General features: G+C 25.2%; 10 protein-coding genes and 1 further gene across 11 annotated transcripts; 5 read left to right on the top strand and 6 right to left on the bottom strand.

The window, feature by feature from the left end:
* Positions 1 to 3,586: 3,586 nt before the first annotated feature.
* Positions 3,587 to 4,232, bottom strand: Bm17437 (Uncharacterized protein; the record flags this gene model as incomplete). Its single annotated transcript, XM_043077883.1, has 3 exons — positions 3,587 to 3,778; positions 3,873 to 3,982; positions 4,142 to 4,232. 3 exons carry the CDS (start codon positions 4,230 to 4,232, stop codon positions 3,587 to 3,589), a joined length of 393 nt encoding a protein of 130 aa, XP_042933817.1.
* A 4,163-nt stretch (positions 4,233 to 8,395) lies between these two features.
* Bm11095 (Cuticle collagen C09G5.5, putative) lies at positions 8,396 to 10,112 on the bottom strand (the record flags this gene model as incomplete). Its single annotated transcript, XM_001894079.2, has 6 exons — positions 8,396 to 8,581; positions 8,688 to 8,905; positions 9,003 to 9,236; positions 9,366 to 9,437; positions 9,611 to 9,740; positions 9,972 to 10,112. The coding sequence occupies 6 exons, from the start codon at positions 10,110 to 10,112 to the stop codon at positions 8,396 to 8,398; spliced, it is 981 nt and encodes a 326-aa protein (XP_001894114.2).
* A 9,017-nt stretch (positions 10,113 to 19,129) lies between these two features.
* Positions 19,130 to 20,823, top strand: Bm7894 (Nematode cuticle collagen N-terminal domain containing protein; the record flags this gene model as incomplete). Its single annotated transcript, XM_001892068.2, has 4 exons — positions 19,130 to 19,291; positions 19,506 to 19,710; positions 20,150 to 20,521; positions 20,657 to 20,823. The coding sequence occupies 4 exons, from the start codon at positions 19,130 to 19,132 to the stop codon at positions 20,821 to 20,823; spliced, it is 906 nt and encodes a 301-aa protein (XP_001892103.1).
* A 4,257-nt stretch (positions 20,824 to 25,080) lies between these two features.
* Positions 25,081 to 35,085, top strand: Bm11094 (Uncharacterized protein; the record flags this gene model as incomplete). Its single annotated transcript, XM_043077882.1, has 6 exons — positions 25,081 to 25,167; positions 26,328 to 26,514; positions 32,205 to 32,383; positions 33,110 to 33,388; positions 33,927 to 34,054; positions 34,647 to 35,085. The coding sequence occupies 6 exons, from the start codon at positions 25,081 to 25,083 to the stop codon at positions 35,083 to 35,085; spliced, it is 1,299 nt and encodes a 432-aa protein (XP_042933816.1).
* On the bottom strand, positions 30,270 to 30,544 carry Bm16807. Its single transcript, XR_006228106.1, has one exon. The product of XR_006228106.1 is annotated as a pre-microRNA Bm16807 (primary transcript).
* Positions 35,086 to 38,790: 3,705 nt separating the features above from the next.
* Bma-sly-1 (Sly1 protein homolog, putative) lies at positions 38,791 to 44,042 on the top strand (the record flags this gene model as incomplete). The annotated part of the gene is made up of 15 exons (XM_001892870.2): positions 38,791 to 38,836; positions 39,144 to 39,303; positions 39,475 to 39,577; positions 39,933 to 40,043; positions 40,125 to 40,215; positions 40,489 to 40,634; positions 41,033 to 41,218; positions 41,346 to 41,537; positions 41,957 to 42,120; positions 42,221 to 42,374; positions 42,666 to 42,745; positions 42,948 to 43,110; positions 43,280 to 43,380; positions 43,501 to 43,669; positions 44,013 to 44,042. 15 exons carry the CDS (start codon positions 38,791 to 38,793, stop codon positions 44,040 to 44,042), a joined length of 1,896 nt encoding a protein of 631 aa, XP_001892905.2.
* Positions 44,043 to 46,116: 2,074 nt separating this feature from the next.
* Positions 46,117 to 47,083, bottom strand: Bm5096 (programmed cell death protein 6, putative; the record flags this gene model as incomplete). Its single annotated transcript, XM_001892871.2, has 3 exons — positions 46,117 to 46,328; positions 46,510 to 46,668; positions 46,936 to 47,083. The coding sequence occupies 3 exons, from the start codon at positions 47,081 to 47,083 to the stop codon at positions 46,117 to 46,119; spliced, it is 519 nt and encodes a 172-aa protein (XP_001892906.1).
* Positions 47,084 to 49,213: 2,130 nt separating this feature from the next.
* Bma-exos-8 (Uncharacterized protein) lies at positions 49,214 to 51,318 on the bottom strand (the record flags this gene model as incomplete). The annotated part of the gene is made up of 5 exons (XM_001892872.2): positions 49,214 to 49,441; positions 50,119 to 50,334; positions 50,620 to 50,742; positions 50,871 to 51,017; positions 51,202 to 51,318. The coding sequence occupies 5 exons, from the start codon at positions 51,316 to 51,318 to the stop codon at positions 49,214 to 49,216; spliced, it is 831 nt and encodes a 276-aa protein (XP_001892907.2).
* Positions 51,319 to 51,963: 645 nt separating this feature from the next.
* Bm3049 (K channel tetramerization domain containing protein) lies at positions 51,964 to 54,319 on the bottom strand (the record flags this gene model as incomplete). The annotated part of the gene is made up of 7 exons (XM_001892873.1): positions 51,964 to 52,104; positions 52,257 to 52,484; positions 52,693 to 52,760; positions 52,848 to 52,986; positions 53,538 to 53,669; positions 53,771 to 53,926; positions 54,146 to 54,319. 7 exons carry the CDS (start codon positions 54,317 to 54,319, stop codon positions 51,964 to 51,966), a joined length of 1,038 nt encoding a protein of 345 aa, XP_001892908.1.
* A 1,835-nt stretch (positions 54,320 to 56,154) lies between these two features.
* Bm1529 (Uncharacterized protein) lies at positions 56,155 to 61,937 on the top strand (the record flags this gene model as incomplete). Its single annotated transcript, XM_043077881.1, has 14 exons — positions 56,155 to 56,181; positions 56,990 to 57,072; positions 57,267 to 57,307; positions 57,691 to 57,755; positions 57,988 to 58,012; positions 58,170 to 58,207; positions 58,359 to 58,418; positions 58,778 to 58,855; positions 59,118 to 59,198; positions 59,792 to 59,899; positions 60,228 to 60,699; positions 60,898 to 60,933; positions 61,301 to 61,557; positions 61,767 to 61,937. 14 exons carry the CDS (start codon positions 56,155 to 56,157, stop codon positions 61,935 to 61,937), a joined length of 1,542 nt encoding a protein of 513 aa, XP_042933815.1.
* Positions 61,938 to 67,161: 5,224 nt separating this feature from the next.
* On the top strand, positions 67,162 to 67,404 carry Bm17436 (Uncharacterized protein; the record flags this gene model as incomplete). The annotated part of the gene is made up of 2 exons (XM_043077880.1): positions 67,162 to 67,225; positions 67,301 to 67,404. 2 exons carry the CDS (start codon positions 67,162 to 67,164, stop codon positions 67,402 to 67,404), a joined length of 168 nt encoding a protein of 55 aa, XP_042933814.1.
* Positions 67,405 to 69,068: the final 1,664 nt, after the last annotated feature.

Here is a 69,068-nt window from a genome sequence, read left to right as displayed (position 1 = left end):
TGTCATATGGATTTCGTATTGTATGACTTATTTGTTGGTTAGATGGATTTCTGTGATCTTTATAAAATTTGTGTAGAAATCGTTCTCTTTTCTTCTTTTTCTTGCACACTATTTAAACAAATTACCAGAAATTTGTAATAACAGTGAATTCATTGAAAAACTTGAAATCTTGTGAGAAGGATACCTTAAATTAAGAAAATAAATGAAAGAAAATTATCATAGAATATAGTTCATTGTTTATTTACTCTGTCCATGTTGTTTACCATCATTCTGATTGCTAGGATATCATCCATTAGATCAATTTCAACCAATCATAAAAGCGATGAAGGAACACAGTCAATGAATTATCGTCACCTTCGATAAAATAAATAAGAACATCCAAGCTTTTTTGCATTTCATATCTCACATATATTGTAGGTTTATCATAATTTGAAAGTTCTGTTTGTCTTTAACACATGTTTTGCTCCACTCTAAATGGACGGATGATTTTATAGGGACATCATTGATGTCAACAGTGGACAGATTGTTGAATGTGAGTGCAGCAATTATGATACAATGAATGGAAATTCGAGTGATTTTATTGAGATATCAATCTCTAAAATACTTTACAGTGAAGTAATTTTATTAATTTGCTCTGTCGAGGTCTAACCAATATTATTTCGACCCGTCAATTTCACTATTTAAATTGCAAAACCTAGAAGCATTCTTTTTTAAATTGTAGTGCAATAAATGTTTTTTTTTTTAAATTGAAGTGAATAGAAAATTCAATATTAATGAAGATAAATAATAAAGGTTGTGACGAGGAATATAAAGAAAATTTGATCATCAAGCAGCATTAAAGTAAATTTTATTCAAATCTTCACTAACGTATTACTAAGTAGCAATAGACAAAGATATTGATCGACTTTTATTATGTAAACTTCATTCAGTATTAGTGAATTTTTATTTAGATTTATAAAATTTTGCAAGTGCATTTGATGTGTTGACTTCTGTTATAATTTACTAACATTTTTTTTTTTTACTAATTTTTTTTTATGTCCTGTTTTTTTGAAATTCCACCAACTTTCATCTTGCTGCCACTGGATCTGCTACATTGAAAACATCAAGCGCAACAGCAAGCTATGCTGCATTTTAAGTCGGAGCATTTTTACAATTTGATGTTTAAAACCAAATTGGTGGAATTATGGATGAAATATCGGTGTTATCTTCATTATAGATTAATGGTGATAGCTTTATCATAGGTGGAGAATTGTTGCTTTCCTCAAGTTAATGTCCCATAATTCACAGACTTTGTTGTTTCTGTGTACTATATTAGCATACTTTTTGGAAACAAGGAACGATTATTGCTTGTTTTGCATTAAAATTTAACTGATTAAATTTTGTGATTTGTTATTTAATCTAAATTTATTGTAGATGTCAATGCATCGATTTTAATTCAATTTTTCAATTTTAAATCATTTTCTATTTAATTTTATAAGGACACTCATTAATAAATAATCATTGCTATTTTCATTCACAACAATTAAATTCAACAAACATTGACAGAGCGTTGTGATTTCCTGTCAAACACTTTGCTTCGAGAATAAAATGAGCTAAGCAAATGGAAATATTTACAAATGGAAGTATTTTAGCCAAACTTTTTTTTGCAATGAATAGTTTTTGAATTAATGGAATGAACATACTTCCATTTCTCAAACCAGCACCAAATCACAAAAATGCCTATCAATTTTAAATTATCAAATTAATTCTTACATTCATTTTGTTCGAAATAATAAATAATCTCTTGGTATTATTAAATCAAAGAAATCAGACCAATAAGATGAGTTGATAATTTCAAATTGTTCAAACAGGTTGATAATTTAGAATGAGTTGATAATTTCAAATTATTAAATAGGTTGATAATTTAAAATGAGTTGATAATTTCAAATTATTAAATAGGTTGATAATTTAAAATGAGTTGATAATTTCGAATTATTAAATAGGTTGATAATTTAAAATGAGTTGATAATTTCGAATTATTAAATAGGTTGATAATTTAAAATGAGTTGATAATTTCGAATTATTAAATAGGTTGATAATTTAAAATGAGTTGATAATTTCGAATTATTAAATAGGTTGATAATTTAAAATGAGTTGATAATTTCGAATTATTAAATAGGTTGATAATTTAAAATGAGTTGATAATTTCAAATTATTCAAATAGCAGCACTCAATTCTTCATCTTCTGTATTCTGTATAACTCAATATAATTTGCAATAGAAAATGTATTGACAAAACTGAAACTGCATGAATAAGTGCAAGATGAGAGTGCATCATGCAGTCAGCAGTTAGCATGCATTGAAAGTGCACGAAAGTATATAAAATATTTTTCTTTTATCTCTCTGATTACCACTGATTCAGTAACTTGTTTATTACTGGCATCTTTTTCATGTTAAGATTGAAGAAAAGTTTGAGCAACATTTACTAATCGTTCTCACTTGTTATCATCATTTTCGTCACTTAGTGACAGTCTGTAATGTGACACATATGTATTATTTTATTTTTTGGGACGTCGCTTTGTTTAAAGGCGACAGCATATATCAACATTAAAAATATTAATTGTTTTCACGAATTTTTTAAATTTTATCATTTCTAAGTTATTGGACTGATTGTATCTGATGAAAATGTAATCTTAAGAAAAATAAGTTCAAAATTAATTTATTGATATTAATGAATTGTAGTTCATGTTGAATAATTCATAAATTATTGTAAATAAATATTCAATGATTCATTGTACAAGAAGGAAAAAAAAAAAAAAAAAACTTAGATGATATTCAGTCCTCCTGTTTATCTAATTTGCAATAGAAAATGTATTGACAAAACTGAAACTGCATGAATAAGTGCAAGATGAGAGTGCATCGTGCAGTCAGCAGTTAGCATGCATTGAAAGTGCATGAAATATTTTTCCTTTATCTCTCTGATCATCATTGATTAGTAACCTGTCTGTCATTCACATCATTCTCAAATAGAATATTGAAGAGAATTTTAAGGGTGAGTGGAGGTGTAGCGATGAGTACCTCTGGTTACTATCTGTCTGGCTTGTTTGTCTTGTGAGAATGAGTGATTGGTTTGTTTGTTTATTGTGTAAGTTGGGCCGTTTCCGATGGTAGTAACCGATGGTCAAGTGACAGTTATCTGTCATATTATTTTTTGGAGAAGTCGTTTGTTTAAAGGCGGCAACATAAATTAACATTGAAACAATAGACTGTCTTTACGATTTTTTTAATTACATCATTTCTAAGTTATTCTAAAGTATGGTTTGTATAATTTTTTTGCATTAATTTTAAAAATAAAAATCATGTCTGATGAAAATCTTAGGAAAAATGTCAAATAAGTTCAAAATTAATTTATGATATTAATAAATTTAGTTTTTAACACTAGAAAAAAAAATATTTCAATAAAAGCTGGTAGTTTAATTGATAAAAAGTAATATTAGCTAGAAGAAATTAGGCGTTCTGAAAACAGTGATAAATGATAATAATAATAGCAACATTATTATTACTAATAAATGAATTTCGAAAGTTTATTTTAACTTACTGTGCCATTGTTAACCTTGATCGCTTCTCAATACCTCACATCCTGACCAAATTGATACACATTTTGGCGGCTCTGCAGACCATCTACCATCGAAAGATAATGACTGAGATTCACCTTTTACTGTAAAATCCGGATCACATATAAAGATGGTTCTCGTACCGGAAACAAGCTTAGTTATTAGTGCTTCCTTGGTCGTATAAGGCTATAAACATTGAATTATTCATCTTTCTTTTGATTCCATAGCTGTTGAAATAATTTTTGCTGGGGTGAAACCATTTAATTAATTAATTTCATACTAACCATGTCATGTAATGAATGGTACCAGGAAAATTTCCGATTTGTGAGCACGGTTTACCAGAGTCCAACGGAACACATTTACTTAACTGATTCATGGTTACAAAAAAACCTAAAAATACATAACTGATTCAGTTTTCATGGTTACAAAATTATCTATCTTCTACACTGATTGATTGTTTCTGATAAAATTTTTATAATTTGATTTCAATCAGTAGAAGAAAAAAGTGATTAAAGTATAACTGTTTTCACAATTTAGTTTAATTTTCACCTATTTTTTTGTTCCATTTAGAATTTGACTCGCAAAAAGCAGTCACCGAGCCAACTGCGATATAATTTGTATTACATTTTAACAATGCCATTGTACCTTCTTCTATTACTGATTGTAATGACGAAGGTAAATATGATATTTCGCCGTTAGTTCGAATTCCAAATGGTGAACAGAACACTGTAAAATTGTTTTTGTCTCTCTTTTCTTGCTAACAATTGATTATGAGAAATATAAAAGAATAATAATGCACGCAATAATAATGGAATAGTAACAACAGTAAAAGTAATACTTTTATTATTACTATTATTTCAAAATATGATTAGTAAGGAATGAAATAAATTTTATCGAAAATGAAAGCGAGCACTTACTTGCTGTTATTTGCTGAATTTCAATTAATTAATACATAAAAGGATGCTAGTGTTTTTTTTTTTTTTTGTAATAATTTTAATTAATCAATCGTAATTTTAACATTCTATAACTTTCTATGGAAAAAAAAATTGTGGGAAATGATTATTAAATGCATAGTATGCAGATGAAATTTTCAATTTGTTCAAGTTTAAATATAAATTAGCATTAAAATTATCATAAATCATAAACATTTATCTCAAACATTATTTTAAACATTTTCATCATTCATAAACCATTATTTGTTTCAAATGATAAGTTTCGAATTTGAATTTCAATAAAATAATATATCTATGAATTAAGTAAGATAAAGAATTCGCATATTCAAAATAAATAGGTTTAAAATTTTGAATTATCGAGAATAAATATATTCCCAATTCTTGAGATAGCATAGCGTTAAACTGTAGAAAAATGCCTGCCAATTTTATATTATCAAATTAATTCTTACATTCATTTTGTTCGAAATAATAAATAATCTCTAAAGGATATTAGAAAGTGAGAAAGAAAAGTACACATGAAAGACAAATATTTTTTCGTTGTATTTTCTGGCTAATAATCCGTTTATTACTTACAACACCAACAAATGGAGTAGTATTTTCAGCAAGATCAGCAACACAAACAGGTACATGAAAGATTCAAACAGTGACTGTATGGATAATTAGTTCGTTTGATTTTGTTTTCGTTGGTGAATAAGAGCCAATATTCCACCCACTCATTTTTTTGCAAACTGTCATTGCAAAATGACAATATGGTAGTAGCAATATTTATTCAACTAATTGTCACAATTGTCACTGTTGTTATTTATGACTAATCTAAATTGAGCAAACGGTAAATTGAAAAACACGACTATACATATTACATATATTTTAGACATTTCTGTACAATGTTTACAATTTTTATTTTTGTTTTTCATTTGAAATGATGGATCAAAATGACTCTATGATGAATTTGAACCATTAAAATTGTTGCCTAATTGGTGAATAAATTAATTCAATATTTAGTGAAGCATAGCATAACAAGTTAAAATCGTTGAACGATTCAATTGTTATTTTTTAAATTAATGAGCAAATGTTGTTACTTTATATTCAAATTTATATTGTAAATTCCTAACTTTCTGGAATACTTTTTTAGGTAGTAATTTATCCCTGACAAGTAGAAAATTTATTTGACACAATAATAAATCTATTCAAATTTTAATAGTAATTCTACGCTTTCTTCTTTTTTGAGAAGAAAATATTAGCAGAATTAATTGCTAAAAAAAAAATACTATAAGTTACGTTACTGATTGATTTTTCATAAATTATTGCAAGTAAATATCTAATAATTCATTGCATAAGAAGGAAAAAGCTTAGATAGTATTCAGATCTTTCTTACTTCCTGCTTAACTCAGTAGCATTTGCAAGAAAGAACTCTTTGAGGTAATTGAAAGTGAAATTAAATGAGTGCAAGATGAAACTTGTGCAGTTAGCATTTAGCATGCATTGCATTCAAACTGCACACCCATAATATATTTTTCATTTATTTGCTTGATTATCACTAACTAATAATCAGTTTATCATTGTCATTGTTAGTCTACTAAGAGCGAAGAGAATTATTTAGATTAAAACGAAACACTATTACCTGTCTGTGCTCCATTTCATTTGTTGTGTAATATGTAACCTTTATCATTTTTATTGTTAATAGCTGGCAAAGGTGTCAACTACCCGTCCTGTTACTTTTTGCAATTGATCATCTGAGACTATGTACATTAATAATAACTAATCTTAATCCTAAATTTAAATTGCATTTTTTGATAAATTTTATTAATTGCAAAATTTGGAATAATCATTCATTCCATTCAACATTTTATTAAAAAATTATCCAAATTTACTTCTAAACCATCCTTTTCACCATCTTAGACTAATCACATCTCTCACGTAATCTTACGTAAGTTAATTTTATCAGTTATTTTAGCAGATAGAATAAATTATTCCGATAACAATACATGTGATATACCTTTTTTTTACCAATCAAAAAGAATACCTCTTTTCATTTTCTTTGCAACAATTATCGTCATAAAGAAAATGAAAAATAAATAAATACTTCAAAGAAAAAAAAAGAACCACAGACGCCTGCATTCTACCTGGAATGCCATTCTAAATGAACAAACGTCATATAAAATAACACGTTACGTAAAACCCGTTCACTCATTCCCATGAATGAATGGATGAGTCACTCAATTATCATTATATTATATTATTTGAGCTGTAAATGATAGACGGATTAACAAATCAAAATGAGCAAAAAGATAAAATGTGATTTCATTTCTAGTCATTTCTAGAATATTAGCTCCATCGATATTCCGACTGATACTTTTGATCATGTAGAATTAATTTTCATTATATACACAATTTTCCAGAAAGTTCCAAATTATTACTTTATATTTTCAAAATGATAATTGCAAATGATAAGACAAAAGGCAAATGATAATTTTATTTTAGTATGCAAGCAGTTTGATCATAATTTTTTTTATTTTAATCTTAATTTTTTTTTCAGTTTAATCATATTTTTTCAGTTTAATTATAATTTGCAAGCTGATATTATCAATTGCTAAAACTAAAAATTAGGTGCAACGGTCGTTACGGAACGCTGAAAATTTCCTAAATAAACACATCAACTCGAGAATGAATGCAAAGTGAATAAAAACAATGGAAATATTTTTAAAAAATATTGAAATATTATCAAACATTTCTGTTAAATTTGGCATGAAGAAGGAACCGCTTCTAAAATTATTAGAATTTGATTATATTTTTGCAAAAAAAAAAAAAAAAAAAAAAAAAAAGAAAACAAAAGCACACAACGATATCACTTACATTCCTAATATTTGATAAGAATGGTTTTATGAAAGCAATAATTGAGTTTTAAAAATCATAGAATCCGTATCTATCAGTTAACCGTTCCACTTTCCAAAATTATCAGCTGACTTCGTTAACTTTTTAAGCTTTCAGTAAAATTTTAGAGCTTTTTTTTTAAAAAAAAAAAAAACTTTATAGCACTATCAATCCATTATTTTATCTTTTGGAATATTCAAAACTGAATAATAAAGTGAATAAATTTCTTTTGTAGAAGAAATTTGCATTTCTGTTAAAAAAAAGTTGAATGAATAATGAAAGTAATTATCAGTAACTTTCTAGTTGTTAATTTATGTTAGAAATTATACAGTAATTTAAGTCTGAAGATTAGCCTAACTGTTCATTTTTACCAAATAATTTCGTCAACGTATCTTCGATAAATACTTTCAAAAGATAAAGTTAAAGTTTATCTGAAATTCACCCCATTTCATCATTTTAATGTTACTTTCACATTTGCATCACATTCAAAAAAAAAATTAATTTTATTTATTATTGATGACCATTTTTACGATTTTAATGAAAAATTTTCTATTAGCATCCAACTTTTTCCATATTTATATCATTCAAGTCAAATTGAAATTCTTTAAATCATTAGAAAATAGTGAAATAGAATTAAATTAGGTTGATAAATCAATTATAAATATTCTTATCTTTCAGTTTTTTATGGTAAATTTTATGGTTGAAAGATTTTCGAATTAATTTCTAAGGATTATGTAAAATGTTTGTTTGCTGTTTGTAGTAGCAAATAAAGACATGAATTAATTTATTGTTCATTTCTTTTAGTCAAGCCCAAAGTAGTATCATGATATGATTGAATCCGGAATACTGATTCGAGAAGTATAGGAAAAGAATGATATAATCCGGATAATCTTTTAAAATTACTTTTGTTTTTTTTTTTTTTTTTTTTTCATTTTAATAAACATTCCTTTTCTTTCCTTTCTCCACCTGAACATATTATTCATTGAACTTGTTTGAGCATTTTTCTGGATTTTCGAGTTCGATGATGTCGTCGAATATAAGTAGCACCCTCTTCATTATAATTTCGATAGGATGGTTCCATTTCATGAATAGCTGCGGTTTTAGCGGAACGTGGTGGACAAGGACAGTAAGCTGCATCACTGCCTGGTACACCAGGTGCTCCAGGCTAAAACATAATGACAATATAGTGGTTTTTTTTTTAAAAAAAATTGTAATGTTAGTGGAAATTTGGTTTTTCTGTATAAGAAATGTAAGATTTAAGAAAAATATACCTCTCCGGGTTGTCCAGGTGTTCCAGCAATACCTGGTTGTCCATGTGGTCCCGGAGGTCCTGGTGGACCTACTGGACCAGGTCCAGCATTTTCACCAGGCGCACCAGCATTTCCGGCTGGACCAATTGGACCTGGTGCTCCTTTTGGTCCTGGAGTACCACGTCCTTGAATTCCTGGTAATCCCGGTGCTCCAGGTAATCCTTCTTTTCCCGGTAGACCTGTCATATAAAGAAAAGTCATACAGTTAAACAATTCGAATTATTTTTTTACAATTTGCTAATCTGAAAAGTGACATTCAGATAATGACAAATTTACCTGCTCTCCCGACATCTCCAGGTTGTCCCGGTGGTCCTGGTTGTCCTATACCGCCACCATTGCTCGGTCTACCTGGTATTCCAGCTGGACCTGGTGGTCCTGCTTGCCCTGCTGGACCTGGAGGTCCGGGTGGTCCAGGTGGGCAAGCAATGCAACCTCCGCGTGTTTTCTCACCGGTTGATATAGCAATACCATTTGGTCCTGGTTTACCATCCTTACCATTTTCACCTGGTTCTGCAATTCTAACAGTTTTTTGCGATGAGTGCATTGAATACAAAAATAATTAGAAATACTTTTCATGTCAAAAAAATAAAAAAAAAAAAAAGAAATGAAAACAATAGAGTGTCAACTATTGAAAAATACCTCCTGGTAAACCAACATCTCCTGGTGGTCCAGGTGGTCCTGGTGGACAATTTACAGCTTGAAGAGCACATGCTGAAAATCCATTTTATAATTACTTTTAGTCTAATCAATAATTTTTTAAAATTTACTATCATCGTTTCAAATTAAAAATAAAACATTTTTTATTCATTCCTTATTTATTTCATCCAATTTTTTTTCTCAAATTACTTTTTTTTTTTTTTTTCAAATAAGAAATTTCAACTTACCACAGATAGCACGACGTTTTTGACGTGGTTTTGAACCAAACAAAAATGCGATTGATTCTTTTTTGGATATAGGTGAATTATGATTCACGTGAACACTCATTATTTCATCCCATGCATCATTTGCTAATACCTAAAATTATAGTACTTGAATTACATTTCAGGAATGTTATAATATTGTAATTCATAACTTAAAATTTATATTTAAAATTTAATTTAATATTCTTTTTCAATTAAAACAATAGCGAATATGATTTGCGTTATTCTATTTCTTTTTCTCCTTTTTTTTTTTTTTTTCAAAATTAACTAAAATATCATTTAAGATTTATAAATTTTCATCTAATACAATCATTTTTAAACAAACCTTAAATTCATCCATATCATCTAATACTTCATAATAAAAACTATTAATATCTTGCAATAAGATACCAGCAATAATTAATGATACAATAATAACTAAACCACTTGCAATGGATGCTATATTAACAAACACTTGTGTTCCCATTTCTGAAAAAAAAAAAACAAAAACAAAAACAAAATCAAAAACTTTCTTATTAATTTGAAATAAAATGTTTCATCGAATTTTTTTTTTTTTCATTTACTGAACTAAAAAAAAAAAAAGAATTATAAAAAAATAACAGATGAAATTAAATGTGACAATCATTTGATGGATAATCATTTCAAAACAGAAAAATGTTAGTGGTAGTTTTATGAATTTCTTGATTAATAAATTTTTTTTCTTTGATATAATTTCAAAAAAATTTTAAACATTTTTCCAGCAAAATTTTTAAAGAAATCAAAAGTCATTTCAAATTTTTTATTAGTATGCTTATATGAAAGAAAATTAAAAAAAAAAAAAAAATAGAGATTTGTTTACTTTTACAACAATTCTTTTCCTATTGCTTTTCTTATTTACCCATAATGCTTTCCTCAATGAATTAATGTAATTAAATTATTTATTTTGTATGAATTTAAAAAAAGAAAAAAAAAGAAAAAACTGATTTATAATTATGAAAAAAAATTTTTTTCTTTTTTTTTTAGTTAAATAAAAACAACAAAAAAGGAATCGAAAATGTTGAAAAAAAAAAAAAAAAAAACAAAACCGAATATTTATTCATATCAATTTTTACTTAATCTTCAAATCAGAATGAAAAGTAAGGACAAAAAAATGGAAAAGGTAAGGGAGTAGATGAAAGGAAAGCGATGAATATGTGGTACCTCTATCTTAGTTATATAGGTATTTTCGGTACCTTTGTGAATCCCACCCATTTTTTAAACTTGTTTTTTAATGGTAGAAGAAAAAAAAAAATGAGTTCGAAAAAAAAAAAAAAAAAGAGAGAAGACACTAAGATTTTTCGTCCTTTCATCTTTTATTTATTTATTTTTTTCGTTTTTTGAACACTTTTCGGCTAATTTCAAATTCTAATAGCTTGTTGTAATTACAATAAGCACTTTCTATTTATGATTTTTTTTCGTTTTTTTTTTTTTTTTTTAGTGATGAAAGTAAAAATTTTGACAATAACATGGATATGACATATGACATTATTCTTTTGCTTTCAATGTACAATTAGAAAATTCTTCCATTTCTCATTTTTGCTGATCAATTTCATTCCGAAATTATTTTAATACCTTTTTTTTTTTTTTTATTTTTTTTCTCAAAAATTTTTTTTGATCAAATTATTTGTAATAAAAAAAAAAGAAAAAAGAAAAAGTTTTTCTTTTCAACATAATATTTTTATGTATGATAGAAATAAATTAAAATGAAAATTTATTAATTAACATTTTATCGGAATAAAATATTAGTGTTTATTTTTTTTTATATTTATTCAATTCTTGTTCTATTATTTTATAATTTAATGAAATAATTAACTTAGAAATTGTTATCAAACTATGCAAATTGGTAGATTTTTAGTTTTGAATTTTATTATTGAGTTAATAATTCAATAATTTATATTTTCAGAAATATATGGATTATTTGTCGTTTTAGTTTATCACACAAATTTTAATTGAAAATATAAAGCATTTATTTATGATATGATATAAACATATGTGATATGATAAAAATTTATCAATTTATATGATGCAAATTCTTTATTTATATTCTGTAATTTTGTAATATATGTTTATACTTTTCATATTCTGTCGCTATGATAAAATTACAACATTTCTTACTGATAACAATTCATCGCCTGCTATAAAACTTTATTTACCATTATTACTCTAATCATTGATTATCATATTATTTTCTATATTTGAATTTCAAATTTTCAAACAGAAAATGGATGAATACTTGGAACATTCAAATGATTAATTTTATTGTTTTTTTCTACTTTTAAATTCAATTTTTTGAAAATTTTGTTAATTAAAAAAACTTCTAAATAAGCAATATCTTAACTCTTAAATTAATAGAAAAACTTCAAAATTCTTAAGAACAATCAGAACTTTCATTTTTTATTGTTTACATTTTTGCCAATTATAATATTTTTCTTCTTTTTTCAATAAGATAGTAAATTAATTTCATTCTTATTTTTGACCTATTTCTCTTTCTATATGTTAAATTAATCGAGGTATGATGTCATGAATTATTTGAAAAATATAAATTTTATTTATTTCTCATTTTTGCAATACTTAAAAAAAAATTTTTTTTTCTATTTTACACTTCAATATTCAATTGACATTTTTTTACCCATAAATTTTCTCAATTATAACACGAAAGAATAAATTATAGGTTAATAATACACAAATAACAGACAGTTCCCAAAAATTAGAGAGTTAAGCTTCTTTTTTAACAAATAATTTTACCCTTCAATTCCTTTTTATCAATCTTTTTATCACTCTTATATTTAATCCATAAGGCTAATTTTTGTTTCCAGGCTTGCTAATACATGATAATATGTTTGTAAACATCTTAAATTTTAATTTACTCAAAATTTAAAACTTTCAAAATTAATTTTCAGTAATGGAAAGAGTTATTAACAAAGTTCCGTGTTTTTTTTTTTTTTATTCGCTTTTCGAAACACTTTTACAAACAAATTATTAATTAATAGTCACAGAAATGAAAAAAAAAAAAAACTAAAGGCAAAATTGTATGATAGTTTAGAATAAAAAATAATAATTTTTTTTGCTAACAGAAAAATTCTCTTACATAATTTAAAATTGTTAAAAAGTAATTTATGTTAATTTTAAATCTAATCGAAGTCAATGATTGGTTAAAGAAAATAACAAAATTGCTTAGCAAACATTTCCTTTTTTCTTTCCTCCATGCAAAATAAAAATTGCCTACGGCAAGAATTTTAATTTTTGAAAAGTTACCTAACACAGGTAGATGATAGAAATGTTGAACAGTGTTATTAATGTTATAAAAATTCATTTATAAATAATCAAATTCTTTTTTTTTTTTTTTTTTAAATTTAAATTAATCAATGTAAATAAAACATATTTCGTTTCTTTTAAAGCAATAATTTAAACAAATGAACAAATTAATTTACCAATTTTTTTTTTACAAAAAAAAGTGATAAATAAATTCATAGAAAATGATGAAAATAACTTTGAGCAGCAACAATTAATAATGTTCATCAATTCGTTACACTTTTTAATTAATTTACTTACTGTTTATAGTCTTTCTTTTTTGTTTTTCTTATAACAAACAGGTTGTTTTAGTTGAAATGAGCAAAATGAGGTAATAAAATGAAGTTGCAAGAAATTTAGCTGTGTAATTTTTTTTTTTTTTTTAATAATGATTTTATGGGAGATTTTATAGAGAAGAAATTTCTATTTGCTGTGACGTAAATAATTTTTAATATTAAAATTGAATTTAAAAGTATGATGTTTTGATCTTTAATAAGATTATTCATACATCAATATTGCTAATAGATTCTAATTGTAATTAAAAAATAAAATATATTTAAAATTTATTGAGTATTTTTATTTTTTTTTTTTTTTTGTAATATTTATTTAAGTTATATAATTAATTTATAAAGTCTCTAATAAAATTTATGCTTAATTAAGCTTTATTTTTAAAATAATTTTGTAAAATAACATACATTATTATAAATGATGGTTGATTTATTAATTTTTTTTTTTTTTTTTTTGCATTTTGTTTTTTAGTTAAAGATAAAAGTAATTTTATTCATTAAATTTACTGTTAAATATGTGAGATTGTAATTTAGCAATTTATATATTTTCAGCTGATATTTCCAAACTGAAAAATGAAATAGTTTTTTATTATTTTTATTATAAATTAACAAAATATTAAATATATTTATCTGACAAATCAGTAAATTGAAATTTTTATTTTGTACCAAAACCACTATTTAGTTTTTTGAATAATTAAACAATTAATGGATTAGGAAAGGGTTATCAGTATTATCGAAATGAATTGAGGCATTTTCCGGAAATCGTTAATTGCAACAAGGATGAAATAAAAATGTTATTGCATTTGTTTTCTTCATTGAATTATTCATTTCCGGAAAAAAAGAAAAACGAATATTAGAATCCGTTTTATCCGATTAATTCGTTAACTGATTGGAATATTACGCATTAACTGATCAATTTTTATCAATTATTAATATCATCGAATGATTGCTTTCTTGAAATTTTCGCTCCATAAACTTTTTCACGATGAAATTTCAACAAAATTAAATTGGTTTATTTTCAAGGACAAATAAGATTGGCCGATAAAAAAAAATTTTTTTCAATTGCAATTAAAAATTTTCATTTTACATTTTACTAAATTTATTGAGGTTTTTTTTTTGAATTTATTTAAAAAAAAGGAAACACGATTAAATTATTTTGAGACGATTTTTTTTTTTTTTTTTGTAAATGATATTTAATAATAACACAGTGAACTAATTATTTTCACATAATTTCATTTGCAAAACAACGACTTGCAATGAACAGCAAACAAGCTGAAAATAGGTTTCAAATTTAACTATTAATTTAAAATTCAAATTCAAATTTGACTATTAATTGAAATTAAAAACTTCCGGTGAAAAAATTCAGAAAACGAATAACCTCCTAGTTATAATTCAATGTGAGTTAATTTCCAACCTTTCATAAATACCAATCCTTTCTTTTTTTCTTAATTAAAAAAGCATTTTATTATATAGAAATTAACAGACTTTCAATTTTAGATGACATATATCAAAACTTTTGAACAAAAAGTTCGAATCATATTTTCCTCAATTTTACAAATTTATTTCACAAATATATAATATTGTGTGCTCAGAGCAGTATTCCTGCGACTAAATTGAAAAATATTGTTAAATTGAAATTGGTTATTTGCTTATCACACAATATCATTTACTTATCACACAATATCATTTACTTATCACACAATATCATTTACTTACCACACAATATCATTTACTTATCACACAATATCATTTGCTTATCACACAATATCATTTACTTATCACACAATATCATTTACTTATTACACAATATCATTTACTTACCACACAATATCATTTACTTATCACACAATATCATTTACTTATCACACAATATCATTTACTTATCACACAATATCATTTACTTACCACACAATATCATTTACTTACCACACAATATCATTTACTTATCACACAATATCATTTACTTATCACACAATATCATTTACTTACCACACAATATCATTTACTTATCACACAATATCATTTACTTATCACACAATATCATTTACTTACCACACAATATCATTTACTTATCACACAATATCATTTACTTATCACACAATATCATTTACTTACCACACAATATCATTTACTTATCACACAATATCATTTACTTATCACACAATATCATTTACTTATCACACAATATCATTTACTTACACAATATCATTTACTTACACACAATATCATTTACTTATCACACAATATCATTTACTTATCACACAATATCATTTACTTACCACACAATATCATTTACTTACCACACAATATCATTTACTTATCACACAATATCATTTACTTACCACACAATATCATTTACTTACCACACAATATCATTTACTTACCACACAATATCATTTACTTATCACACAATATCATTTACTTACCACACAATATCATTTACTTATCACACAATATCATTTACTTATCACACAATATCATTTACTTACCACACAATATCATTTACTTATCACACAATATCATTTACTTATCACACAATATCATTTACTTACCACACAATATCATTTACTTATCACACAATATCATTTACTTATCACACAATATCATTTACTTATCACACAATATCATTTACTTACCACACAATATCATTTACTTATCACACAATATCATTTACTTACCACACAATATCATTTACTTACCACACAATATCATTTACTTACCACACAATATCATTTACTTATCACACAATATCATTTACTTACCACACAATATCATTTACTTATCACACAATATCATTTACTTATCACACAATATCATTTACTTACCACACAATATCATTTACTTATCACACAATATCATTTACTTATCACACAATATCATTTACTTATCACACAATATCATTTACTTATCACACAATATCACTTACTTATCACACAATATCATTTACTTATCACACAATATCATTTACTTATCACACAATATCATTTACTTACCACACAATATCATTTACTTATCACACAATATCATTTGCTTATCACATATCGCATAATATCAGATGAAAATTATTATAAACTCTTTATATATTATAAAAACAAATAAGTCTCTCCAATTTTTTTTATTTTTCTTTCTTCTTTCTTTTTGAAACTAATTTTTTAAGAAAAGATATGTTATTCTAAACTGAGACAAAACCGTAATTCCAACGTTATTATTTATTTTATCATGTTGAAAGTTTTACAAAATCAAACCGAAAAAAAATGATGCTAACATGACATTTTTTTTTTATATATTTAAAATCCTAACTTCAAAATCAAACTTCAAAAAACTTAAAAAAAAAAAAAAACATTTCAAAGAATATAGAACTGTTAAATAGTAAATTGCAAACATTCAAATAATTATAATTTGGGATCATTCGAAGGGTAAAAGATTATCAAACACTTTTCAACATTTAATCAGAATTTTAAAATATCTATGCAGTTCTAATTTTAATTTTATATGTAAATAAACACATCAGATAAAGTAATTATTTATGGACAACAAAAATACTGAAAAAAAAAATTAAACTATATTTTGAACGTTAGAGTATTTATTGAATTTACTTTAAAAAATTTATTAAATTTGAATTGCATAGACATTTGGAATGTCTTAACTACTTCCTATTTCATTTCAATCTATTCTCGAATGACCTTGTAAGAAAGTAAATTGCTGAGAAACAGGTATTTTTACCTTGATTCTTTTCTCTTGCTTATCAATAAATCAAATTTTACATCAACTATTCGGGCGATTGAAACAAAGATAAATTGAAACTGAAATTTAGACGAAGGAAAATTTTTGAAAGCAATACTTAATGTATTACCATAAAAATACTTTTTATTTACAAATACTGATTACTTTGTCTCAAAGGGTTATTTGTCATTTTATCTAATGTAATTTGATAATGTGACACAATGACAAATTTGATAATATGACAATAAAACAACTGTTAATATGAAAATATAATAAAGCAAACTATAATAGTGTGGAAAAGTTGAAAGTAAAAGAAAATTTAAATATTTATTATTACTGCGTGAAAAAAAAAAATAAATTATAAATCGTAAATTAATAAAAAGTGAGAAAATAATGCGATATTTATGATTAAATTGATTTTAAAAATGAGTGATAAGATAATTTCAAAGATAATTTAATAAATAGTAAAATTATGAATTTTAGTTTAAAAAACAAAATGATAATATTACAAAAAAAAAAGGAATATTTAGAGAAGAGTGTATATTTTGAAATATTTGCAACACTAAGTAAGAATTGCAACAGTAAATAAAATAGGGTAATACTAAACGATAAATATTCATTTATTCAATTATCTAATAATTTCAATAAATTATTTTAATCACAATTTTCATTAATCTTTTCAATTACTTTTTTAAAAATTATACAATTTTTTCTTTTTGAAAATAGATGATTTTACTAGAAAATATATGAGCAAAATAAGATTAATAATGAAAATAATTACTATTTAAAAACTTAAAATTACAATTTCCATAAATTTCATAACTAACATTTAAAATTTTTGTGTATTAAAAGCAAAATTTAAAATTGAAGAACAATTGATGAACATCGATCATTTATATAATTCATTCCGGTACGATTTCCTGTAAATTTTTTTTTTTTTTCATTTTTCATTTTTTTTTTTATGATGGTAATGACGAGAAAAAAAAAGGAAAGTAAGTATAAAAAAGTATGTGTTGCACAATAATTTTGAAATGAAATTGGACGCGGTAGTGTAACCGTTACTCGTCAACAATATTAGTAATACTGCCACTATATAAGCAAATAACTTGTTTGTCGTTTCAATTTGATTGTCATTTATTGAAATTATATACTTTGCTTAAAAAAAAAAAAAAAGTATTTTTTTTTTTTTTAAAGTAATTATTTATTAGTTAAAATTAATGTTATTTGTTTGCAATATTTAATTAAAAACAACAGTTAAAACAAGTTTTTTATAATATTTAATTAAAGTAACAATGATTAGCTTAAGCAAATTTGTTATAATCTTTGAAGATATTTGCTTGCATTTTTTATATCTGATAGTATTGATAAGAACGATAACAATTACTGGTGATAAAATTGCAATCGTACTAGTTGAATCGTAAAAACCAATTAAGAATTAATTAAATTGTAATGAAATAAAAATAATAATAATGGTAACAACAATAATTGGTAGTAATGATCATCATAATGATAATAATTAATGGTGATAATAATAATAGTAACAATAATAATAATAATAATAATAATAATAATAATAATAATAATAATAATAATAATAACAATAACAATAACAAAATAATAACAATAATAAAAGCAATCATAATAATAACAATAATAATAAGACAACAATGACAGTAGTATTGCTATTATCGCTACTAATAATAATAGTATTATTATTATTAATAAAAATAATATAAAATGATTGTAATAGTATTAGATAGCATTTTCACTTAGTACTGCAATAAAATGTATAGGAGTAAATTTAATTAAATTGAATTTGCTAAAGTTTTAACTTCAGTACTTCAATTCAATTTTGTTTTGAAGATTTTGTATTCAAGAGCGATATATTAAACGAAAGTTTGTGTATACAAAAAATATTACTGAAAGATATTTTAGCTTAATTCATTTTGAATTTTCCCCTTTTTCATCTTTTTTTTTCAATCGAATATAAAATGATTTTTACGTCATTTTGCTAATGATAAAATTCAGAGTATTAGAAGAATATTTAGGAAAAGAATAAAATAATATCAATCTTTTGCTAATTCATATCTTAATAATTATAATAATAAAAATTTATTCTATTTTATCTTTTTTTATTTTTAATTTATTTTATTTTTGAATAGGAATGGAAAAAAAATTACGTCCACATTCGATGAAAACAAATGCTTTTATAGCTATTGTATTAGCTACTGGTGCTATAACATCATGCATGATTTCATTTCCAATTATTTTTACCTATATTCAATCATTAGAAAGTCATGTGCAAACGGAATTAGATTTATGCAAGGTAAATTTGCTAACAATTACTATTCAATGATTTATCATTATTAACAGCAATTCATTATTTTTATAAAATCATATTAAATCTTTTTTAAAATAATCAAGTCATTTGTTGCAAAAAAAAAAAAAATAATTTATTAATTGAAAGTTTTAAAAAAGTTTTCAGCTATAATTAAAAAAAAAAAAACACTTAAATATGATTTAATAAGGTATAATTTTAGACGCGTGCTAGAAATATGTGGAAAGAAATGCTTGAAATGAAAACTAATGATAAGCAGTTGACAGCGTTACGTGTTAGTCGTGCCGCAAAGATACTGCACGGTGTTGTGACGGAAGTGAAAGATCGTAGACGACGTCAAAATCAGGGCCTGTGTTGTACATGTCAACGTGGACCACCTGGACCACCTGGTGAACCAGGACCTGATGGTAAAATTGAAAATTTCATTTATAAGCGTAAAGAAACAAAAAGAAATTGAAGTGGTTTAAGAAAAAGAAGAAAAGAAACAATAAATTTCAGACAATAAATTTTTTTGACATATGCCAAATTATTTTAATGTTAATGTAATTTTCATTTTCAATCTACATTAAAAGAAATGAACGAAAAGAATGAAGGAATAAATAAATTATAATTTAAATTGTAAAAATTCCATATTCAAGTCAATAAATTTTATTAATTTAGCAAATTTATTTTCCTTCAAAAAGAATGATTTAATAGCTAATCAATTATTAATTAACATATGAGTGGCTATATTAATTCGAAATTTTTTTTTTTTTTGAGCAAATTAATTTTCTTGCAAATGATGAAACCATAATCTGCAAGAAAATTTGTTTAGGATAAATTTATTAATTTTTAAATGTTATATAGGTGTGGATGGTATCGATGGTGTTATTGGTGATATTGGATTGCCAGGAACACAAGCAATAGAACCACCAGAATGGTCTCAACGTTTCCCAGAACAATGTCCATGTGATGCTCCAGCAGGTCCTTCAGGTGGTCCAGGACCACGTGGGCCACAAGGACCTCCAGGAGATGCAGGAATGCCAGGAACTGATGGAGCACCAGGTGAACCTGGAATACAAGGACCACCAGGACCACCAGGACGAAATGGTAATCCGGGAATGAAAGGCTCTCCAGGTATACCAGGCAGACAGATACCAGGTGGTGAAGGACCACCTGGACCACCAGGTCCGCCAGGAAGGCCAGGAAATGTTGGACCACGTGGACCACCAGGCCAACGTATGTTTTTTTTTGATTATATCACATCTTAATTAATAACCTTTGCTAGTATTACTTTTAATTAATAACTATGGAATATAGGCAAGCAATTAGAAAGGAAGGTTAATTAATTCTAGTGAAATGTATGCATTTTAGCTGGTGTAAATGGAGAACCAGGATCAGCAGGTGAAGATGGTCCACGAGGACAACCAGGACCACCAGGACCAGCAGGACAGCAAGGGCCACCAGGTCATCCAGGTGAGGAAGGAGCGAAAGGACGATGTGATCATTGTCCACCTGCACGATTAGCACCGGGTTATTAAGCAAATTGAAAACCGATTATTCATTTGTTTTCATCACAATTCAACTTATTGCGATCAACGATACTACACTTTCAATAAACAATCAGACACGGCATATTTGCATATTAACAATTGGTTATTGTTTCGAAAAAAAATGAAATTTAAATTCAAAAAAAGGCTCAAAGGTCAAACTTATTGTTTACAAAAGATTATGAGAAATATGCATTCGTTTTATTAAGTTTAAGCTGAAAGATCAAAAAAAATTGCACTAGTTTTTATAAATAAATTTCAGTTCTTTTCCTTACCTTTTTTAAAATGAATTTTATGTTTCTTTAAATATATGCAATTTTTTCTTTATCATCAAATATCTAAAATAAAATACAATTTAATAAATATTCCATAAATGATCAATGTTGTCAAAAAAAAAAAAAAAGATGAAATGAAATAATAATGAAAATAATAGAAATTATCAAAAACACAACAACAAAAAAATAAATAAATAAATAAATAAAAGAAAGAAAAAGAAAAAACAGCAATTTCGGATTCTAATTAACAATTATCTGATAGAAAAACTTTAATAAAAAAACATTTTACAATACATTTAATAGTATAGTTGAATTTATTTATTTTTTTATTTATTTAACAAAATCTATTCGTTAATATATGCATTTTCAAAATAAATAACTTTAAGCCAACAAATATCGTTGTTTCATTGAATTTAGAGTAAAAAAAAAAAAAAAAAAACAAATGTCGTTTTAAATGCATTTTAAAATTTAAAAAGCGAAAAAATATGTTTGACTTTATCATTTGTTTGGTATTAAATTTCAAATAACAAACAATATACTATGTTTTTGTTGATAAAACATCAATAAATAAGAATGATAAAAGAAAGCAAAGATAGAAATTAAATAGAAATTTAAAAAAAAAAAAAAAAAAACAAAAACAAATAAATAAATAAAAATCAAATGTTTCATTGGTTATAATTACACCAAATCTTTCATAAAATATTAAAATTTTACTACTTAACACATAGTTCAATTATTATTACCATCATAAATATTTCAAAAATACTTTCTTTCTCTTTTTTTTTTTTTCTTTCTAATTTTAAAACTTAAAAATTTTGTCTCTCATTTCAATCGAAGAAAAAATCGAAAAAAAGAAACAAAAAAAAAAAAAAAAATGAATGAATGAATAAATGTTACTAAGCAAAAGAGTAACGTTGGTTTAAATTTGAAATTAGGTCGAAAAGGAATTTTTTTTTTTTCTTTTCTTTGTTTGCAAAAATTTTCACAGAAACACAGAAAAAAGAAAAAGAAAATTGATTGAAGTGTAATGCTCACAGCTGGATTTTCCGATTTATTGCTTCAACTAAAATTTTACTAACATTTCTTTACCCTTTAATCTTTCTTCTTTTTTCTTCATTTAACTTTTTCAATATTTTTTTAATCATTCAATTGATCTTTCCTTTGTTTTTGTTTTTAGTTCTGATTAAATCATTCAAAGTTATCAAATGTTATTTCATTGATAATAAATGATATTACTGAAACATTGTTTATATATGAGTTGAAATTACTCTAATTAATTTGCAAATTTAAATTGCTTTTTTCTAATCTTTTTTTTTTTAAAAAAATATTATACATCATTTCCTCGATATTAAATCATTAATATTATTTATTACTAATAAACAAAACGACTTATCATTTTTGTTTATCATAATTTATCTGAAGTAAAAAATCAGTACAATATGAATGATGTTAAAATTTAAAGGAAAAAAAATGACTTATCAATTACATCAGCTAACAATCAGTTTTCTATTTCTTTTTTTTTCATTTTCTTTTTATCAAAATTTAAGTCTGATGCATAGAATATAAAGTAAATATCTATTTACACCTTAAAAATAATAATAATAAAAAATGTTTAATTCATTTCCATTGCAATACTCTTATCAAATAGCATATGACATAATTTATTACACCTTTCCCTCTCTCTCTTTCTCTCTCTTTTTTTTTTTTTTGAACGAAATAAAGATAAGATTAGCATAAAATTTCACATGAAATTCACATATCAATGTTAATTGTAATGCTATTGTTGATGATATTATTGGAACAATTAATCATTTGTGGGATAGAATTCCTCTGATTTATCTTTAAATTTAAATTGTTTCATCAAATTTTTTTTTCTTTTTAAATCATTTCCTAGACATTAAATTATTAATATCATTTATATATCAAATACTAAACTATAAAACTTTTTTCAATTTCATTTATTTCTAAAAATAAGAGGAAAATAAACAAAAACAATGACAAAAAAAAGAAATTTTCCTAGTTATCAATGAAATTAATCGTTTTTGGATTGAAATTGTCGTACTACTAATAATTTAGTACTATCTAAATGTTTAAACTAATATTGAATTCATATTTTTAGAATTACATATCAGTTTACTGTTACTAGTGTCATTGTTGTTTCATTTAAGTTAATTTTCCTTTTTTCTTATTTATTTATTTATTTATTTTTTGAGCTATTAAATGAATAGTTGAGCATTTTAAAAATGATTAATAATGCAAATATATTATAGTATGAATGTATACATTTTCTTTTTTTAAAAATGCACTTCCATATCTTAAAAGCTTATATATTTTTGTTGTGGAATATTTTTTGAAATTATTTACACAACTTTTTTCATGCTCTCATCACTTGTCATCTGCAAATGATAAATAGTAATAAAGAAAATATTGATAGCAGCGATGATATTTGTAATATTAGTAAATTTATATAATTTAAAAAATTTATTTAGAAAAGAGAAAAGGAGAGGAAGTATCAGTAATAAAAGTAATAAATAGTGTAGTAGTAAAAGCAAAAGTAAAAGAATGAAGTACTAAATCATCAAGAAACAATAAAATTTCAATTTTTTAACTTAAATTCAAACTTCTTTTCCTTCCCTCTCTCTCTCTCTCTCTTTCTCTCTCGTTCTCATCCTCTCTTTTTTCCTCTTCTTTTCTCTTTATAAATAAATTATATAAATTTTCATTAAATTATTGTTACACTTAAGGAAGAAAAAATAAAAAGCTTTTTATTTCTTATAATAATTTTTTTTTTCCACTGAAACCTATCAGAATTTCAAATAATTTAAAAAAAAAAATTTGAAATTTTTTTTTATTTTTAAGAATTTTATTTACTATTTAAAATTTTTATCATTCTCACTACTATTCATTATTGTGTAACATTTTGTCAATCATTTCTTTTTCTTTTTTATCACATAACAACATAGCAATGCAAATACAATAAGCATATCGAATAGATAATGGTTATTGTTGTAGCATTTTACCGATACATTTACAATAGATATTATATAACAATCATATTGAAATATTAATTAACAATCATTCATTTTTATCACAATTATAATTTGATTAAAAAAAATCACAGTGAAAATTTTTATTTTTTTTTTTTTAATAACTGCTAAAATTTTAATTATTTTCTATGAGTGAATAAATAAGCTAATTAATTAGCTAAGAAAAAAAAAAACGATTCATTTGTTGTTTTACAATGAAATAATCATTTTGATTGTTTATTTTATATGAACTAACTAATTTAGTCATTTATTTAAATTCCTTTAAAATTAAATTAAAATAATTTTATCATTTTTTTCCCTTTTCCTCACCCAAAAAAAAAGTTCTTACAGAGATGAAATTGTATTTATTTTTAATCTCATATTCTAGTTTGCTTCTTTTCCATCACTCTTCTCCCATCAATTCTCTTCGAATTTCGTTGAAAAAAAAAAAGAGAAAACTTTAGAAGAGTGACAATGTAGCTTTGGTGACATTTTCTGTTTCATTTCCATTCTTCTATCTTTGTAATATCCTTAATTTATATTCAAATATGGAATGATTATGCTCTAATTACTTATTTGATAATGGAATTTTTTGAAAAAAATTTTTTTAATAAATATTTACATGTTTCATTTTTATGGTATATTTTTATTTTAGAGTTAGTTATAAATTCAATTTATTATTCCATTCTTAATCATTCATTTCTTAAAACAAACAAACAATAGAACTCGCATTTAATTGAATATGATAATTTGTGTTATGCTATGATTTTTAAATATAAATCAAATATGATAAATGGTAATAAAAGTTTGTAAATAAAGTATATAAAATTTAATTTCATGTGTATACGTATGTATGTAATCGAATCTTTTTCAAATATGAATTTACAATCAATTATTTCAATCAGTATAATCAATTTTTTTTTTTTTTTTTTTCAGAGTGGAAGCAAATGGTATTATCAATTGAGGATCATGAAATATTATATAGATCATCATTATCAAATATCACTGATAACAATAACCCTTCGCTTTGTCAAGTAAGTACTGAATTATCTAATCAATAATAATAGTTAATCATAAAATATAAAATTAATGTAGTTCAATGATATCAAACATCTGTAATTGTTATCCATTCATAATAAATAAGTAAGTAAATAAGTAAATTAAATGAATAAAAAAATAAATAATAGAATGAAAAGAAAAAAAAAAAAAGAGAAATTGATAATGGGAAAAAGAAAGTATGTATATTTTTTAATTTCTCTTTTGAAATATCAACATGATTCTAGGAAAAAATTATGTTGAAATGTACAAAGAATAAATTTAACTTAAACCAGCAAATCGGATAATCTATCTTCATCTATCATCTGATATTATTTTTTTGTTATTATCTAGAGATAGAAAACATACCTGATTTACCTACGATGACAAATGCTATTCTGATTTATAACCTTGACCTAAATATCAAATTATTTTACGATAATTGTATGCCAATATATTAACATAAAATCTCTTTTATAGCAATTTGATATATTACTATTTTCAACCTTTTCTATCACACTCAAAAATTAATTACCAATTCTTTTTTAAAAAATAAATAAATAATTAGTGATAAATTGTTATGAACTGCTATGAATTCTTATTCACTAAAAATAAAGTAAATTTTATTTTTAGTTTTATTAAACATTTACTCTAATATTTAAATTTAGATATATTATCGATTATTTCTATATTTCAAAATTTACGAGAAAATGATATATTAATGATAAATAATTCATATTTTACTTATTATCTAATAAAAAGTAAACAAAGTGAAATAAATTATTAAGAAGAAATTATGAGATTTGAAATAATGAAATATTTTTTCAGTTTTACAAAACTTTTTTTTTCACTTACAAACCAAAATTCTATCAATAGAAAAAAAAATTTTTTTTTGTTTTCAATAAAAATTATAAAATTCATAAAATAATTTTTAGTAATTTATAGCATAATTTTTTATTTTATTTTAAACAATTACTTACTTTCTTTATATTTTAAATCAAAAAATGTATTGCTGAAAAAAAAATTTAAGCGTTTCGAAAAAAAGAAATTATTCATTTGTTTTTACTTCAATTTAGCATTTATACATAAATAGATAAATGAAATATAAAAAAAATAAAAATATTGAAATAATTTTAAATAATTTCATTCATAATTACAGATTTGTTTCGAACCATTCAAGCAAAATATTCGTATACCAAAACTTTTACCTTGTGGTCATAGCTTTTGCAATGATTGTATTACTGCTTTAAAGTTTAATTCAATTTGCATATGCAAATGTCCAATTTGTCGTCACTCATTTCCGTTACGATATGATACAAAATTTCCAACTAATTACAGTTTGCTTGGTTTGTTTGTTTTTATTTGTTTTTGTTTTTAAAAAAAATTTTTTTTTTCATTTTTATTTTATTAAATTTTAATTGGTAATGGAAATAATATTTGTTATAATGTTATGATTAATAAATTTCTCGCATAATAATAAGATTAAAAATTAGATTTTGATCTATGAAAGAAGTTTTTCCATGATTTTTTGTTATTTTACTCACAAATTTATTTTTCGGTTTTGTAGTAATTAAAATTTCTTTTTAATTGCTTAATGGATTAAGAGTAAATTAATTTATGATATCACTGTTTTCAATTTAAATGATCCCTCGTTAATCATTTTATTTGTTTTTCTTTATTTTAAATTCAAAGTAAAGTTTAACTCAAAAGCTTCATAAAATTAAACTACTAATTAATGGAATATTAGAAACTTACATATTCAGTATTGTTAATGTAATTATTGATTATTAAATGTAAAATCTTTGAAATATTTAAATTTACTGCACTATAATACAAAGCAAATTTAATAGAACTAAATTTATGCCATATTAACTGACAGTTAAATTTGGAATAAATTGGAATAAACCATATTTCTACTATTTCTACTAATATTTCTACTAAATAAATCAAAATTCTATAAATGAGTTAAAAAGCTTTGTAAAATCTTTGCTGGAAAATTTTACTTCGAATTTATTTTTGTAGAAAAATTTCTTCTTCCATTCTTTACAAAATTTTCAATATTTTTTTTTAATATTATTGTGTAAAATATGTAAATGTTTTAACACAAATATTAATGAAGTAATATGGAAGCATAATTATTTAATTTATTGAAATTTATTGCCTATTTATTAGCAATAACTATTTGTAAATTTTTCAATGACATAAACTTTGTGCGTAATTTCACTAATTATATTTACCAAAATTAAAATTACTATAACTAATTTTTTTTTTTTCACCAAAATTAGAATTACTGTGAGATGATCAAATGACAAATGAACAAGCAAGAAGAATTTAAATATTAGCATGAATAATTTCAAATAGATTGCAATAGTTTCTTTGCATAATCATAATTAATAATTATGTTATTGTTGTAAAGCTAACCAATGATCTTTGAAAATGAACAAACAAATGAAAATGAAAAATTAAAGAAAAAAAAAAATTTTTTTTTACTTAAAAATTTTTATTGCATTCTTTAAATTCATATGCATTTTAATCGAGTGCATTCTTCATTTAACACTAATATTTAGAGCAATTTTTATACTTTTATGATTTCAAATTTGACGATGCATTATTAATTCCTTATCTAAAATCATCTTTGTAATAATAATTCTAATCATCATCATCTATCTTAATCCTTCAGTCATATCACCTATCATTTTATCTAATCATTGATCTTCTCATCCATTTCTCGCATCAAAAAAGAATATTATATAATCTAACTATAAAATTATCATCTAATTTCATTCTTATTTTCTGGAATTTATTGTCATCTAAGCAAACAACAATGACATATTTCATTGAAAAAAATGCATATAAATGACAAAAAAAAAAAAGAAAATCAAAATGTCTTCTATTGATTCTTTTACAAATATTGATTTAAATTCTTTTCTTTTTTTTTCCTTTTCTCTCTCTCTCTCTCTCTCTTTCTCTCTTTTTTTTTTGATTTGAAAGGCTGTGAAAGCAAAAAAAAAAAGAAATAAAGGAAACGGATAGTACACGTTGTATTGTGATTTGTAAATTTGAACTATTTTACAAATTTTCTTCCATCATTTCATTTTACATCGATAAAGATTTCATCTACTAATGCAAAGAGATCAGCAACAACCGGGAAATTTACCGGGAGAAAGAGGAAGAAGACGACATTCATCTAAATTCAGTTTATCATTATCAATTTGCTCTTTTCTTCCAGGTGAATCATTTATTTAGCCTTCAATTTATTCTTATCATTTTTATGCTTCTTCTATATTTCGATTATTTTTTTTTTTTTTTCTTCTATTTTATTCAAGATAAACTAGAAATATTTGTTGTTGGTTGTTAATTATGATGGAATGTCATCAGATAACTGATTTGATGATAAGTTTTAGCTAGTTGAATGAATTAAATGACTTGATTTAGTTATATGATCGAAAAGAATATCCTATATCATATCAGTTTATTATATTATCAACATTTCTGTTTTTTTTTTGCAAATTATTTTGATATATTTTTGGATTCTGAATAAATACCAAAAATTTTTCAGTGTAAAATAAATAAATGTTTGAGATGAATTAAAATTTGTAATTTATATGATTGGAAAACGAGGGAAAGGGAGTAGGAAATGAAGTAATTCATTTCAAAAATGAAAATGAAAATTGAAATGGAGAAATAAGACAAGAATTGATAAGATATTAATCAGTGAGAAAAAATGGACAACGAAAAAACTTGATAAAAGTGTACCAACAATAGCAATGAAATTTATACGTACGTGTAAATCACGTGAGATTTCATTTTTCTATTTATGCATAAATTAACATTAATTTGCATTTGTATGCAAGAAATGTGTGAGGAAATTTAATTTTTCTGAAAATTGTTTTCCATTTTTTTTTTCTCATGCAAAGAAGAAATTGTAATAATGAATAATTTAAAAAAAAAAATTGTAATAATTAATAATTAAAGTTCTTACTAGAAAATAATGTGACATTTAATTTTCAATCCTTTTTGGTGGTCAACAATTTATTTTTACCATAATATATAGTAAAATTGAATAATTCGAGTATATTTGAAATAATTTGATTTTTCTAAACAATTTTATTTTCTTTTTTTTTTTTTTTTTCACCAATCAATTCTGACAGATGGATAAATATCAATAATTCCTAAAAAATTAAATGAAATTATTTTCAATTATAGATTATTTTCGTTCTTTTTTTTGCATATGATGATGTTCTCATAACGTATTAACATGGCAATTAATTATATCAAATATTTTTTATTAATTATTGCACAAATCTCATTCGAAATAATTTCATTTTGTGAACTGTTTAAAAAAAAAAATTCAATGTAAATTCTTAACTCAACAAAGAGTATAAAAAAATTATCGAAAAATTATAATTTTGCTCAATTTTATTCCATACAGCATAACTTTTTATGAATTCATTTTAAATTCAAATTAAATGAAACAAAGAATTCTATAATATTATTTAAATTATATCATAATCCTCATAATCCTTAGTTTCGAATTATTTAAATTGTCATTTATTTGTTTTGGCTGTTTGAATTCATTGATAAATTAATTACATTATCAATCATTTTCCTAACAAGTGATAAATTAATTACGTTATCAATCATTTTCTCAACAAACTTCAAAGAAAAAATGTTCAATTAAAAGTTCATTGAATTTTTCTTTTAGATAAATTTCATTTAAATATGAATACATTTACATATATATATTTTAATGTGCGATTAATTATATTTTTATACATTTTATTGAACAAGTCATGAAATTAAAAAAAAAAATTTCATGATTTTTTAAAATTCAAATAATTTTATTAAATTAAAATGGCAAAAGAATTGTCATCGAATTACAGCAAATGTATAACTTCAATAAAATGTATAAAAATATAATTCCTAGTATGTATAACTTTCAATGATAGTTATTGTTATGCATTGGTCAAAAGTGAGTGGTCATTTTATTGATTTTAGGACTGACCACTACTCATTGTATCTTATTTAATGGAAGCTTGTGACATGACATCAATGCTATTTCAATAGCACAAAATATACAACGAGAAGGAAAAGATAAATGATGTAAAAGGAAAGAGAGGGAGAGAGAGAGAGAGGAAGAGAGAGAGAGAGGAGGAGAGAGAGAGAGGAGGAGAGAAAGTATTGAATTATCGAATTCTGGTAGCATAATTTTATGTTACTTCTCATATCAATTATAGCTATACGTCTGACCTTTGCACTCCTATATTTTCATCCATTTTTTTCGCTCATTATTATTCTTTTCATCTTATCTTTTCTTTTTTCTTTCTATTTCCATACCTATTCCTCTCTCTCTCTCTCTCCCTCTCTCCCTCTCTCTCTCTAGCAATTTTAATTAATTTAAATTCTGATTTTAATGCTGAATTAATGAATTTCATTCAAAATGATGCTTAGTATTCATTCATTAAAATCTAACATTATTACTACTAGTACAAATGCTATTATTACTTTACTTTACTTTACTTTATTAGTGGTACTACTTTTACTACTACTACTACTATTGTTACCATTGTAATTCACTATACTCTGAATTGTAAATATATTAAAGATTAAATTATTTTAAAAAAATCAGAATAAATTACATACACACAGATTCATAGTATCTAAATATACAGCTGATTTTATGAATATGTATGTGTGTCTGTGTATGTTTGCATGTATGTGTGTGTGTGTGTGTGTATGTGTGTATGGGATAATGTAATAATGTATGTAAGGTATAATAGAGAAAAGTTGACGATGAATTGTCGCTATTATAAAATTTGTTTACTTGAAGAGAAAAGAGTGAAATTGTGAAGTATTGTTGCAAATCTGTTCAGTGCTTATTGTTGCAATAAATTCTCTTTCCTTCCTATATAATAATTTAAATTATTTAATTAATTTATAAAACATTTTAGTTTCTTTTTTTTTTTCTTTGTACAAACCAATATTAAAAATTTTAAGAGAATTATTTTTTTTTTTTTTTATTGTTTGTTTAATACATTTTTGCATAATTTATAAATCATAAAATATGAATTTGTTAAAAATGTTCACTCGCATCAAATAATTTTTTTTTTCTTTTTTTTTTTTGCTATAGAATTTAAAATCAATTCTAATGATTAATTTAGCAGTTGATATTTTGAATTTTTTTTTTTGTTAAATGGAAAACACATTGCATTAATCATATCTATCTATTCTCATTTTCATATTATTCGTTAATTTCATCAATGAAATAAAAATTTTTATTCGACAATTTTTCCTTTTCCATTTTCTCTTTTTTTTTTTTTTTGATTTTTCAGCTTAATTAAAAGAAATAAGAGAATATTTTTCATAAATAAATAAAAATATTAGTAGCACAATGCTATATATTATCTACTCATTCTACTCATCCAGGTAGTATATTATATTTCATTTCAAATTCAATTCAAAATTTTTCAAATAATTCTCGAATAAAAACTCATAATGATATATTGATATTCAAACTTATTATTACACATTGTGAAACTTTTTTTTTTTGTTAAAATATATTATTCTCTCTTTGGATACACATTTTTATCTCTTTTGTAATTTTAATTTCTCTCTTTCTTTCTCTGTTACAATTTTAGGTCACATCTGTCATTTTCTTTTTTTTTTTTGCATCAAATAATTTTTTTTTCTGTTTTTTGCAGATTACATACTTTTTTTAATACCTTACTAAATTTGCACTTAAAAAAAAATATTAAAATTATCATTTAGCATTGAAAATTAAACGAAAAACAAAACAAATAATTTTTATTTTACTTTCAATTTTTTTTCTAATCAATTTATGAATTTCAAAACAAAAAAAAAAAAAAGCATTTAATAATTTGAATACTGAAATACATATATATATTGAAATTTGGCTAAAATTAAAATGATTATTCCTGGCTTAAAAATAACGAATTAACTTTTTATACTATTCTTATCTCTTTTTTTTCCTTTATCAAATAATCAAATTAGCTTAATTTTCAGCTATAATTTTCAGATCTACTTGATCGTCTTCAATCTTCATTCATGACAAAACAATCAGATGATATGGCATTAAAAAATGAAATCATCTTACCGTCAACTACCAACAAAAGCAATAAATTAAAATCATCAAAGATTCCATACAGCTCATCACGTTTATCACATTTGTTATCAAAGATTTCTCGAAAAGACAAGGTTTCAACTTTTTTTACTTTTAATAAAATTTCAACAGGTAATTTTCATTAGATCAATAAAATGATTGTAATTGTTATTATTACATAACATTCATTTTCTGTCTTTTTTTTTTTAATGCAAATTTTTAATTTTATTATGCAACATCTAATTTTAATGTTATTAATTTATAAATTTTTTCAAAAAATATTAACCAATACTAAAGTTAAATAAAAATTCATAGCTGCAAAGGATATATTTCAAATTTCTTATAATATTTGTTACAAGAAAATAATTATCATTAGATGATGATGAAAAATGACATTTAAAAATTTCCAATTCAGATGACAAACTATAAATTATAAAAAAATTTAACGGTATTATTAAAATAACTATCAAAAATATTTAATTGTCACTGATATAACATAGACAATGTTCAATGAAGATTCGATAATTTAGCTAATTATTCAAATTTGGCATAATTTCAATTGATAGGAGTAAAATTTTTGATAAATTTCAATGAAAAAAAAAAGAAGAAATAAATTTAAAATTTTTTTAAAGTTATTTTTTAAGAAATTTAAAATACTTTATACGATGCTAATTAATTTCATTTTTTTGAAATAATGTTTCTATAATTAAATGTTACGCTTTTCTTTCTTTCTTTTTTTTTTAACTAGAAATTTTAAACTTTACTGATTACATTAAAATTTTGCTATTATTTTATCCTCCTTTTTTTTTTTTTTTCTTTAGAAAACAGATAACTACTACATTTCCGCAGAATCGCCATTCACGTCAACTCCAGATATGTCAGGAGAAGAAGATGGTGTTGAAGTGTCATATGTTGAGACGGAAAGCGAAAATAACGGTGATTCCGAAAATACAATTCCGGCTGCTGATTCGGCAAACGTTAAAAGTACACCGAGTAGGATGATTTATGTTGATAGTGCTGTTTTGGACGACTCAACCACAACAACAACAGCATCACAAGACTATAGTAGTAGTTCCGCATCCGGGAATATGAACAATGAGGTCAGCTAGTTTAATTTGACCTCTTAATCTGTGCTTAAAAAGACGTAAACAATATTTGTTTGTATTTCACTTTTTTTCCATCATTTATCAATTTCATATTTTAAGAATTTAATTATTTGATATAATTAATCGAAATTTACTAATTAATATAATTAATGATCTTTTCTCATTTAATATTATATCGGAAAATTAGGTCAGCATGTTTAATTTGACCTCTTAATATGTGCGTTAAAAGACGTAAACAATATTTATTTGTATTTCACTTTTTTTCCATCATTTATCAATCTGATATTTAAAGAATTTAATCAGAATTTACTCAGATTTAATTACGCAATATAATTAGTGTCCTTTTCTCATTTAATTCATATTTGTTGCACGGATATTTGTTGTTTTGAATTTTAAAATTGTTTTTATTTAGCATTAAAATTTTTTTCACACTCGATTTTTTTTTTTTTTATTTTACATATGTAAAAATTTTTTTGAATTTTTTTTTTCTTTGTACATAAAAAATTCTAAAATCTGAACATATTTTTTTCAGGAACAGATGACAAGGACAAACATTATTACTTGTACAGAATCAAATGAACAAGTTATACAACCAACAACAAAGACAATTGTAGCAACTAAAGTTAATACAAATTCTAGGAATTTTTTGAAGAAAATTTGGTATGCATTGTAGTTTTTTTAAAAAAAAAAAATGTAAATTTAAAATAATATATGCTAATGGCATCGATTTTTGCTATAGTTGTCAACCACTAATTTATCTGTCCACTGATTAAATTTTCAGTTAAATATGATTGATAAGTAAGTATACTCATTTAATAGTGACAAGTATTTAATCATTACTAAATATTGATATAAACATTATCTTCATGTTTAAAAATTTATCTTTCTTGACATAATTTTTTTTTTTTTGAATTTTCTCCTTTTTAAAGAATAAAATGATTTGTTGAGTTAAACAAAAAAAAAATGTTAAAATATCGACCGCTAATAATTATAATTATTATCGTTTATGGAATGATGAAAAAAGATTAGTATTTTAGTATATGCATTTTTTTCAACATTATAACATTTTTTATTTTATTCGCTGTATTTCTAATTTACTACTATAAATTTTAGTAATATAAATATAACATTTATTTAAATAATGGAACTAATTAATGATAGAAATTAATTATTCTCTAATATTGATTATTGTTTACTACTTTCAATTATTATTATTATTGTTTTAATGAATGACTAAATTTTCTATTTTTAGGTGTATTACTACTATTAGCATACAATTATTCCTGGTTATTTTTATACTATTTTGGAGTTTAATCATCATTAAAATCTTTTATGATGATTATCATAGTATTCCACCAAAACAATCAATGCTATGTGGTACTGCTGAAATTATCAAAGAATGGTTATCATTAGATCTAACACAAATGATTCAATGCAATCATTATTATTCCAGTACTTTCTTGGAACGTTTACAACATGAAGCGGAAATATCCATCACATTTCTGATAGCACAATTGCGCTTCATTTCCACTATTTGGTCATCATTAACATTTGCATCATTTACTCAGTTATATAATGATTGGTTGCATGAAGTGGTACAAAAAGTGAAAGAAATTTTCAATGAATATTACAAAACTATTTGGACAAATTATTTGAGAAAGTATTATGATATGATTTTAATCAGTAATTGAATGATTAATCAGTAATTGAATAATTGAAAAATGTATATATTTAACTTTAGAATTGTACGGAAAAAAAAAAGAGAATGCTTTGAATTACTTATGATGAACAACTAGCAATTGTTAAAATTTTCATCATTTTATTACTTTTGTATGGTACTTGTTTTGTTCATAATATAATGGTGCATTACTTACAGTTTGAAATGTAACAAAATTATATTTCAAATGAAATAATACGATCATAACTTTAAAAAAGAATATAAATTTACCGAATCTAACATTTAGCTTTTCATTATTCAGAATTTTAGGAGAAACATAAATATGATTATTATTCTATTCAAATTTCCAAAAAATTCATTTTATGTTTGTATCTATCAAGAAGAAAATATATATATATGTTTACCAAAGAAACATTTAAAATAATGCATTTACATTCTTTTATGTATATTTTACATATTTGAAATGTATTATCGTTTTTGCAATTATTGTCATAAACATTTCCACCATTTTCTACAAATTTTCATTGTATTTTTCATTTTAAAATTTTTGATCAAGAAAAAAAAAAGGTGAAATTTTCTTAATAATAAATAAACTTTTATGAAACTATTTGTTACCCATACTACCACAAATATTATTAATTGATAATTGATCATTAAATAAGAAATGATACAAAGAGAAATATTTCATTTCCAATTCATATTTTAGTCCGCTCTGCTTTACATTAATAAATGATTTTGTATTACCTTAGAAATTCTAATTCATTAAAAACAAAACCATTGCAAACCGATCTATTTTTAAAATATTTGTTAAATGAGCACTTGCCAATTACAATCATATTTCAAACTCTTTTAAATAATCTTGCAATCAATTAATTCTGCTCTAAAGTATCGTTAATAATAAATGAATTTAGAATTCTGAAATTCAATCATACATTACAACTTATCCCTTTTCTTAAATTTCACATTTTCTAACATTCACCAACTAAAATTCCCCTCACAATTACTAATATTCACTTATAAACTATCTAAAACCAAATTGTTTACTAAGAAACAAATTAAATGATTGATCTCTGATTGTTTTAGATTTATTTACTTAACATAGATGTTCACAAAAAAAGAAAAAAATGCTAAATTATTCTCTCAAATGCATCACTCACAATTTTTTATTTGTTGAAAAACTTTTAGCAAAAAAAAAAATTTTCTTTTCAAATTTAGAAATGAACTTATATGAGGAAAAATAAGTAATAATGAATCAATTAGTTCCATTAAATCGTATAATCTTTCCCTTAGTTTCTTTCAAAAAAAACTTTTTTCCGTTCCGGTTGCGAGAAATTTCCATTCCTTTTTCCGTAAACTACAGCAATGAAACATTCAACCTCAAAACAGTTTTTGAAAGGAGATGTCGTGAATGATTTAAAGATTTAACTACTATTTTTGGGAGAGATTACTGATCTCGGGATGATTCGTTGCATGTAGATGTAAATATGGGCGGTAACAGAGAATAGTACAGTAATTTGACAGACAAGAATTGAAATTGAACTTTCCGGGTTCTTGGCAAAAACATACAATGACCCCTTTCAACGAGGGTGACCTCCTTATATAGCAAGCAATATGCGTAAACAACGTATGTGTCATTTACAATATGAGGTTGACCCCGCCGAAAGAGTAGTCGGTCTAACAAAGGGCTGTTGACCTGGTTTACAAGCAAATCTATTTACTAGTTGACAAGCAGCAAAGGACAACAGTTAAGCAAAAGTTGTTAACCTCGTAAATTGAAGGATAATTTACAACAATGAGGTCAACTGAATGAAGAGCTGATACTGTGTAAACAATATATAAAAGATTTACAGTCTAAACATAAGAGTGAAAACGAAGAGTTCACAAATATTACTTTCAAAATTTCATATAACAAACATATTTCTTACTCACATTTTCAACTTTCATATAATACTTTAGAGTTTTGGGATATTAAAATCTTCTATAGGAGGCAATTTCTCGTTGAAATGAAAATTTTTACTAGCATAAAATTTAAATCTGGAAGAAGCCTTGTAACTTGGCTTCAACAAAAACAAAGATTCAAGTTTAATATTTTTTTGAGGTATATTCTTCAACCTGCATCAGTTTTTTTTTCTCTCTGAGGATTCTAACAAAAATGAGTTCTCTCAGCTAGAGCAATGAATTCATATGAAATTCTAATTTGAGAAAACATGAAATGAGGCACATATTTTTGTAGTGAATATAAATTCTTCATTTGCACCGGCCAATATAACTCTTCCGCAGATATATTAGTAAAAAAATTTTAAAAATTTATCAACAAAATTTATAAGTTTAATTTTCATAAATTATATTTACACTAATTTATCTTATTACTCTATCACTTATGTTTTACTTAATATTTTTTCAGTAATTTTCATATGTTATCTCAATATATTATGACAGTATCCCTTCTAGCTATTATCACATTTTTTTCATCGGTCACCGTAATTTCCCATCTGTAATCCGGAAATATTAATGGAATTACATGTTTTATTAGCACTTTTCTTTTTTATTGTTTAAGTAAGACTTTTCTTCTTCTTTTTTTTTTTTGTAAAGTTCGTGAAGTTTCTAATCAGATATATTTTTTGTTAAAAGTTGGATAACAGACATTATTCAATTTTAAAAAAGTTTAAGAAAAAAAATGTTCCGCCTTTTTTCATTTCATTATTTTTACTGTGCTTTAATTAATCAAAATTTATTAATTAAATTCACTGCGATGTTTTATATTAATAATTCACTGGCACTTCTCTAAATAAAATTAAAATTTCACACAGTGTTGAGGATATTTTCTCGTAATATCTCGAATAAATTAACAAAAGCATATTTCAATAATTCTAATAATTAAATCTAAAAAATTCAATTTTTACGATATTTACCGCTTTTCGTCTTGATGTAAATAATAAATAGTTTACTTTCCTTACTTTTCTTGTTAATAACTTTTAGCAAAATTCTTCTTCAAGCAAAGTTCTCATTAAATATTTAATCAATTGCATAACTTGGTTTATCATTTTCACTGAGAATATTTTGGAATGATATCAGCTAAAAATTGATAAGTTTAATCTTCATTTTAATAACACTTTTTTTTAATTTTGATGACAATTTTGAGAAAATTAAAAAGAAAAATTGATTAAGGATTTTTTTAATAAGAAAGAAAGGGACTTTATATGATGGAATTTATCAGAAAATTTGATTTAATCTGACTTCTTTGTTGTTAATAAAACGATTGAGACGAAGCGTTTCACGTCGCACTCATCTTTAAGTGTTCTTATATTTATGATTTATGACGGACAATTTCAAACCAATGGTTAGTTCACGATGACGTGACATATTTGACATCTTGTAGTGAGAATTGTATTTTGTAGAGAAAAGGACGAAGTAATGGAATAACGAACTAGACCAAGTCATGATTTTTTCTTTTTTTTTTTTCAAAAAAAAAGATGTTTTTATGCTATTATTTTGAAGAAATTTTTTGAAAATGTATGGTGCGTTACATTCATACAATTTATTTATATTAATAATATACGCTTTATAACATAGGTGAATTGTTTTTGCTTGTTCAAAATATGCAGCGCTTATCGATTGTGATGTTCAAAGTGTAACTGAAGAATTTAGCGAATAACTATCAAATATTTAGTTCTAATTAATTTCTATGCATTAGGTAGAAACACAGTGTTGATGAATGATGAACGATCAAACGGAGAACGAAACGATTCGAATGCGACAAATTGGTAATTATTATATGCTCTATTTTACATTCATTCTCATATTTTCCACTTTTTGGAATTTTAAGCTGAATTATTTGGACACGAAAGTATCATCATCTTATGTTTACGATCTTTGTGACATTTTCTATCATAAATATAATTATTTTGATGGATATGTTCATACTTATAATATTTAATCATTTTTTTAACTTGAACTTTTTATACGATACTTATCATGACTTATCATGAAAATGAATAACTAAGTTAGGCTAGTAAGCAATCACGGGAGACGTATTTCACGTTGCGTGATTTCTGTTCATTTTTTTTTCAGCTTCTTTAAAACAGTTGTTAAATCTTAACCAACCGCTGCCAGTGTCGATGGCTGTGGAACCAGTCTGGAAAATACTTATTTTGGATCGCTACGGACAGGATATCATATCTCCGTTGCTAACGATCAAGCAGCTAAGGGACATGGGAATCACTTTACATTTGTATTTGTTAATTGTTTTTAGTTATCAATAATAGTAGATATTGCTTGTTCGGAATTAAACCTGTCATTCTTTTCTTTAGTCCACGCATTTCTGAGTTAAGAGCAAATGATTTAATTTTTGATTGCTAGTGATTTTCTCCGTATGGCTTAATTATGTAATAAGCTTTTGCAGACTTCTAGGCAGCCACCGTGAAATCCTGCCTGATGTACCTGCGATATATTTCATTTCTCCGACCGATGAAAATATTAAAATAATTTGTGATGACCTCAACAAAGTACGTAAAAAAATCGCTTACCGTTTTGGGAATCAGATTTGGTATTACGACTGTTTCTTAAATTGCTGAAATCCTAAATTTGGTGTATGTTTTTAATAGAAGTGTGTTTTAGACTTTAATGGGCATAGAATATGGTTGTTTATAACGGTCCTAAGATGTTTTTTTTTTTTTGGTTGCTACTATAATATAAACAATATAATGAATTAAGAGATTACTGCTTCTTTGATTAAGATATAGAGCAGAACTTCATTTTCAAAAATATTAGAAAAAAGGTTCTCGCAAACTCTAAGCGATTTCTCAAACACAATATTTGTGCTTATCTTTTGTTTACATAGTCATTAATATTGTATTTCAGGGAATGTATGATAGCTATTATTTGAATATGATTAGTCCATTGAGTAGGCCACGTCTTGAGCAACTGGCATCTGCTGCTGTCTGTGGTGGGACGGTTCAGCATGTTCAGAAGGTGAGATTTTAGGAACTTTAATAATTTAATCTTTTATTCAATCAACTTTGTGACATTGTCATTGTCATCCGTTACTTTTAGCTTATGGATCAGTTTCTTAACTTCATATCATTGGAAGACGACTTATTTGTATTGCGAAGATATAATGATAACAGTCCTTTTTCATTTTACGGTACTTATTTTTTTTTTCCGGTGTTAAGTGCTTTTTTTATTTGAACTGTGAACTTTTCATTATTCTTTTGCATGGTCATTCCCTCATTTTGAGGTGTTTTAATCGGATTTTGTACCTGAATTTTCTCGCATATATTTCTAGTCCTTGATAAATTGTAAAATTCAGAAATTGCCAATCCTATGACTTCAAATTTGTTTTCATTTATAAAATTTCCAATTCGTTTCGACCTACGGATGAACTAACTGAGTATGTTATTTGTTGCTTTTCTTTTAGCAATAAGCGATCCTACAGTGACTCCAGAACAGATGGAAATTCTCATTGATACTATTGTTGATGGTTTATTTTCGGTATGTGCAACACTGGGTGTTGTGCCTATTATACGTTGTCTAAAGGATAATGCTGCTGAACAAGTCGCAGTGGTAAGTCAATCCCAGTCCTTGACCTGATTTAATGACCTGAATAAATTCGGGCGATCTGCTTGAGTTTCCTAATATGGAACAGTGTTCATACCTTCTACAGAGCTTTTTTTCATTTGGCTCTGAGTAATAATGAAAGTTTCTAATTTACGTTTAGTAATCTACTCTTTTTTTTTATGAGTAGGAGAACTTTCGGGGTATCTGCTCCTCATTTCTGAGTACTAGTTCGATTCTAGTCGGTTATGGCATACTGAAGTAATAATATTAAGTCAGTGATATAGTTTTATTACCTTTTAAATATTGGGATATGCTATTTGTTAAGCGGAAAACAATGTTACATAAACAGATGCTTATTCCATAAGCATGAAGAAATTTAGTAAAAATATTGAAATTTTTTGCAGCGTTTAGACCAAAAATTACGTGATAATTTCCGTGATGCTCGTAACAATTTATTTGTACAAGACAGTGTTCGCGCTGGGCGATTAATTATTCATCGACCTGTTTTAATCATTGCTGATCGTGGCATGGACATAGCAACAATGCTTCGTCATACATGGACATATCAAGCTCTTATACATGACTTGTTAGTAAGTAATTGGACAAATGGATGAACTGTTTAGTAATTTGGTCGACCTATCTACTTGATAAAATTGTAGTCAGTATTTAGATAGAGAGTTCACTTGGAATCATGAAATGTCAAAACTGTGTTTACAGGATTTGGACTTAAATCGTGTCATAATTAAAGATGAAAGCGGAAGAAGAAAAGAATATGACATGAATTCGCGTGACAAACTGTGGATGGGACATAAAGGAAGCGCTTTTCCATTGGTCGCAGAAGCAATACAGGAAGAAGTTGAGGCTTATAAAAACAGTGAAGATGAGATCAAACGTTTGAAGCATGCTATGGTATAAAGTTAATACGCACTTTATGTCAATACATTTTTTTTTTTTTTTATTTATTCTATTTAATTATTTAGCGATATAATTTGTCTGGAAAAAAGAGAAGGAATCATCCGTTCATTTAAATTATAGAGAACTATTTACTTAATGTACTGTAAAAGTCTTCATTTCATACTCGCTATTTTCTTACACTATCTTGGTTATTTTGAATATTTTTTATATACAGCACAACATATAATGTCGAATAGTTCAGGCACTCCTAGTAAACTGCTGTTTATTGATTCACTAATTGTTTGAAAATTATTTGTAGAGACATCCTTTTTTATCAGCAAATATGTTTGTATTCCATGAGTATTTATCACTGCTTAGGAAATATTTGTACCCAATGATTAGTATTTATCTCTCCTAATTAATATTTATTCTAGGGCATGGATGATTTGGAGTCCGACGAAACTGTAAGTTTACTGAGTGATGCAACAGCTAAGTTGACTTCTACAGTTGGCTCACTTCCGGAACTACTAGAAAAAAAACGTTTAATCGATTTGCACACAACTGTTGCAACAGCAATTCTTAATCAAATCAAGCAGCGGTAAAGATTTTATGTATTTCTGTTGTAGATTTGTTAAATCCACTTAGCTTCACCTTATCGAAATATAAATTTGTGGTTGCATTTTATTAATTTGCTTCAGGAAGCTTGACGTTCTTTTTGAGGCCGAAGAGAAGATAATGAATGGATTATTGAGCAATGCAAGTGTTATAGAATTGATGCGTCAATCTAGTGTCCACGAAGATACTTTGAGAATAATGCTGATCAATTATCTTTGTTCTTCTAATACCTCCAAGGTAACACTTGATGAGATTATTTTAGTCGATCACAAAAGCGAAGTTTGAAAAATCATCGATTTGTTCCTGCAGAATTAGTCAGGAATTAGTTTTAATTGATGTTACAAAAAATGTAAGCTAGGAGAGCATATGCATTAAATGGAAATTTGATTTTTTTTTTTCGAAAAATCGGCCCTTAATTTTTCCAACTTTTAGTCAGCAGTGGCTGGAAGATACGTTTGTGGAAGATATGAAAGATATGTTTAGTTGGATAATTCTGATAATGATTTAATTCTCCAAATTCATTTACAGAATGAACTAAAGGAACAGGCTGATTATCTGAAAGAAATTGGCATGGATGATGCAGCTGTCAAATATGTCAAACAATTAAGGTGAATATAAATGAAAGTTTCCTGATAATAGAAATTAAACTTTTTTTTTTGAAAAGTGTTCTTCACTTAAATGGATTGCATAAATTATTAAATTTTTTTGACAGTGATTGCCATTTCTTTCATATTATACTTTCGTATAGTTTAAGTAATAAAGTGGAAAAGTTGACTTTCAGAAAGACTTATCTTGTAGCGATTGTTACAGATCAATATCAAATATGAGTTTGAATCGTGTAACAAACGACTATTCGGGTGGTGGTATTAAAACAGATAATATGTTTGCAAATCTGCTTAATCGTGGCTCACAATTATTTATGGAAGGAGTGAAAAATCTTGTTCCAAAAAAGCACAATCTTCCACTGACAAAGGTACGTCTCATCGATTTCTTTTGATCTTGCTTACAAATTTGATTTGTAAATTGAATTCTAAAACAGTATGAAAGTTTCGTGTGCTTTTATCGATCAGCATGTTAGATATAAATTGTAATTTAAGACATTTCTTATTTTGTAGTAAAAATTGTTCCAACCGTGATTTTAGATGGTTGACGCAATTATTACTGGTAATTTGCAATGTTATTCACGTAGTGACGCTGAATTTCGGTATTATGACCCGAAGTTAATGCATTCGTCTGGCAAAGAGTATGTTTCTATAAATAGTTTATCGATATTTAATGCATCATATTTTGTCATTTTTTTTTAAAGGAATTTTCAAAGTTTTTAATTAACTGAACTTGGACCATAAAATTATTAAGTCTTTAGGCCTCAACGTGCTCGTGGTAATCCACCACAGGATGTTATTGTTTTTGTCATCGGTGGTGGAAATTATGTGGAATATCAGAATGTTGTGGATTATGGTAAATCAAAAGGTCTTGCAAGGATAACATATGGTTGTACGGAATTAGTCAATCCGAAGCAATTTGTTGAGCAGGTTTAAATTCATAGCTATTGATATGAGTAAGGTTACGAGGAAAGGAGAATTAGATAAGCTTTTATGTTCTCCGTCAGATATTAGTAAAAAAAAAAAAATTGCATTTGGAAATTATTTTCAAAACCAGTTTACAGTTACATAAGTTTTTATTTTTATCTTTAAATTAATTTAATCGTAACATAAATTCGTCGAATTATTGTTATAAATATGTTACTAAATCAGATTTGTTTGTTTTTGTGGAAGTTCTCATTGATCATATCCATAGAACTGTGACTAGTGAATGGAAGTTTCGATGTTTAGTGTAGAAGTAGTATTTCAAGATTCTAAGGTCGTTCATTTTCAGTTGACTCGTCTTGGTCGAGAAATGTCATAGCGGCAGTTGCAAGTAGAAACATTCAGCACTATTAAGATTTGCGTAGTATGACACACAGATTTTTGATTCTGTCGTAACAAATTATTTCGAGCAATTTGACAGTTTTAACTTTTTGGTATTTCACATTTCTATTATACGTTGAAGATAATATGAAGTACCAGAATTGAGGCTAATTTAAATAGCACTGAAAATTTTGGAATATTTAATCCTTGCTAAATTTTGCTCTAGAAAAGTAGCTGAAATTCTGATACCCCTTCGAATGTCTTTTATAAGCTTGGTGCTTCCGGATGTTGTTCCATTTTATTTCTTAACTTTTTTTTTTACTCTGAGTTGTAAATTTGGCATATGGTAAGGAGGGATAATGGTATGATAACAGCATAAAAGTAAATGTAAAAGAGCTTGTTTAAACGTAACAATCGACACCATATGCAGCACTAGGCAAATATTTCTTCACTAACAGAGTAATCAAACAAATAAATGAAGTTATAAGCATAGAAATGCTGCTGGTATGCTAGCTAATTAAACTTCTCCATATGCCCCAAAATTATTTCGAAATCACTATCCTTCATTAAGGCAAATAAGCTTTGAAAAAAAAAAACAAACAAACAAGCAAAAAAGGAAAGAGAAAACAAGATGTAACAATGTGTCAGGCATATAAATTGTTGTACTGAGCTCAGCTGACTTGGATAAAATAAGCGAAGCGATTTGGAGAGTAGATTTGTTTTATTGGACCATGTGGAAAACCATGAGTGCCTGAAATAAGCACTTAGCATTTTCCCCTACATCTGTGTATAATTAGAAGTTGTGAAAATGAGTAATATAAAGTAAAAAAATTAAATCATATATGTATAAATTCACTTCGAATTGGCTCTGTTCATCGATGAGAAAAAAAAAAACCTCCCAACTTTGTATCATCGAGAAATCAAAGAAAGAGAACCGCAATTTACTTAAACATTAAGCCATCTTTAGCCTAATCACTTGTCATTAAATATAGGAGAGTAAAAAGAAAAAACACTAAATGTACATTGAATATTATTTCAATTTATATGTAAATATTTCTTGCAATTTACGTATGTGAAAATCATGCATAAAGGTGATGCAAGCATAGGGAGAAAATGTGTATAATAGTTTGCACAAATATTGCTTTAAAACAAAAGTGAGAGGAAATGTGATACAAGAAACAAAAAAACAAGAATGCAAATATCTAAAAAGTAGTAAAGTTAAAGTAAAATAAAACAGAAAAAAAAAAGGTTAAACAATACACGAGATTTCGGATAATTTAATTGATCAGTTTTTATATTTTAATATTTATTGTTGTCAAATAATTCCTTCTACACTCTTTGTTATTTTCAGTTAGGAAGTTTCATTGCTCATTCATAACTTACATTTAATGCATTTTATCTGTTATGGGGATAATCGTTTATAACACTTAACTGTTTATAACATAAAAAGATATTTTGTCATTTCATGGTGCACGGACAATAGCGCTTACTTATGGTTATCAGTTTTTTCTGTTCCAAAATTTCCACACTAATCGATACCCTTTCATTTTTTTGGACTGATTGATATGTTTTCAGGTTTCCTGAATTAGATTTAAAAGAAATTCTAGGCCCAAAAAATTACGGCAAAAACACTAAAGTGCTGACAATTACTTAATCTGATAACGCACAAAAAGCAACATCGCTTTAAATAAAAAATTAAGCCCTAATAATACACAAAATTATAACTCCGCAAAATTAATTTAAATTTATTTGCAGATTAACTGGACCTTAATTTTAAGAAGGATGAAAGATTTCTTTGATTTCTTTCTAATCTTCATATCTGACTATGAGTTAAGCAGTTTAGATAAATCAGATAATGAACAAACTATATAACTGAGTGATCAAAAAACAAATCTAATTTAAATTCCAAAAAAAAAAAACCCAAAAGAAATTTGACTAATTAATTAATTTATCTAACTCGTTATTCATTAAATAGAAGTAAAATTAAACGACTCTAGATAAGATGTGTATTTATTAAGTGAAAGTGTGCGAATGATAAACAAATTAGTGAACATTTCTGATCACATTCACATTCATATGTTTGAAGTGAATACCATTGTTAAGTATTCTTCATATCCAATAGTAATGATACCATCACGATCAGTGTCTTTGTCACGAAATGCTGCTGTTAACGTTTGTAAAACAACGCATAATTGAATGAAATCATCGAAATTTACGCGATGAGTATGCGTCCTATCAAATTTCATCATTAAGAGATCAATAAATTGATCACTTAATCGATAACCTAAAAATATAAAACAAAAATTAAAAAAAAAAAAAAACAGATTTACCATCTATTGACATATGATACACTCTGAATTAATTTCATTTTCCATTTTTCATTTGCTAAACAAACAATCAATTGTGAAAAAAAAAAAAAAAAGACAATTACAAATACACAATAATATTTGAGGAAGACAAATGACCAAATTTAGAAAGTGCCATTGAAAGCTCTCGTTTATCAATATTGCCAGAACCATCTACATCAAAAGAACGAAAACATTGTGTCCACTGATTGATATAATCCCATAAAGCAGAAAATTCATTGAAATTAATAGCACCATCATGATCGGAATCAAACATACCTGTAAACCTGTCAATTTAACACATTCTTAAGATTAATGTACTATTGTCACATCACTTTTATATTGATTTTAAATTAGATAAGAAATGAAAAATCTATGCTAAGCCTTCTTGAGTAATCATTGCTGTAAGTTAGACTAATCAATTTTAAAATTCTAAATAAGCTGCATCCGTTAATTTTTTTCTTTTAAATTCGAATAAAAATTCCAAAAAATTACTCAGAAAGCATATTTGGAATGTCACTAATGATAAGACATGAAAATATTTACTTATCATTAATCGGCAAGTTTCAGGATTGAACGGATTCCATGTACCATTTGACAATGCGCGTTGTAATTCATCCACACTTATCTTGCCGGAATGATCAGTATCTACACTAGCAAAAATATTTTGTAACGATAAATTTGGCATTGCCATTATGAATTATTTGTTTTGTCTGGAATGAAATATGTAAAATTATTCTAAGCTATAAAAAGAAGAGCTCTACGGAATAATAATGTGATAAAATGAAATGATTAGTTTCGAAATTAGCTTCGATTTTTTCTATTTTTTATTTTTTTTTCGCGAACATAAAATTTTATTTCTTTTTAAATGTAAAATTAAATAAGCACTATTATATATTTCATGAAAATGATAGCTTCCTAATATGATGTAATAGCATATAGAGTGAAAATATATATGAAGCAAACCATAAGCTTCAAATTAGGAATTTTACACCATTTTAAACTTATATTAAATTTCCCGACTTTTGGACATTCTTATTTTTTCATACTGCAAATCTCATCGTATAACAATATAAAAAAAGTTTATACAAACTCTATTAATTCTATTGTTTGAGGAAATTACTAAAGAGAATTAGGGAATCGTTTAAATTCCAAGCGATTAAATTTCTGAAAAAGATTCAGCATTTCAAAAAAGTTCGACAGAAACAAATTAGGAATGGTGAAATAAAACTTGTGGTGATCGTTAATCTTAACAAACTCGAAAATGGAACATTTAAAAGTTGAAAGACTCCAAATCAGCAATATTGGAAGATCTTACAGATCAACATAATTATGATTAAGATTACTATAAACTCAATAAGCTGAAAAAAAAAAAGCTATCAGCGCCAATACGATTTATCAATTAGCAGTGAAACTATAAAATGACTACGATATTTATAAATGATAATAACAATGATGGTATTTAATGAAAAATAAAATTTAAAATTTCCAATTAAATTCAGAGTAATAAAAAGGGAGAACTTTTATAAATGAAAGCGAATAAATTGCTAATGGAAGGAAAAACAAATAGAGGACATCATTTTTCCGGTTTATGAAAGTTAATCGATAATGTGTCGCAGGATGAAAGACAGTGTGACAAATACAAACCATGCAACTGGTAAAAACTATGCGACGTAAACAAATTTATATACGGCGAATAATCACTACAGAATCGATTGACCAGTCAATTAATTGAAATCGATCTTCAATCTGATCATTGTTAAGTTTAAATCAAAGTTTTTTTTTTTTTTTTATCACCTAGAAGCTTCGTCTAAATAGTCATTATATAATGCAGTTTATGAACTATACAAATTCCACATGTATTATAAAACTATTTATAAAACGAGTAACTCTTTTCATATCATCACTTTTTTTTTATTAATACTCTTATTTTGTGAAGATTTACAACTAATTTATCAGTGATTCCATTGCATGAGTCACAATTATATATCAATTATTTCTATCAATTTAATAAAAATTCTCTTATTAAATCGTTATTATTTATATTTAACCCTTTTCTGCAATGTTTTTGTTCAAATATCAATAAAAAAAGTGAGATGATTCATATCTCTCAACCATCAAATTAAAGAATGACTGATTGTTACAGTATGTGAAAATTGTGGCATATGAATATTCGGAAAACAAAAACACATTTCCTTGGAAAAATGTAGTGGTTTTTCAGGTATAATATTTTTAATGACAGGCAACTTCAACAATAAACCAGGATTCTTATTCAACCTTAATTCAAAACAAATAATAACTGTATTTTGAAAACTTAAATTAAAAAAGGCAATAACTGTATGTACATATATCAGATAAATCCACCGAAAAATGCCACGAGTATAAGAAATATAATACAATATTATCGACTACGAAATATGTTATCAATAAGATGCAACTAATAAAGAGATGAATAAATAACCTACTGTTCCCTGTAAGAGTAGCTAATTAACCACTGAATTAGTTTAAGTTTATTCTCTTTAATTTTTAAATATAACAGTCTCTCTTTTTTTTTGCGCTCAAGCAAAAATTAGTCGAAAATTAAAGTATCCATGTATAATAGAGCAGAAGTGAACTTGAAAATATGCGTGAAAAAACCTAATGAGCTTTATTTAAATTTCTCTTTGTTAAAAGAATAGAACCACTGTTGAGTTCTTGCCAACACCTGCCATTTTACTTCAACCAGTATAAATCATGAAAAAAAAAAATCTAAGACTCGATCATATCACTTCATAGAGGATAATCATTTAACAAAAATAATTCACGAGATCTCTATTCAAAGATGCTATTCTCTTCCTTTCATTAAATGAGCTTCTTTAGCTTTGAGCATCGATTCAGCTACTACTTTCTGCCGTCTAATAGCCATCTCAACCATATGCTGCATGGTGATTTCATCACCGCATATGCCTGATTGATTAATCCGATGGATTCGAGAATTATTTCCAACAACTATCATCACTGTATTCGGAGCTATTTGAAACAATTCTGATACTGGGTCACAAAGAATTTTTACCTGCAAAACAAACTCGTTAACTGTGTCTATTATTATTCCATTAAGTACTATTTAATTACAGAGATTAAGCTCTATTTCAAGCTTTAATATTTGAAACTTGTACGACTTCAATTTCAATAACTTTTTTTTTTTTTTTTTTGTACCTAAAGTTTATCGATAGAATACTGCTATTCCCAATAAGTAAGACATATATAAATCAGATTAAAAATCCAATATAAATCCCAAATATTGAAAAATAAAACAAAAACTATGAATTTCAAAGAGAAAAATCTTTTCTTTTCATTCCCAACACTACAAAACCATTTCATCTTCCATTATAACAGGCTAAAAAGACTTTGCATTACCTCAGCTTATTATTAAAACCTGACCATTACTAATTAGTAAATAGAGATACCTTCAGTTACCTAAAGTTTTACATAATATTCTATGTCAAAATGATATTGTCTAATATTTCACATTGACACAATTTACTGAGAAATTTACGAAATCATCTCATCAACAATTTAAATATTTACATTAGCGGCTGAAAATTACAAAAAAGAAAAAAAATCTTTCAAAAAAAGATGGAGAAATTACGCAAACTCTGTCACAGCGTATGTGAGAAGTGATTGGCTAGTAAAAAGGATTCAATATTTTAAATTAAAATACTTCATATAATGACGTGATGAAAAATTTACCTCTTCATTTGGTGGTTTATAAACAATAAATGTCGATGAAACAGGAATATCTGCAACTTTGATGTGATGAAATGTCTCACTGAGTTTAACTTTATTGATATCGATAGGGATATCCTCTTCATAATCAGTAAAAGCATCAGGAAGCCGCAGATCAACCAGTGCTCCAGCTATACATGTACAAAGAGCATCACATATAGCCCCATCAACATTTAAAATCTATAAAGCAGTCAGTCAACATAATTTAAAGTTACTATTAGCATGTAATATCTTTGTAACAACTTTCATACTACTCCTTAAATTTTAGTTTTTTTTTTTTGGATCAAGAAGGTTAATTACATTTTGAACGTGAACCTTATACTGCCTAACTGCTTCATGCTTTATGTTTTAACTTTGTAAGACACATTTTGTTATCATTCCAGTCCAACACGAGTAGATTCAACTGACACACCGTCTTCAAGTGCACCAAAATAATGAATAAAAATAAAAATATCACAAAATCACCATAATATGTAAATTGAGGAGCCATGTTAGCCGTCCACCAGCCGTTTTCAATGCATCTTTTGTACAAAAAGCGTTTTGTACCACAAGCTGATTGACCATAACCATTGCATCCTCGACCAAATTCTATGAAAGAAATTCCCAATAAGACAAATATTCATTAATACCGCAAAAAAGGTGCCATCAAATTAAAATTTTACTTGAATTAATTTTCGTGTTTTGCTTAATAAAGGCTGAAATAAAATGAGACCTACTTTTGGTATATTTGGAGCAGCCTGTATAACAGGCACAATAATTGAAGCATCCGAAACAGGTGCTAATAATGCCTCAATATTGCATGTGACAGTTGCGCCACCTTGTCGAGCAAAACTAGAACCTGCCGATCTTTCGTTAACACCCATCTAAACACTACGAAAAATATCAAAACGGTTAATCCTTCAACATCATCACTTTCCGTCAGTTCTTCAGTCTTAAATGCATACATTAAAGAGAAATTCTGAGGTGTATCACGGACAAAGTCGAAACGTGATACCTCTATGAATATATATCATTTTACGAAGAACTGTTAAATAATTAAAAAATAACCCGTAGTAGTATCGGCCGAAAAGAATTAATTGACCGACCATCTGGATAAATTGCTTCCGATAGGAACTGATTATAATAAGCAGTTGGATCGCACAATTTTAATAAATCAGCTGTCATCGCTGAAAAGATGAGTTTTTCAAAAATGAAGTGCCAGCACTGCTTTAATCAGTAATCTAATAATTAAATCTTATGCATATGCATTAATGAAGTAATCGATTAAAATATTGTTTAGGTCTCTCCTTTATTCCAGTTTACGACTTCCATAGACAAGATTTTATTTACAAAAAACAACTTAAAAACATTGAGACAAACCATTAACATTTACAAATTCATGAAAATGAAAGATCATATGATCTACCAACCGTCAGTGAACATTGAACTGCAAAAAAGACTACATTCCTTTCATAGTTCTACAACTTCTTTCTCCTCATTTCAAAAAAATTTAATCTAATAACATGAAATAATTTATCACAGACTAACATTATTTCACATTTCTTAATCTATTAAAAACATAGTTTTACGAGAAATATCAACATAAGCATAGATTTTTTTTTGATATATTGAGCAACTAACATTATACAACATAATAATAAAAACAAAATTTTGTTCCTGTACAGAAGTAAACAGAACACTTCCTCGTTTCTCGCAGCAGCAAACTTTTCAGCAAACTTGTCTCAGTGAAAGGACTTTTACAAACTGAATTTGCGGACCACTAAATTTTAGTCATTTAATCCTGGACATCTTAAAACTATGTTTTAACACTCAAGTTGCATCTTCGCTAATGGCTGTTACAACAAGACTATTTGAGCGTCCGTCAACCAGCCTTGAAGCACGACGTCGATCATCCTGCCCGCTATTTCCTGGCACATCAGTACCAAATAAAGCAGGTGAAGTACACTGTGGCTAGAAACAAATCTAATATTACATTCCAAAGAAAATTTTTCAATGAAAATACTTATACTTGACAAATACACGCAAAAAAACATATCTGATTCTATTGTCAGACATGTTTTTTTTTTTTTTAAATTCGATGTTTTAGTCAGCCATTAACGTACCGAAACCGAAGCGCTGTGAGACGAATAAATAAATGGAGGAAGTTGCAACTGTGATGTAGAAAGGCCACGTGGTGGTGAACAGCTCCCCCCTTCACCACCACAACGAATACAAACATGTCGTTCTTCAAATAGTAAAACGTTCATTGCTTCTTCATAGATTCGAGCTTCTGGGAATTCGACTTTTGTTTGCTTTCTATCAGTAGCATAAACTATCGATGTACAACATATCTGGAATCTATTTAGTGGTAAAAGGATAAGTGAAAGTATTTAATGATAAGTCATATTTCATGTTTCAGGAAGTGGTGACCAGATCATCTACTTCGATCAGTCGAAAAAGTTATTGAAAACAGCCGTTCAAGAACTCAAAGCGTAAAAAATCAAGTGTGAAAAAAAAATGACTCCAACATAATAAAAAGAAAAAATTTGTCCAACTTACTTCGGCTTTTTTTCTGCCTTGTCCAAAGAATGTCCACTGGCATACTTCTGCATTCTCTGCACCCATATCTGCAAAAAGCGCGACCAGTTTTTCATGGGAAAACATAATTATCAATTTAATTTAACTAAGAGGAAGAAAACATGAAGAGCAGTTACCTTTTACAAAGAGAACACGATCATTAAATCGTGTAACAAGTCGATCAAATAGTTCTAAATTCTTCATTAAATTATCATCCGATTGAGAAGTATACGAATATTTGTTGTTATGTCGATTAATTAGAAGCTTTATAACAGGCTACAAGCAAAAATTTATGAAAGATGAAATATTTTCCTGTACTAAACATATAAGATCTAGAAAACTTTCGTTGATCAATACTTCCACAAAATGCAATTCAGTAAAGTGACTGGACTTCCATCCGATTTCTTACGTAGGACTACATCATGAAAAAAGTGTCCATTAGATATATAATTATTTGATCATTTCTTTGAATTATGCTTATTGGTATGCTGCATAAGCACATGCTTCCTCTTACAGCAGGATAAACAACTTCTTAAATCCACCTAATGGATAAAAATATCTACTCTTAGCTAACTAGATGACATGAATAGTTTTTCGGTTTTGCAACTATATTTTGATGGGTTTGTGTATTATTTTTTTTTAAAATGATTCATATATTATCTAACATATATACATTTTAACATATTTAATAATTTTTTTGAAAAAATATTATTTAACAGTTTGTATATTATTTAATATTATTTAACAATTTTGTATATTAACAAATGAAAGAAATGAGGTGATTACTGAAGTATTACATTCATCCACAAAAGCATTGGAAACAGAACCTTTGTAGTACTAGTCACAATACGGTCGCAATCCTTTTTGGTATTAACAAGTGGAACCTTGTAGATACCGGCAGGTTCAATGTCTTCCTTTGTTATCACTTTTAGCCAACTTTGACATAGCTGTACTAAGTCCTACAAAAAACTATATCGTAAATCAAATAATATAAATGAATTTCAGGAATCCTCCTTTGTAATAAAATATTGATGGGTGAAGAAGGCTTAATCTTACCTACCTGAATAAGATAATATTTCGCTTCAGCCAGTATTTCAGCTGTTTCAACACGACATTCCGGTAATGGAACATAACCGTCTCTTAAAAAATTCAAAATCGTTCCAAAATGCTTTCCATTGCGATCAATTAATACCCAACCATCACTATCAGTTAAGATCTGAAATATCATAACATCATTCAAATCATCAGATCAGTTTATTCATTCAATGCATTACATTTTCTGCTAGCAGAAAAAATGGTAAAAATAGCGAAAAAATTTACGTAATTACAAAAATTTAATGGATGAATTACAAATGAAGATTTGAAACGAATTAAAAGTGATTCTAATTCTACCAAAATTTTACACAAAATAGTAACATGAAACATGAAAATAAACCTCTATTCGACCGGAAAACATAGCGCGAAGCATGGAATCATGTTTTGTTAAAGTGGATATAGTTGTTTGGTACAATGCACCGCCAACATTTAATTTGATATACTGAGAAGGTGATCCAGCCAACGCCAACAGTCGTCCTTCAACTCCATTTAAATCTGCTTCGTCGTTACTCATTCAATTAGATGTCTATAATTCCTTAAATCATACATAATCAGGAAAATGATCAGAAATATTCAGAATGATAACGCCTTACTAAAAATCGTTCTCTAAACTATGAGGTTGCAACGTTGCTCAATAATGCCAAATTTAATTAATTCAGAAATCTCCAACAAAAATCCGAAGTGCCCATCGGCCAAGCATCAATTAACCTCCCCTGAAGCTGACCTTTGACATCACCCCCTATGAAAAATTTTCGTCTCTATCAGTAATGTAATTCATTTATAACATCGATATGATGCAAATTATAACATTTGTGCTTTAAATGAGTGATAAATAGAAAAATTTTTTAAAAAATTTGACTGTTTATTAGTTATCAGTACTGAAAATGATAAATTTAAATAGATTTTTAAAATAAAAATAGTTGCATTAATCTTTTTTGAAGCGTTCGATGATTACTTATTCTTTGAATATTATCAACTGAAAAGTTTGTATTACAATTGAAAAAATTAAAAAAAAAATAAAAAATTAAAAACAATAAAAAAATATGTCAAAAATAATATAAAAAATATATTTAAAAAAATTGAAAAAATATATAAAAATTTAAAAAATCAACGACTAAAAATAAATGTAAAAACACTAAAAGAAATAATAAAAGCAGTTAAAAAAGAAAAAAATGATATAAATACACATAAATTAAGAAAAATAACATACAAAAGTATAAAAAAAAAAAAAAAAACATAAAAGAAATTTTTAAAAATATTAAAAAGATAATTAAAAAATATAAAGAAAAATTTGAAATTATATCAAAAAACAAAAAAAAAAAATTTCACTTATTAATTAATATAATGACAACAGTTGAAATTCTCCAGTTAATATTATTTCTAATTTTTTGAACTATGAATTTTGAGTTCTGAGTTTCTGGTAGGTATGAATTTGAATTCTAAAATGTTCATTTATGTTAAAACAGCTCTCAATTTATGAATTTAAATGCTTCCATTGCCTGATAATGATATCAATTTAAAGACATCAGTCTGTCACCATCAATTACTTGCAACAATTCCATATAATCAATTTGAATTTTAATTCAAATTAAAGGTAAAATGGCCATCTGAAACTGAAATGAAAACAATACCGCTATTTGGACTACAGATGAATTATTGATATAAACTTTATTTAATTTTATTATATTATCAGACAATGGAAGCATTTAAATCTAAACTATGCAAAAATGTCTCTATTTTTAATTTTTATTACAGTATTTAGTATCGTTACAATTGCTTATATCATAATTGTATAAGATTACGGCAAAAGTTCTGACAGATTTATATCGCAAATGAAAGTTAGCAAAAAATATTTAAAACATTTATAGTTTAAATCATTATCCCTCAGAAGAAGTTTAGTTTTTGAAGTTTCATATTTTAAGTTTTTTTATCCTTTTTTTTTTTTTTTTTTGCTAAATTGTTATTATTTATTCCAATCAGAATGTATAAATATTATTCCTCTTGTAATTTTTATTTAGTAAAAATTTTATTTGCCTTATATCAATCTTTTGCATTTTTCTGATAGCTAAAAATTTGATATCTGACCAATTTTTTTTTTTTTTTTTTAAATATTATTGTCTATATGAATCTTTAATCAATGACAACATTTGTTCCAAGTTTTCATTTACTTTTTGATAGCTAGTCAAAAAATATAAGAAATATATTATCAAGAGTATTTTATTCTCGAAAACATATCAATGATATCACCTGAACCTAATTTTATAATTAGTAAAAGACTTTTTCTTCTGCGTAAAAATATCATCACTTTTCATTTTTTATGAAATAAAATTCTAACTGCTGAATACATATATGCAAATTAGATTTGATATTATAAATGTAATCAGTTAAATTAGGTAATTTTAATTTTATTTTTTTTTACTTCAACTCATCTCCGCTCAGTGGATTAACTTAAACAAATGTTGAAGTAAGTAAATTGTATGGAAGACAAATGAGATGAAAAGGTTAATTCAGGTAAAATCAGCATTAGAGTAGATAAATCTGTGGCAAATCAATGATCGATTCTTGTTTCTTTAAACTAATTAGAGAAAAAAAAAAATAAGTAATCACAGAGCTTTCATAACATTAGTATGTTTAGAAAATTTCATGCAAAAAATGCTACGACAACAAATTCATCTTCAAAAAATGTTAAATCGAAATCGATAAAATCGGTGATAAAATCGGTAGATAAACATTTGTTTCCTCATTTTTTCCTTTCAATTCAATCAGTATTTTTCGATTTTGTTTTTTAGCTAATTTTGTGATGCATAAATAATTGTCAGTCATTGTAAAAAAGAAGTTATTGATAGAAAAAATTCTATGTTATCAAATTTAAAAATTAAACAATCTCAGTTAATTTTAATTACAGTGCAATTTTGGCAGCGTTATATTTTTGTTCTTTTACTAACGCATACAATCCAAAATTTCAGACAAATTCTAGATTAATATTTTAGTTTTCTATTCTTTTTATTTTAATTATCCACTATAATATTCACAAGGAATTTGCTTAATGAGAAAATTTTCATTTAAAAAAATTATATAAAGAACAAAATCATACAGAAAATTGAATAAACACAATTATTGAAACCTTTTTTTATCCTATTTTTTTTTATTAAAATTATTTTTAAAAAGAATAATAGAATTTTAGAACTTTTTTATCAAGTTTTTTTTTTTTTTTCATATTTCAAAATCAACAATTTCTACTTCACGAGATAGCAATGATTCTCGAAGGTGGGTAACTTTTCGCTTACTTTATATTTTGTTATTTAACAGAAAATGAAGGATAATCGAAATGAGATTTTTCGGATATCCACCAAAATCTTATATTTTACTTACTTTAATAGTACCGTGGCACTATAAATGATATATTTACTATTCAATTGAAACAGACTTATAAATATTTCAATAATTGGAACTCTTTTAAGCAGCAAAAGCAAATGGAAAATTATGAGACCAACTGCAACAGGTTGCATCCTATTATTATTTTAAAATAATTTTAATTTTGCGATTAGTATGCTAACTTTAATTGCTAACTTTGAGTGTGCTAACTTTATTAGTAAAATCTAGAAAACGAATCATACAAATAAGTCTTTGCCTGCTGGACTAAACTGCATCATAGCAATCATTTTAAGTTGACATTAAGTTGTCACAAAATTTAGCATAAATCGGAAATTAAAATTTAATTAAAAAACTAATTGTTGACACTATGAAAGATTGAGTATTACTGCTGTCATTGATTGTAACTATTCACACTCGTAGATAGCTTCATCTATTTATCCGTCAAATCATTCCGGAAGTACACCTGAATTGAATGAGTCGTTTATTTGCACAAATGAGTGAATAATTTAGGTTTTTCAAAGAAAACTTTTAAAAAGTCTTCACGACACGACATCATCAAAAATTATGCTCCCAAAGTACATTTATATTTATTTCTAATCATTAAGTTTGCGTCAGATAAGTTATTTTACCATAAAAAAATAATTAATTACATTGCTAATTTGTTTACTGATTTTGACCCAAAAAATACAAAAAAAAAAAAATTAATAACTAAATTTAAAATGCATAGAAAATAAAATAAAAGTACAAATGCGAATTCCTCACTTCTTGAAAATTTGATTTAGAATTTTAAACTTGATTATCTTTCAGCTGGATGAAAGAAAGCTTTTTGAAGGTTTTTTTTTTTCTTGATTTTATGATATTTATGCACACATACATTCATGCAAAGTAATCATATTCCAATCATTTTAATAAAACAAAATCGTAATTAAATAATGAAAAATAATCAGTGTGAAAAGAGAGAAAAATTATAATAATAAATATATTTATAGGATGCCATAATATGAAAAATATGAAAACAAAACCAAAGGTACCATAGTTTTGTTCCAGTACTCTCACACAGATAAGTTTACAGTTTTACTTGCAACAGTGATAAGAGAAGATATACTCATTGAGATTTTAGAGAGGAAAAGATGATAATTAATTGCAGCAATTAAAGAATGAATGACAAATAATTGCAGGATTTAAGCAAATCGAAATCGAAATCAATTAGCGCAACTTATAGTATCAGTGATTACGATGTTAGACGGATTTCTCATCATTCCAGCTTTTTCTCTTTCATCATATTTCATATATATTTCTAAATTTTAAAATTAGGATGGTTTTGTCAAGGCATTGTCTGTAGCTAATTCATAAACAATCACTTAAACACAGTGGTAAACAATGGTTAGGCATCAAGCCGATAGCTATGACTTCGACTAAATATAAGAAATTTTAAAGCGTTTGAAATTTAAAAGTTAATTTAAACAAGGCAGTTGTAGTCATGCATACAAATGATTGTGCATGCAAGCAATTATGCATGCAAATGATTGTGCATGCAAAGATAATCGCTGCATGCCATAATTTCTACTAAGAAATATGTATATTTTTTTATTTTTAGGATGACACATATGTCGAAGATATGACAAATGCATTCGCAATAATCTTACCGGAATATATGATCAGATGTACTGATGAGGTTTTTCTTGTTTCCTTCTTCTATTAACTTCTCGAGGTTAATTAATTGGTTCTTAGTTGTTTACTTCTAATATTATTATTTTTGATTAACAATAACATTTCCATGATATTGTTTAGTATTTGCAAGAATGAAATGTACTATAAATTAAATTGAAATTAGCTAACATTTTCAATAAATTTCAAAATATATTTACACTGAGAGATACCAGGAAAATTTATTGAGGTTTCATTTATTATATCTAATTTTCATTTTAACATTTTAGTGTGATACAGTATTTGAAAAAATTGAAGATATAATGCGACCAAAAAATTTTTCCCATTCGAATTATAATCGTAATGATGATGTTAGTTTCAGTCGCAGAATTAAAAATGATTAGTTTTTTTTTTTTTTTACTCACAAAATTCAATAAAGCTTTCAAATTTTTTCTTTTTTTAAATTGTTTACAAATAAATTGATATACTTATACATCTGATAGGCAATAATCAAATTAAAGAGATTAGAGTTACAAAAGTATGAAAGTTTAAAACGTAAAAGAATAAAATTTAATAATGTTTTATAAAATGGCATATTCCAATCATATAAGTGGGACTGATAACAAATTCAGTAATTATATAATTAGTTCAATTTTGAGATTACCAAATTCCTTACTTTCTAAATGTAGATTAAATTTCATTATCTATATTTTTTTGATGATTGTTAGATTGAGAAAAAAGCATTTACTTATCTTGTGATAAAATAAAAATGCAGTAATTTAAGAAATAAAAGTGAAAAATGAAATTGATAATATCAAATTATACGCAATGTATTTAACTTAAATTATACTTAAGTTAATAAAAATATAACTTAAAAACTTCACTATTTATATATATATATTTTTTTTAAAAAAAAAGATTATTAGTAACAAAATATTTCGATCATTTATTCTCTATCATAAAGGAGGCAACAGTATTTGAACGAATTACTACAGTAATGCATCCGGCACGTACTAAAATAAAAACTCGGAAGCTGAAAACGATGAAACAGCCAATAAAATCAACTGTTGAGGTATGTTTACATTAGCATAGTTAAATTTGTAGATTATACTTAGCTAATAGATATTATCATCTATTAGCTGAACATAATCTTTTAGATTTCATTTACTACTCAAATATAAAAATTAAGCTTTTCAAATCTAATTTTCAAAAGTTAATTTTCTAATTCGAATTAGCACCAAAATATTAATGTTTTTTTTTTTTCAAATTTTCATTTACTTATGAATTAATTTCAGTTATTCTAATTAGTAATTTATGAATTTAATATCTTCATTTGTAACAATTTTTATTTCCTAAATTATTGATTGCATATGGGTGTAAAAATATTAAAAGATATTTAGATTGTTGGAAAGAAAAACATTATCATGAATGATACACACGGTGAAAAGATACGTGTTGTAGCAACAATTAAAAAAGGAGGAGATGATAATCCTCTTGCAAATGTAACAGCTAATAAGTGTTCAATTGTTAAAAGTGATAAACCCTCAAGAAAATTAATTAAAAAATCAAAAGAAAGTGTAATGGAAACATGGGAAGATCAATATGGAAATAAAATTGCATTGACAGATGATTTGAAAAAGTTAAAAGTTACAACCGAAGAAGCATTACGTAAAAGTGAAGATAAGGAAGTGATAGAGAAACGTGTTAAGCGTACGAACAGAATAGTTGCTATTTCAAGACAAGAAGCAATGTATAAAATGGAATTGAAGAATAAAAAAATGAAATCTGAAACAAAAGAAATGGATGACAACAAACTTTTGGATATACTGAAAGCTTCCAAAGCGAATGAATTGGATGTGCAGTATACACAATGTTATTTTTGTTTATTAAATGACAAATTTATTTATTTGTGCTCATTCATTAACTAATTCAGCAAGTAATAAGAAAAATTATTCTAGCATTATTTGTTTGAATTAATTTTTTGCAGTACTTTGTTTAAGTATGTTTGCTTTATCAAACAGTATGATAGATTTGAAGTAAAATTTGTTAATTTTTTATTTTTATTTTCAGATTCTGATGACTTATCATCACAAACAAATTTATTTGGTAATTAATTCTTTGCCAAATTTAAAGGCTGTTTTTTAAATTAAGCTCTTTATTTGATATGCAATCGCTATTGTCTTACAAAATAAGATTTTATCAAAACGTTTTTTTTTTTTTACGTTTTGTAACTAATTCAGTAAGGTATAGAAATATGTTCACTTTGTGAAATTTATTTCTTCGAATTGCAATAGCTAAGAAATTTTAATTCGATAATAATTAAAATTATTATCAATTAACATTGATGCTTAAAGGGATGAAGTTTTTGAATTTGAAAAACATTGATTTTTTTCAAAATAAAAATTAGAAAAAATTTGAGAATTTTTTAAGTTAAAAAATTTCCTGTCAATATTATGAGATTTCTATTTTGTAGAAATGAAAAAAAAGAGAAAGGAGAAAAAGCACACAACAACGACGCCAACAAAGCAAATAATTGAGAAATCAAAAATACCACTAAAAGAAATTACAGAAACACCGGTGAAATTAACATCTACAGAAACCTCAGTGTCAACAGTTCCAGACAAATGTCAACAATTACAACTACCAGATGTTAAGCAATCCGAAATAGAGGTTAATTCAATTAGTCAGAAAAAAGTCATTGGAAAAGAAAGAAGCACAGAAGTTGAAAAGGTAAGTTGGCTAATTAATTAATTAATTAGGTAAGTTTGGCTAATTAATAAAGGTGACCGTTGAATACTATGAAAATAACATTGTCATTGAGGAAATTTAATTTCAAAGAAATATTATGTAGGATACACTTACACATTTTATTTAAAAAACGCTTTCACACTAATTTTTGAAGTACGTGTGATATTCTCTTTTTTTTTTTTTACACGTAGAATGAGGAAAACGTGAAAGAAGAGAAGAAGATGAGCCAAAATGTGGACGAGGATGAAGTAGTAAGCGAATATTTGACCACACCGTTGGACTATTACTTGAGGGGTCAGCTAGCTAATCGACCATCAGAATACGATGACACCACACACAATCCTGGTGATCGATTACGCTGATTGTCACAAATGATCTGATTTCAATTAAAATTCCTACTGAACCACTTGAATTAACCTTTTTTGCCTTTCTTATCGTACAAATAATATTAATTAGTTCTTGAGAACTTCAAAATTTTCAATTTGCTGCATTTTTTGTGAATATAATAACGGAGAATAATATACAAACAATAATATCTTTTTTTTTTAGATCTTTTTAATATCTTTGCACGTGATACACGTGAATCGCATAATAAATTTTGCTAATGTAAACCTAAATTTGATATGAAAATTCATTTCTGTGTTGGTGAAATATGCTAAAAAAATTTGAATTCAATACTTTAATATCAGTTTATCATTTTAAAATTAAAGAAATTTTAAAATTAAAAAAAATTTAAATAAGCGCTAATACTATTTAAAAATATTAATTCATTAAAAAAAATAGATATTTTCAACTTTATTGATTATTTTATATGCATTACTTGGGTGCTGGTCATGTACCGCTTGGTCATTTCAAAGCAATAATAATAAAATAAACTTTTAAAAAAAGTTAATTATTAAAGTTTTAATAATATTTCAGTAGCGAAATTAATAAATTTTTTAATTTTTCACAGCCCCAATTTATTTTTTACAATTAAAATTTGTAAGATTTTTTGTATGTTAAACTAGGAAATAAGTTCTAATAATGTTAAATTTTATTTCCATTCAATGCTAATACTATTTAAAAATATTAAGTGTGTTATAGTGTTTAAAAATGTTTAAAAATATTAAAGTTTCGAAATATTAACTGTTATAATTAAGTTAAAATACAGCGTTTATAGTTAAATTGCTCTATTCAATGTTTTTTGCTGGCTAATAAATATCAAATGTCTAAAATGTACCAATTTGCTAGTTACAGGGTAAGAAAAAAATGAAAATGAAAATCAAGTTTAAGAAATTTCAAATTTTACTCGATATAACTTTTTTTTTTTCCTTCAAAACTCAAGATTTGGCTCATTTGGCTTATTTGCATTGTTTCTATTTGGTCACCTGGTTCACCATTTGACTCAAAAATTATAGATTGTTTCATTTAATTCTAGAGAAATTACTTTCTGTATTTTATTCATTCGACCAGTAAGTACATAGCAATTTAAATTCAGGTCAGAAATTAAATGAAACAATCCGTAATTATTCCCTTTTTTCAACTATTCTATTTATTCTCACAATTCAGTTTTTTTTTTTTTTTTTTTTTTTTTGTTTTTTATGGATGAATTTAAATGACAATTACATTTCTTTTCTTATACCTTTTATTTTACGGCAAAGATTAGAACATTTTTATAGAAATTATTGAATTTCTATTTAAGTTATTAGTAATTGTTGTAGATTACAGCAATTAGAAGATAGTTTTGCATTTGTTCGTGATAGTAATGAAATTGAAACTGGCTCAAATAATGACCGGTCAACATGGACATCAAATGGACATTCCATTAGCGCCTTCATACCGCTAATAAGTATAGCGATAGCACGATTAGGTAATATGTTAAAATAAAAAATGAATTTATTTCAATCATTAAGCTTAACTGTAATGAATTATAAACTTATCCAGATTAAAAGCTTACAATTTAGGTAATGGTAATTAACAGTGATTGAGTAATTAATACAATAGGCTTTTTCCACTTTTTGTTTTAAGTAAATAAAGTTTTAACTAATGCATCAATTGTCAAGTAGTATATGTAAATGATCCTTTTAAAGTATAAAATTAAAATCTCCCAATCCTTTACAGTTAAAAGTTGGATGAATTTATGCAATTAATTTTTAGGCTTATATATGATAGATTAGATTGAAATATGAAATTAATTTTAATGGAAAAAATGAGTTAAAATTACGACAAATTAAAAATTTTATTAATTTCGCTAATGAAATATTGTCCAAAATTTAATTATTAAAGTTTGTTTTATTATTTAAGCTATCAAATGACCACATCACATATAACCAGTTCCCATATAATGAATATAAAATAATTAACCAACTTCTAGTTATCAATTTTTTTTTAATTAATTGATATTTTTCAATAGTTTTAACGCTTAATTGAAATGAAATTTGATAATACTAGGATATATTTCTTAGTTTAATATACAAAAACTCTTCCAAATTGTAGGATTTTCATAGGAATCAGTATTTAAATTTGAAATAAAAATTAATTTTAATCGCAAAAATGAATTGGAACCATGACTAATTAAAAATTTAATTAATTTCGCTACTGAACTACTGTTCAAAATTTATTTATTGAAGTTTATTTTATTATTTAAGCTGTCAAATGAAAAGACTGTATATGATCAGCACCCAAGAAATGCATATAAAATAATCAATTAAGTTGAAATTATCAATTTTTTTTTTTAATGAATTGATATTTTAAAATAGTTTTAACACCTAATTAAAGTAAAATTGGATAATATTGGATAATACTATTTCCTAGTTTAATGTACAAAAACACTTGTCTTACTTACTTATAAAGTACCCCACAATGGTTGATATTTGGAACTATTTGATTAATTTCAATTAATCCATTCTCAGTACTAATCCATTTGTTTGTTTAATCTCAACAAAATGATAATAGATGATTATTTTAAAGGAAAGTCTGAGGCATAAATAAGTGCTAACTTATAGAGCTAGTATATTCTAAAATGAAATATCAGTTTAAAGTTATCTGATTTGATGCTTAGAGTTCTTAGCTAAAATGAATGGAAAAATATAATTGATGAACCCAAATATACTTTAAAATTACAACAGGTATTCATTTTTTCGTATTGGTATATTAATTATTATCTACTATCTTCACCTCTCTACCTTATCATGATCATTTTAATCCTGGTATAATCTCTTTTGATTATTTTATAAAAGAAAAACAAATGAAAAAACTGTTACGATATGAAAAGATAGCTTATTTATGTGGTGACATTTAAAGAAAACCTCAAAGGGAAAGAAAGACAGAGAGAGAGAGAGAGAGAGCAAAAAATATAATAAATAAAAATTAACTCTTTCATCTACCATTTCTCATCACAACTTTATGGTATATCTTTTACTCTTATTTCCAGGATATTAATTCATCGCTATTATTTGTTACAATACTTTCAATTACTTTCATCTTTACAAATTTAACATTGTTATTGTCTTTCTGTTTGATTTCACTTAAACCATCAAAGATCAAAGTATTTCTACATCATTCATTAATTTTTCACATGGATACAGATAGTTCACATCAATAACGTTGAATTCCACATTTTCCTCCTTTTTTCCTATCTAATACAATAATAATAATAATAATAATAATAATAATAATAATGATAATAATGATAATAATAATAATAATAATAATAATAATAATAATAATAATAATAATAATAATAATAATAATAAAGAGGAAGAAGGAAATAATAATAAGTATGGTCTTAATGAATATAATTGTTTGATAATAAGTATTTTAGGCATTATTTAAAATATAAAAGTATTGAATAGTTGAAAAGGAAAAAATCAATTGCTATCATTAGAATCTGAAAATAAATTTTAATATCAAATGTCTATTTATCGATTCATTCACTTATCCATTTCATCTATATTTTCTTCTTACTTTATTTACTCGTTTTTCTATCCTTTTTTCCATTAATTGTTACTTTTTATTTTTTTTATTTTCTTTCACTTCTTTTTTTTTTTTTTGTTATTATTGAATATTTTGATTTTTGATTCACTTTTATCTGATTGTCCATTCTTTCCTTCGATGCATTTCAATCAAATTTGGTAACATTTTATCATCAATAACAACATTTTACTAGCATATCAATGAAATTCATTTTGTTCACTATAACATTTGTTTTATTCAAGAAAACACTCACTTGAATAATTTGAAATTAAGCAAAAGTTTTTGAAGAAAGAAATTAAAAGTTGTGATGATATGATAAAAGAAAGAGATAATAGATGCTACATAATTTAATACATAGTTTTATAAATAATAGCCTTAATTGAGAATTAACTTATTCAAATTAATTATGAAAAAAGTATGTAAAATTTTAAGGAAAAAAAAATTTCCAAATTCGCTTTTTTTCTTTTTTGATAGTTTAAACAAGCTATGAAAAAAAGAAAAAGCTACTAAAATTGAAAAGTAATACTATTGAAATTTTTGTAAAAAATTTCCAAACTTGCAAAGAATTTCTCTTAGCATTTTTACTTTTTTCGTTGCATTTTCTTTTTTCCTTCAAAACTCTCATCTCGAAGATTTTTAGTAAATAATAATTATTTTTAATTTGCCCCTTTTTTTTTAAAAAAAAAATTAAAACTACCATTTTATTTAAAAAAAAAATTTTTTTTTCATAAGATATTGTGAAAAAATATGTTTTTTCTTTCCTTTTTTGATACTTTAAACAAGCTGATCAAGTTTCAAAAAAAAAAAAAAAACAAACAAATGAAAACAACAAACAAACAAATAAAAGTAATCGAAACAAACAATCTAACAGATTGAGCGTTATGATTCGATTGACTCATGCACAATCATTTCAATTTTCTTTTTCCTTTCATTCAGTTTGAAAAGAATAGCTTAAAATTTTCAATTTATTTGATATAAATTTTGAAGTTTCAGAAATTTTTCATTGCCTAAAAAATTTAAAAAAAAAAAAAAATTTCTTGTCTGCAAAATTTTAAACCAATATGTCATGAAAAAAAAATTTCTTCTATTTCGTTGTTAAAATTTTCCACATTGAATGAATAAGCATTTATTATAATGTTGATGAAACATATCAATAAATATTCCTCATAATATTTCTTTTCTTTTTCATTTTCTTTTGAGAAATTAATTCAATCGATATGGAATAAAAACATTTGGAAGTTGAATTAAGTTTAATTTATAATAAACAACTGCAATTTTACTTTTTATGTTTTTTATTTTTCAAACACTTTAAATTGTATACCAATTTAATTTATTGCTGCTATAAATAAATTGACTTAATTTGATTCCTTATAAATGTTGTAATGATTCAAAAATTCAAAAAGAAAAAAATCCTCTTACTAAAATTGACATTTAAAGGTGAATATTATCACTGTTGATGACATTGCTATTAAGTCATTTTACTAGGCTGATAAGCTCTATATTATGATGACGACAATGATAATGATGATGATGATGATGATGATGATGATGATTGGTGATGATGGTCAACGATAATGATGATAATGGTAATGATCATTATAGTGACGATAATGATGATTGAAGATAGTGACGATGATAGCAATAATGATGATGATTGATGGTAATGATGATGATGATGATGTTGCTGGTGATGATGGTCAACGATAATGATGATATTGGTAATGATCATTATAGTGACGATAATGATGATTGAAGATAGTGACGATGATAGCAATAATGATGATGATTGATGGTAATGATGATGATGATGATGTTGCTGATGATGATGATGATGATGATGATGATGATGATGATGGTGATGATGGTCAACGATAATGATGATATTGGTAATGATCATTATAGTGACGATAATGATGATTGAAGATAGTGACGATGATAGCAATAATGATGATGATTGATGGTAATGATGATGATAATGATGGTGCTGATGATGATGATTTCCTGGGCCATCGATAATTTGCTACTCCATTTCATCTTTTCCAGTTCGATTCGTTTTTTCTTCTTTTGATCTTATAAACAACGAACAACAAATGGAATTTCAATTATTTTAAAATGAAAAAAAAAAAAAAAAAAAAAAAGGAAAGTAAAGTAAATTAATTTTCAATGGAGCAAAATAACACAATATTCTTCTATTACTGATACATTCAAAACCCAATGAATAGATTAATGACAGTTTAAATGAACAATTTTGATAAAAGTACACTTTTCACAGTCAAACAGTTTTTTTCTTTCTTTTTTTTTTACCCTCTCTCTCTCTCTCTCTCTCTCTTTCTTTTTATTTTTGGAAAAGAATTCTTGCGTTTCAAAAAATTTGACTAGTTTACATTTTACAATTTCTTCATTAAACTTGTTCCATTTTTAAGCTATGCAACGATATATCGTTTTTTTTTTTTTTTTAACAATTTTCTTTTATTGTTAGTTATATGTTACTTAAACCTTACTTATTAGTAGCATTAAGTAACAAATTTAAAATTCATTAACATTATAAAATTATATTAAGATTATTTTTTAAAATTTTCGAACATTTGATCTTTTATATTCAGTACCATTTACATAAAATAGTTTAATAACTATTTTATTATCTTTTAATATATCAGCATGGATTAATTATTATTTGTTAAATTTTTCAAATCAATTACTTCCATCTTTCCATTCTTTCTTTAATGCATGTAAAATTTCTTGAAGAATTATTTTATTCAAATTTAAAGATAGTAAATAAAAATTTTTTTTCCCACAATGCATATTTTATATTCTATTATAGAAAAAATCATTTTTATTTTTTCTAAAAAAAAAATAAAAATTGATAAAATCCAAAGATTTGCTTGTACTTTTTCAACTTATATCAGTATCAGCTAGTTATTCAGTATTCAGCAAGAAATGTTTGTAAAAAAACTAGCTAATAATTTCAATTCTTTCATTTTAAATGACTTATTTTTTTTTTTTTATAATTTGAAATTTTTAATTCAAATATTGCTATTCCTTTTCTAATAATGCATATTTTATTTTATATTTTTCTTCCAATGTTTTTTTTTTTCTTTTTTTGAAATAATAACAAAACTATGTTCAATGTTTCGTTTCATTATTATCATCACCTCAAATTTCGATTTAATTCGAAATTTTTGTTAAATTTTCTTTTTCTAACATAATCATTCTTTTCATTTTAACAAATTTTTGAAGCAATTAATCAAATAATGGTATTTAACAAAAAAAAAAAAATACTTTTCTAATTCTTTTTTTTTTTTTTTTTTTCACATTTTAATATAATAAATAATAGTTTATTTACTTAATTTAAATAATAAACAAAAAGAATTTCTCATATTTTATACAATATTAATTACATGTAATTTATGCAAATTATTCATAACATTTAGAATTTTTTTAAAAAATTTTTCATACAAAAAATTAAAATATTTAAACTATTTTAGTTTAAAAACAAAAAAAAAACGAAAAAAAAAAAAGAAAGAAAAAAAAGGGCTGAT

This window comes from Brugia malayi (assembly GCF_000002995.4).
Source record: "Brugia malayi strain FR3 genome assembly, contig: Bm_v4_Chr1_scaffold_001, whole genome shotgun sequence".
Taxonomy (NCBI): domain Eukaryota; kingdom Metazoa; phylum Nematoda; class Chromadorea; order Rhabditida; family Onchocercidae; genus Brugia; species Brugia malayi.
Note: the sequence above shows the minus strand (reverse complement) of the source record. Positions and strands in the feature narration are given on the sequence as shown.